Below are 68817 nucleotides of genomic sequence, written 5' to 3'. Positions count from 1 at the left end.
TACAAGATTGGAGATCCTGTGTCGTATCTCATCAAAGGAACACGTCACCTCAAGAACAATGTCAAAAGGTTTCTTCCATCGTATGAAGGACCATTCATTGTCCTGGGGCATTTGGATGACCTAGTTTATCGGATCCTGAGGTCTAAAGAACCCAAGGTCTAAAGTGAAAGTTGTCCACCATGACGACCTAGAGCATTATCGCTGCCGTGAGCCCCTGGACAATACCTGGGTCCTGGATCAAGCTCATCATTGGTCACCTACGGCGGTCCCACCGCCAACTTTAGAGGATCACCCAGCAGACCGTGATCTGGGTCTGCACAGTCTGCTCTCCACTGCAGCTGGCAATGGCCCCAGCTTCTCTCAGCCATCCATCTCAGTTGCAGCCGATCCCGCTCCGGTTGTGCTTGTCCCATTGTCCCCTTTCCATGTAGACCATGAGAATGGTGAGGGTGCGGTGGCTGAGCCAGGCCTTCTGGGCCAGCAGTTTCAACGACCAACTTGTCGGCGCAGAGCACCAGACCGGTATGGTGTGTGGGTCACTTAGCTCGATTTATCTACTATGGACAATTCCAAGTAGGACTGAAGATTCAGTTCGAGTTTTAAATCATTTCATTCTCCTACAGTCTTAGCTACAATGGTTTAAGAGGGCTGTATCTTTTTTTAATTGTTTGAGTGTTGATATAAGAAAAAAAAAGTAACTGAAAAACCTAAGGGGCTATCTACATGCACTTGTCCATAAGTTAGTTATTCCCGGTCACCATGTAATAGTTACAATTGTGTAATTTCTTTCCTACTTTACGGCACTTGAAATGCTTTATTTTGTACATGTATGTACACCGTAGTTGAGCTAATGTTTTCTTTGTCACTGGTGCACTAGTTAAAACTATGCCCACCTTATATGCAGTAATGGCTAACACATTTATCTCCCCTTGTGTCTCCCGACCACGGTCACGAGACCAACGGTGAGGAATGGTTAACAATGGGGTGGCTGTAGTTTAGGAGGTCGAGCAGGTCATTGGTGTTACGACCCCTGTCTGCTCCAGTCTGCATGTCAGATATCCTTAAGCAAGATGCTAACGCCAAGTGTCTCTCTGATGCATCCATCAGAATGTGAATGTTAGATAGAAAGCGTGGAAAAGGTGCTTGTATGAAGAATCAGTCCATTTACCAAAGAGAAAGCCTTCTTCAGACAAAACCGGCTTCAGTTCATTGTTGGCTCTGGAGGTGTCACAGATTCATGCACCGTCTCTGTGGAACGGAGTACAACTGCTGCATGCAATCTGCTTAGCCACCAGCAGATGGCGCTACTTCTCCATCGATTCCTTAAACACAGACTTATCTTCTCTCATTGAGCAGGTTGTGCTGCTGATTTGTTTCCCGGGCTGCTTGAACCTCTGGTCACCTCGTCAGTGTCTCCCTAGCAAAACAAGAATAAAAACAAAAACTAATCAAAAACCAAGATATCTGAAGCTCTGTGGTGAGAAACCCTGTGTTTCAAGTTAGAGTTCCTTACGTGGTGTGCATCAGAGAAGAGGATGACCTAAAGACTGTGTCTAACACTCCTCTTAAGCATTTTTAGCACCTTGTTGGTGACACCTCTGCTCTGTTTCTGGCTTTTGTTAATAAAATCATCAGAAAGTTCCTGAAACCACTCCAATGTTGGATAACACCTCCCACCCACTCCATGACATGCTGGTCAGTCACAGGAGTCACAGTGAGAGACTGAGATTACGGAAAAGCACCACTGAACGACACAGGAAATCATTCCTGCCTGTGGCTCCCTGTACAATGCATCCACTTATATATATATATATATTGTACTATTCTTAGTTAGCGTATTGTCTGTCTTGTCTTAATGTCGGTTTATGTTGGTTTATAATGGAGCACTGTAACAAAAAATAATTTCCCCCAGGGATCAATAAAGTATTCTGATTCTGATTCATCTTTGTCCACCTCAGTCACATCCTGATTTCCCTCCAGATCCTCTCTGATCACGAGCAGCATGAGTACTCCAGCCTACATTGGCTACAGCTGCACTCACTGCTAATTTACCTCTGTTGTTCCAAAGCAGGGGGTCTCAAACAAAAATTAGCTGTGGGCTCTGCTGGCACTGTTATCTCATGCGAGGGCCACTTTAGTGTTCAAGCAGTAGGAAAAACAAACAAACAAGAAAACACCCACAAATATTTCAGAAAATGTAGTGTTTTTTATAAAATTTCAAATATTGTATAACATGAAAAAATCTGAACTCAATTTTTTTTCCTCCGTCTTAACTGAAGCCTTTCATTGAACTACCAAATAAACACACGGGCCATCTCTGTCTGTCCACACACGTGGCAGCACTTCTGCTATGGGGATCAGACTCTGCTTTCAGTCTGTGTAAGTATCAGGAGAAACGAGCGACCACAGCGTGGTGCCCTGGGAAAACAGAGCAGCTCCGACTTCCTGCTGGGATCAGGAATTCACACCAGACTTCAGAGCTGCCTGGTTCTCGATTCTGGATTTTTGAGAGTGTGGTGTTTGATTGTTATGATATCCATAAGCATTTATGGTCCAGCTTCTTAAATGCTTCTATTAAAATGTCCATCTCATTCCAAGTCGACTGTATTAACTGACTCTGACGGAGCCTTTTCCTCTCTAACTGCAGCAGCTGTTACCTCCTCCTCACTCTGCTCTCACTGAGGTCTCTGGAGTGTGTTACTGAGGCGTGCCACCACCATCGGTATGGTTTGGTTCTTCAGATGAACAAATACGTCTGTTTCTCTCATACATCCTTACATTCGGTGTGTCTGCTGGTATTGTGTTAGACAGGCCGGCCTCCACAGACACAGCTTTGGCCCTGAATCCTCGTAACACACTGCTGAGCTTCAGCCTTTCTTCAACTGTGAACCGTTTTTTACCTCAAAAACAGTTTCAAGAAGAGTGTCTGTGCTGGTGCAGAATGCTTCTACGTGTCTTATCGTTCTTTGCAGAGCTCTGAGCAGCCTTATCTATGAGCTCGGAGACCAGAACATCAGACTCATCCTGAAGGCTGAGTGAAGGCTGAGGTCTGCCCTCAGGACATCAGGCCGATAGATACTTCTTGTTGTTGCTGTTACGTTTAAGAACAGTGTGCCCAGCTGTAGTTTTTCATGTCCAAATCCACAAACTGGTAGACAGTGCAGCTGTGTTTCTCCTGTTTCCGTGTCCACCTGCAGTCAGCCTGGTTTAATATGAACTTCGCTGTAGATTTTATCGAGACATGCAAAATAAAAACAAATCATTTCAAAACATTTCTGCACTAAGATAAGATAAGATGACCTTTATTAGTCCCACAGGTGGGAAATTTGTTTTGTTACAGCAAAAGTGTCATGGTCCTGGGTCATTTTGGCCCAGCGTTTTGTGTTTCCTTGAAGTTCATTTTTGTGCCTTGTGTTTATTCTGATTTTGTATTAGTTTAGGGTTGAACCTGTAGTTTGGTGTATATTCAGCCCTACCTGTGTCTGTCCTTGGTGCTCTGTTCATGTCCCCGTGTTGTGTTGCAAATCAGTCTGTGTGTTTCCCGCTTTACTTCGAAGGCTCATGTTCTGGATTTCCTGTTCTATTCTGAAGGTCTGTTGTCATTGTGTTCAGCTTGTGTCCTCCGGTCCTCATGTGTATTAGGTTCAGCTGTTCTTCCCTCCTGTGTGTGATTACCTGATTACCTTGTGTGTGTATATTTAGTGGGTGTCGGTCTGTGTTCGTTGTCGGCTCGTCTGCATTCTTCCGTGTATCTCTGCGTTCTATGGTGTTCCTGTCTCTGCGTCTCTCTGCCCCGCACCCCTTTTGTCTCAGGTTTGTCACTTAGTTTCTCCCAGTTTAGGTTTCCGTTTGTCATTACTCATGCTTCGTTGCCTGTTTTTTTGCCACTGCCACCTCTGTAAATAAACGTCACTCGAATCATCAGTTTGCTGCATTTTGGGTCCTCCTTTTCCTCCACACCACACGGCTCACTCCGCCAGCCGTGACAAAAAGTGCAAAGTTATGTAGCAGAAATTAGAAAACACTGGAATGCAATAAAATAAAATAAAATACTATATACAATAGAATAAAATAGAAATACAAATGCTATATACCACTGAGTAAGAAAATACAAAAGTACAACTTCGTCAGGAGAAGAATTGTACAAGAATTGCACATATAGCAGTCTTATTGGCTTTTAAACCCAAAACGCACTCTGCCAAAAATCGGTCCACCCCAAGGATCGGGTCCCCTGACACAAACAAATCATATTAATGATCAAGGAGCTGACCTCACTGCGCATTGTTCATTCAGTGGTGCTGGTTTCACTCATTATGCAAATGTCTTGTTTATAAGGTTGGAAACCTGCAGTCAGCTGAGACTGTAGAAGTCACCTGATGATGAAACGTTTCTCCCACTGAAAATGTCTAGATCAGGGGTCCCCAATCCCAGTCCACGGGGGCCGGTGTCCCTGCAGGTTTTAGGTGTGTCCTTGATTCATCACAGCTGATTTAAAAGAATAAATTGCCTTCTCAACGTGTCTTGAAGTTCTCCAGAGGCCTGGTAATGAACTAATCATGTGATTCAGGTGTGTTGACCCAGGGTGAGATCTAAAACCTGCAGGACACCGGCCCTCGCGGACTGGGATTGAGGACCCCTGGTCTAGATGAACCTTTTGGGCTGTCCACGTTTAATGGAGTGACAATAAAGAAAAGTATCTATTTCAAACTTTTTCCTCATGTCTCTCATCCCCAGAGACCGATGTTGTTCTTTTTCAGGTTTCTGCAGGAGGATATTCACTAAACCTGGAGTGTTTTCAACTAAAAGCGATGCTGCTGTTAGTTTCAGAACCTCAGACTGATGGTGAGGGAAACAGAGACCTCCGAAATAAATATAAAAAGTATATATAGCATTAGAATATCGTTGCTGTTCCTTTTTTCGTACATAAACAGGCTTCGCGTTACTGTCTGTTGCTTCACCGCCGACGGCTGCCTTTGAGACCTTCGGACACAAAAGCAGAGTTATTTGTATTGATCTTCTTTAAGTGTATTGATCTTTAATCTTCTCAGCACAGCATGAAAGAGGTGGCAAAATGTTTTCTTGCACGTTTTCAGCCAATGCTGCACCACCGATTTATATGAATATCATATTTAACGCGTTATCGGTGGCTCCTTCATTGCTGAGTTCGTGATCGGACAGACTTCCTGTGTATTGTTGAATAAATATAGACAGGTTGCGATTTCATGTTTTTCTAAATACATATAGATATATTACTATTTAATTATTTTCATGTGTACCAAACGGCGACGTTTGGATTTTGTTTTAGGCGCTATTTGCAGCGTCATCGTGACGTTTGACGTATGAAAGTGCGTGCTGACGCTGCGTGGGGCCGTTTTCCCTCCTCGTTGACAAAGCTGTGCGGTGGATGTTGAGCTAAAGCGCTTCCATCGCTGAACTTTCTGACTCTGTAGCTTGGTCAGTGTGGACGGAAGGCAAACAGAGAGGCGGGTGTCACATTGGTGTTAAAGGTCAGTGTCTTTTAAAACGTTTCTTTTGTCTGTCTTAGTTTTGTTTTGCTATCGTTCACTTAGCCGCAAAGCTAGCTAGCTGCTTAGCATTAGCTTGACGCAGGTAACTCGTAACAGCGATTAAACTGCGCGCCTGTAAACGTCCAGGACAACGGTGAGTTTGTAACGGGGTAATATAAACCTTTACACCGTCCTCTTCACCGGGCGACGCGGCTGTTTGGTAGCTCGGTGTGTGTCGGCTAGATTCGCTGAGCTAACTTGTTGTTAGCGGGAGCGGAAATAATGCTACATGACTTCACCTGCGGTTTGGAGCTGGTTTGGTCTGGCTCGGACTCGCCCGGTTAGGAGCCGGAATAGTACCTACTGTAAACCCGCCCAGTTTTTCCAACATTAACGTTTGTGTTTCGGATGTTTGTGACTAACCGGCGGATCAGCTCGGTTAGCCGCACGTGGAGGCGAATCGAGGTCGGCGAGAAATAAGCGATAGCGTGATAATGTGCTCACAGAAGTCATTAAAACAAGGGTAAGGGTAAACGCGTGCAGTTTCCGTCAGCTGGGGTCATTTTGTACCCGTGAAGCATTTAAAGAATTCCACCTTAAATGCTTCCTGACTGTGGATTCGTGGAGCGAGATGAAGATCAGAGGTTTGACTCATGTGTCTGTTTCCATCCCTGACAAAGAGAATAAATGAAAAACATGATATAAAACAAAACAACAAACCACAGCTGGAATCAACACCTGGCATTTCTTGTGTGTAAGAGGGTCATGAACCACAGTAAAAACAAGGTGCGAATATTGAATGAGTAAAGGTATAAAAGTCAGTGAATGTGTGATTTTCAGTGTCTCTGTAGGAGAAATGCTGTTGCATGTTCGAACATGTAGAAAGAGCTCAGAGTTAATTATCCAACACAAAGATTTGTTTTTCATCTAAAACGCATCAGAGCCGATGTGTCGTGTGTCAAATGTACTCGGAGGAGATCGAGAGCTCCAGAACACTTAACCTGCACTAAAGATGCTTTAGAACAGGAAGTGCAGTGATTTCTAATCAGGAGTGAGAGCAGTCGTTGTCCTTGTGTTCTCATCGTAACACTGTAGTCACAGGCCTAAATCACAGGATTGTGAGTACTGTTGTAATTAAATTCCTTCCCACAAACACTTGCTGAAGGGCTGTAGAGCTTTTGGTCCAAGCCTTGCAGCGGCTGAGTGTAAGTGTTGTTGTAGAGAGTAACACTGCAAATGCTGCGTCCTGCTGTTCTTCTGCCTGTAACAGCTGCTGCCTGTGCAGTTTAACAGCTGGATGGAGCTTCTGGTCTGAACCAGTGAGAGTGTAGTGTCACGGTTGGACACGCTCCTCTGTCGTCACGTCTGGGTTAAAAACAGAGCTCCGCATTTCCTCTGGTTCCGGCTCCTCCCACCATCCAAAGACGTGACACTATGAGTCATGCTCATTGGCTCTTCTAAAGTCCTCTGTGGATGTGAGGCTGAAGCCAAAGTTGTGTTTGTAAATGCGGTTTCTCAGAGCAGAAGCTGATACCGAACATTTAATTTGAGTGACGTCAGAGAAGTTTTCCTCCTGCTGTTCAGAAGGTTTTTCCTCAGCTGGGACACTAAAGTGTCTTTAAGGCATGATCTACGCTCAGTGTGTTACCTGCAGCAGTAAACCACACCCCCAAACAGACATACAAGCTAAACCTGAAAGTAGAGCTGGGCGATAGAACGATAACGATATGTATCGCGATATAACTTTTACTCGATAGAGAAATTAAGCTATCGCGATAGACCTCGCCGCTCTTGTCCTCTTAAGAAAAAAAAAAAAAGAAAAAAAAAAAGGTCAGCCGATCCAAATTCAGTAGCGCAGAGCTGAACCAATCACAGCCGCAGCGTCACGTCGCGTGACTTGCTAAGTACAGAACAAGTGCCAAGCTGCACGTGTGTTTGTTTGGGAAGCAGCCAGCGGATAATGGAGGAAATGAGTGTGCCGACTAGAAAAATCAACCGAGCGTGACCGAAGAGAAAACAGATGATGGTTCCAATGCCGGAGAGATTGTCGAACGGAAGAGCCATAGAAGCTCCGTAGTTTGAAGGTATTTCGGCTATTTCAAGTCTGACAAAAAACAGAGTAGCGTGCACTGTAAATTGTGCCGAAAGCAAGTCTGGAAATACAATAAACTGGTGCATGCGTCACACTGTGCGCCACGTTATTGTTTCGGTGAAATGAATTTCTACAATACTGTTACTGTTAATTCTACTCTCTGCAGTGTTTAAATGCTTACATATACACACAGTTACTGTCCCTCCACACATACGACTCGGTTCTGCTTCTATGCCGCAGCTTTGTTTACTTTTTCCCACCGAGGCTTCTAGACTTCTGATTGGCCAACATTTCTGCACGGTTAGGAATCTAGCGCCACCTGCTGCTTTGGCATGTTCATAGCAGCGTTTTCCTTCATTTCTGCCTTTATGTGTGGACGGGATTATTTTTTAAAACGGAAACGGAAAATCTCCGTTTTCAAAAATACCCGTGTACGTGTGGACGTAGCCTCAGTCTCTGACTGGAAGCGCTAATTCGTCATTCGGCTTTTGTCAGACTAAAGTAACTGTTAAAACTGTTTGAAAAGCTCAGCTATACAACAAGGAGAGATTGAGAATTTCCTTTTAGTTCTCAGTTTATTTGATATTGACAAAAGTTAGTCAGTTTTGTCTGTTCTTCTGTAAAACAAACTAAGATTTATTTTTAGAATTAATATTTTGTTTCTAAGTGGAATTGACAATTTAGTCTGTTTCGTTTGTTCTATTTTGAAACTTAAACGCTTTAGCGGCTGCCTTTTGTGTAGTTTGCAATATTTGCCTTTATTTATCTGAAAAAGTCTCGTGTTCCTTAAGTACATCTACCCTGTTGAACTTATTATGGGAAATAAATATTTAAAAACAAGCTGCTGATTATTTCACATTTTACTTGTGAGCAACGGCACATTTAAATCTTACAAATATAGTTATTTGGCTTATATCGTGATAGATATCGTTATCGCCTGAAATGAAAAAAACATATCGTGATATGAAAAAATCTCATATCGCCCAGCTCTACCTGAAAGATCCAGTGTGGGTTTAAGTGAAGCTGTTGCTCTCCATCAGACACCATCCACAAACACGGCAGCAGAAAACAGAAGCTGCACATCTGCTGCTGCCTCGATCGGTTAGTCGACGGGACTGAAGATAAACGTTTGATCTAAACTGTACGGTGGTGTTTGTGTCCACAGAGACTTATGCTGTCCTGCTAGCAGGGCAAGATGTTCAACAAATCATTTGGGACTCCCTTCGGTGGCGGGGCGGGAGGATTTGGCACCTCGTCCACCTTCGGTCAGCAAAGTAAGTGAATTTCTTTTTGTACAGGAGCGTGAGCTCGATGCCTCGGGCGAGTCAGAAATGCCAAATATCCAAACTAATGTGGAAGAAATGATGAGAGCAGCACATCATTAGGATTCACACACACACACACACACACACACACACACACACACACACACACACACACACACACACAGACAGTTTTATTACGCTTCAGTTTGAATTCCTGAAGCGTAATAGAGATTCAAATTGACAAAAACAAAAGTGAAACGTCAGGAGACAGTCGATGTTTTCACTATTAGCAGACTGATCATTGCAACACGAGGGCCCGCAATAACGCAGAGACTAAATATCTCACAGATAGAAAAACGTAGTTCCCTCTGATAGAGGTGGACATGAATCATCGTGTCTTCATCTGGTCTCTTTTCTCCAGACACGGGCTTTGGGGCGGCGGGAGGCTTCGGCACGTCTGCGTTCGGGGCGACGACAAACACTGGAGGACTGTTTGGATCCACGCAGAATAAACCAGGTTTGTGTTTCATTCAGCAACAATGTTTGTGGTGCTTCAGTGTGCATAGATGAGATTTTCCAACAACATCTGAACACAGCTCGGCGCTGTCTCCGATGGATTCATGTGGTTTTTCAGTTTTGCTTTGTTGATGCGTGATGGGCTGCAGGACTGCAGAGAAACTGTCGGTTCAAAGCTTCCTTTCTGCTCTCGGCCCGTTCTGTACAAATCCAGTAAAATGATCCTTCAGAGGCGGCTTAGTCATGAGGGGCGTGTCTAAAGAAGGAAAGCTCGTAAGTGCTGACCTGTCCGTGTTGCTCCTTCAGGTGGGCTCTTTGGGTCCAGCACGTTCAGCCAGCCGGCAACTTCCTCCACCAGCACCGGCTTCGGTTTCGGCGCAGCGAGCGGCACCTCCACCAGCCTGTTTGGCAACACTGGCACAGGCACCACCGGCGGACTCTTCTCCCAGCAGAACAATGCTTTCGGTGCCAAGCAAGCCACCTCGTTTGGAAGTGAGAACCCTCCAAACCCTCACTCTCGTTTTCATTAAAAACGATAAATCCCTGCAGCGACGACAACGAGAAAATCAGAAACCTTAAAGAACAAAAAGCATGTTTACAGTTTTATGTAAATATGAGAAAAATGACGTTGTTGTGGATTTGAAGCAGCTGCTCCGACTCTCCATCTGTTCGGCCTGTAATGACGTGAACTCTGTCTCTTCAGGCTTCGGGACGAGCACCAGCAGCAGCGGCGGCCTCTTCGGCTCCACCAACACCACCTCCAACCCGTTCGGCGGGGCTACGTCCCTGTTTGGAGGTTCGGGGTTCTCTGCCACTCAGCAGCCGGGAACGACCGTGAAGTTCAACGTGAGTGACTATTCTTCCCCTTTAATCGTCTTTCTGCTCCTCAGACACTAAACGTCTCACTGTTTTTATGCTCTGTGTTAAATTTGTTTTCCCTTCTTCAGCCTCCGACAGGAAGTGACACAATGGTGAAGGCGGGCGTGACAACGAGCATCAATACGAAGCACCAGTGCATCACTGCCATGAAGGAGTACGAGAACAAGTCTCTGGAGGTCCGTTTTCACTCGGCGGCTCTTAAACGCAGCCACTAAAAACTCAGTTTTGTTGTTTGACGATGTTGTTTCTTCCTCTCCCTGCAGGAGTTGAGGCTGGAGGACTACCAGGCGGGCAGGAAAGGCCCAACCAACCCAATGGCCCCGGGAACCGGCAGTCTTTTCGGCCAGGCCACGGCCACGCCCAGCGCCACCACCGGCCTCTTCGGATCCTCGGCTCCCAACACCAGCTTCTCCTTCGGCCAGAACAAGAGCACCTTCGGAGGGCGTAAGTAGCTGTGATGTAGAGCCCACAAACAATAAGAAGTGTTGATGACAGCAAGTGAAGTGACGTGCGTGTCTCTGTCTGTTCAGCAACTACCGGCAGTTTTGGCGCGACCACAGGCGGCCTGTTCAGTCAGCAGACCCAGCAGCAGGCCGGCAGCCTCTTCAAGCCCTTTGGTGCGACCACCACCGCCCAGAGCACCGGCTTCTCTTTTGGAAACACCAACACGATAGGACAGGCCAACACCAGCAGCATGGTGAGATTAGCTCTGCTTCACTGTTCCTGACACATCAGGTTGAGTTTGATTGCTGCTCATTTTCACACAATTTCACTCCTGCATCCACAAAAAGTAAAGACTTGCAGGTGGAAACCAGCAGACTCGGCTTCACTTTGATTCAGTTTCATTAGGGCAGGGATAGCTCAGTAGGGCAGGGATAGCTCAGTAGGTAGAGTGGTTGCCCCATGATCGGAAGGTCGGGGGTTCGATTCCCCTTAACAGCTACCCTGAGGTACCCCTGAGCAAGGTACCGTCCCTACACACTGCTCCCCGGGCGCCCAATGGCTGCCCACTGCTTCACTGAGTGAATGGGTTAAATGCAGAGAGCAATTTCCCCACGGGGCTCAATAAAGTACAATAATAATAATAATTAGCAGCCAAATCACACGCTGTCGTCCAGTGATGGGAATAACGGTGTTACAAGTAATGGTGTTACTTTTTTCAGTAACAAGTAATCTAACTACTTACTATTTCTATCGTTACAACGGCGTTACTGTTACTAACAAGAAAATGCAGCGCAGTCGCGTTACTGTTTTTCAAGAAACAGACGGTTGAAGCTGTGTTCAGCTGGTTCAGCATCTTATATCAGCTGTAGGGAAGTAGCTGTAAGTAATCTGGATGCTGCAGCTTTAAGCAGCTGCGCGCTCCTGCGATCACTTTCTGCCCGACGACCACTTTTTGGCACAACACCTGGAGCTCAGGGGGCAAAACAATCACATGCTGTTTGACTGAGGAAGAATAAAGTAGTCGTGGTAAGCCAATCACATGACCACTTCAAGATGACAAAGCAACACGGTGATATATACCACAGTCATGATAAACGTGTTTTTCCTCAATAGTTTCGTCACGTTTCTCTAAGGACAGCGCAGCGAGCACGCTCCGCCTATGAGCAAAATAAACAAAACAAAAACAGCCCGTTGGTGGAAAATGCACCATGTCGACCAATCAAAACATGATATGGCAACATGACATTTTGTGTGGCATCTTGTTGAATGCAGAACAGCTGATTGTTCTGTAAATGGTTTGAAATGGTTAAAAAAAAAAAAAAAAGGTCAAAGGTAAATGGCTGCAAATAACTTTGTTTGCAAAATGTGTGGATATGATTTTAAAACTGACAATTTATATTTGCATTTTAAGTTATGAAATATGATCAATAAACATGTTTGGTTGTTACAGTAGAAAAATAACTTTTTCTACTTGGATCTTATGTTTGTCTGATGTTAGATCAATTGTGTTAGTACAGTCTGTCAAAATGAAAACATGACTGTAAATTCAGACACGTGAGGTTGTGCTGAAAAGGATGAGACCAAACAAAGTAAACAGTTTTTAAAGGTGAAATGTGGAGGAAACATCAAAACTAGTCAAAAATGGCTGATTATACCCTGGACCCCAGAGGGTTAAACATTTTTTTATTTAATTTAAAGTAACGCAATAGTTACTTTACAACTAATTAATTACTTTTAGAATCTTGTAACTCAGTTACTTTTTTGAAGAAGTAACTAGTAGCTATAATGAATTACTTTTTCAAAGTAACTTGCCCAACACTGCTGTCGTCTCAGTTTGACTTTCAGCTGCCTCTGCGTTGGTGCGGTGCAGCATGTTTTCTCTTGACTCTGAAGCTGTTTGAAGTCACAGTGAGGTTGTTTGGATGTTTCTTCAGGGTTTGTTTGGGAACACGGCGGCGTCTCAGTCGGGCGGCTTGTTCGGCTCAGCGCAGACCAGCACTGCCACTGGTTTCGGGACAGCCACGGGCCTGTTCGGCCAAACCAACACTGGATTTGGGAATGTCGGCACTCAGGTTGGGATCAGAGCAGACCCATTATTGTCCAGTTGTGAATTGTGTGTGTGTGTGTGTGTGTGTGTGTGTGTGTGTGCCCCCGGCGTGCAGCAGCTCCTCCCCTCATCAGATGTTTCCTCATCAAACTCTTGTTTGTGATGGCAAACAACTCTGTGTCCATACAGTTTGAAGTGAAGCACAGTCTGATTTCAGTCTGAAGGACACGGCGCTTCGTTCGTGTCCGGCCTGTGTGCGTTTTACGATTGTATGCTCTGCTGTTTGTGAGGACAGTTTGATATAAAGAAGCAACGACTTATTCTTTATTCTATGAAAGCAGGGAAAGGGATGGATGATCAAATGCAGCAGGACGTGTGCTGCAGAGTTTCAACCACATTTACAACTAAAGATAGAAGCTCAATAACATAGATTTTAATGTCTTTACTGGCAGAAGTTAGCAAGTCTTTTAAAAACCAACACGTTTAAGCATCATCCATGAGCAGAGCTACTGTTACTGGTGTGGATTAACAATCTGTGAACTCTGACCTGTTAACGGTAAAATAAATCAGCGATTATGGTGTTTCATAGTGAAGTGACAGGAGGACAAAACTGTAAAAAAAATAACTTATCATTTACTGATCTGTTTAAAGCTGGGTTGCAGCTCAGTGTGAGAGTCTTACCCTGCACCCTCGCTGTTAGCTTCCTCCACACTGTTAGCGCCAAACATCCCAAACCACGAGGTTAAAGCAGAGTTAACGGGTGCGCCTGTTTTCAGGAGGATGCCTTTAATGACTCGAGAACAAATATCCCAGAGCACGCGGGGAAGCGCGTGTATTTCCAGGCAGATGCTTCTTTGAGCACTCGCAGCTCTTTTGTAGTCCTGAGGCTGAGTTTAAGTTTGAGTGATAAGTTTCAGGTCCTTTACGTATCCTGTGACTTTGGCTTCTGCAGCAGAGTTTATTCGGTAACAAGACAGCCGGTTTCGGCACCACCACCACCAGTGCCCCGTCCTTCGGCACCACCACCGGCCTTTTTGGGAACAAGCCCACCCTCACACTGGGAACCGGAACCAACACCTCCACCTTCGGTAAGTCAGCTGAAAATATGTGACGATGTCAAAGTTTCTGCGCCTCCGGCTCTTCAGCTCGTCCTGTTTGATTGTCTGGCTGCAGGTTTCGGTGCAAACCCTGCTGGAGGAGGACTGTTTGGGAACAAGTCCACCACTGGAGCGCTGGGGACCGGACTGGGAACCAGCTTCGGAACAGGTAACAGACCCAGCAACGGTACCCAGTAACTGCCTTGTTGCTTTAACTAGGACACTCACCTCTGCTCAGTCAGCCAGAAAAAAACTAAACAGTCAGTTTGTCCACATCCGTGTGTCCAGCAGTCGGCCCCGGGCAGACACTGTTTGGCAACACTCAGAACAAACTGGGCACCGCGCTGGGAACGATGGGAACGTTCGGAACAACTGGGTTCAACAGTGGAACGAGCACCCTGGGATTCGGAGCGACGCAGCCCGTCGGTGAGCGGCCACATGTTTTAGAGATGAGGACAGATTGATGCTGTTAAAACGTCATCATTTAGTTCGTTCATGTTTGTTTTATGCTGCTGGTAAAGATGTGACTGTTTCACGTCCCCACGGGCACACGTGAAGCGTTAACGTCTTCTCATTTCCAGCCCTCACAGATCCCAATGCAGCGGCTGCCCAGCAGGCCATGCTCCAGCAGCAGCTCAGCGTGCTGGCGTACTCACCATACGGAGACTCGCCGCTCTTCAGAAACCCGCTCTCAGACCCCAAGAAGAAGGAGGAGGTAAGGGTGGCGTAGCCGATGAGCTCCAGCTGCTCATGTACGAAGTTATTTTTAAATTGTATCGAGATCCAAAGATGAGGATTTGCTTCCAGTTTTAACTTCACGGCAAAGAAGCCGCCAAACTCGAGCTTCTGCCCCACAGTAGGCTACGTCCACACTTACCCAGACAAATTTGAAAGCTGTGTTTTCATTTGAAAACGCTCCACACTTTTCAGTCGTCTTCACAGAGTTGTGCGTCCACATCGAAATGGCCAAAAACGCTGACGTTCCAGTGTTGCGCATGCGTGAAACGTAAGAAGATTCGACCTGCCTCATTTCTGTCTGCCGCTTATTTACTTTCTGGCTCTTTGAAAGTTTTTAAATGGACTAAGAATGAGGTGGAGTTGTTGCTGCGAGTAACACAAAAGTGCAAAGTGAGTGAGAATTTAAAGGATTTGAAGAAAAGCTCTCTGAAACACGTGCAGACTGATGTTGATCTTTAACAGGGCCGTCAAAACTGAGAGCAAACAAAACAACTGCTGTGTAATGCCCTCCGCTGTCTTAGTTTGCCACATGACTGCATCATATGACTAAAATGTGTCATTATTTTCGAGAAGGCTCCGGGTTTGCTGTCCACACTGCAATGCAAACACAGCGTTTTCAAATGTATTCGCTTCAGAGAGCATCTTCAAAACGCCTCAGTGTGGACGGGAGGCAAAAACGCAGAGGAAAAAGGTGTATCAAACAAAAACATTAGTGGGAGTAGGGCTGCCACCAATCGTTGACTATCAAAATCGTCGACCATTAATTTAATAGTCGACGCGTCGTTTGAAGCTTTGTAAGATCCCAAAAGACGCAGGAATAAGTAGCAGGATTTAAGAGTAATAACGGACTGAAACAGAAGATGGCAGAACAGGCGTTTCCGCCCAGCACGCCGTGTAATAATTACTCACAAAGAAAACGGCGCCGTTACAACTTCTGTCTAAAAATGTAAAGTTTCATGCATCGTTAAAACACTCGACTCCAGCTACACGACGCCCAGCTGGAAACACTTCGGGCAAGTCGAGCTGCCCGAGATTCACAGAATTTACAGAAAATGTTACATTTTTGTGAATTATATCGTTATCGGACGATAGAAGTCTTATATCGGGAAATGAGATTTTGGTCATATCGCACAGCCCTAGTTGATGCCTATTTTAATTAACTCTTCCTGTCTATTAGTGCCTCCCTTCTGTCTGTGCTAGTGTCCGATCTGTACTTAAAATGACTTGTGTTGTTTCTCTGTATTACTGTGAAGCACTTTGGTGAGCCTTCAGGTTTTTACATGTGCTATATAAATAAAACTGTATTGTATACCATATTTTTTGCACTATAAGGTAGGGCTGTGCTGTTCTAACGTTTGAGTCTAAGGTTTATTTTTTAGCACCTGACGGCCCTTTTTTGCTTCTCCTCTGTAAACTCTCTGCATCCTCTTTCACGTGATTCAGTTTATTTTGAAAAGTCTCAACAGGATCTTGAGCTTTATTGTGAAAGGTTTATGTGGAACATAAACAAGCGGACATGCGATGCTGTTACAGTTGTTGTTGCTAACGACAACGCATAAAAACAGGCGCTTGTCCGTCCGTAGTGTGGTTATATTAAATATAAGAGAAAGAGAGAACTTTAAGAAATGAATATAGCCACTACAGTGACATCAGAACCATGAAAAAATATTGCTGTGAACAGTTTATTTTGTGACACCACAAAACAAACGATAGCGTAAAATGAAACGATAGATGTTTTTATATCGTCATCCGATATACATCGTTATATGAACAGCCCTACTATAAGGCGCACTTAAAATCCTTTAATTTTCTCAGAAGTCGACAGTGTGCCTTATGTATGAATTCTGGTTGTGCTTACTGACCTTGAACCGATTTTATGTGGTACATGGTGCACAGCAATCAGTCAAACTGTTTTAGTACAACTTTGCTAAGCTACGAAGCCGCGCCACTTGATGGATTGTCGGAGCATTAGGGCTACCGTAGTCAGGAGCCTCGCTGAGGAATCTGGGTCCTAAACTCCGTTTACTTCTGGTCCCAAAGTCAAACGAACACTGCAGCATCACTAAGAGTTAAAAACTGTCTAAATTCTTTCATCTTTGACAAAATGATCAGCGTTCTGCTCCACCAGGTGTAACATCCAGGCATCCATGAAAACCGAATTTATTACATTTAACAGAGTTAGAAGTTAGCAGGAAGTTAGCTCGCTAGTTTCCACCTAAGCATGATATAGCATGTTCTGACTGAGATTTATGAAAAATTCAAACGTACAGCTCTGCTATCACTTCCAACATAAATGAAGTCAGAAAACTAAACAGCAGTGACGTTTGTAGGGTTACTGAAGTTGGGCTAGCTGGTATATAATGATGTGCTACGTGACCGCTAGCGACACAGCTATGTTAGCATAATATAAATACGCTAACTTTTTTCCACTGGATAAAAGTTAACGTGAGTGTTCTCGGTGGTCAGGGACAAATGCAGTCGCATGGCAGGATGCTGTAAAAGGACCAAACTTCAGCCAGGAGAACAACTGAGATAATCCATGATGACACCATCAACTTGTTATTGTGGTATAGTAAAAATCTCTGTTTAGTTTATACCGCCCACCCCTAGTTTCTTTTGCTGCCGTCACGGCGGTTTCACTTCCTCGCTGTCGGTACCTCGTCTAAACAAACCATTGGGAGGCTCCGCCCCTCACAGGTGACGGGAACGTAGAATTTATTACATAAAGTAATACAAAGCTGTGAGGTAAATTGAAATCTGCATCTCTTCTTTGTTCTGACAGCGCCTGAAACCGACCAATCCGACGGCTCAGAAGGCTCTGACCACGCCCACTCACTACAAGCTGACTCCGCGTCCTGCGACCAGGGTGCGGCCCAAAGCGCTGACGTCTTCCGGAGCCTCCAAGTCGCAGCTTTTTGACGGCCTGGATGACGACGAGCCGTCGCTCACCAACGGAGCCTTCGTGCCGAGGTACACCTCCGCTCGCCACGCAGCGGCAAAGTTAAATATGACTGTGCGCATGCCGACAGGTAACGCTGTCCGTTTCCTCCACAGGAAGAGCATCAAGAAGCTCGTGCTGAAGAACCTGAACAACAGTCAGTACAGCAGTCCTCTGAACAAGGAGAGCGACGACCTTGCCTCGCCGTCAGAGTACCCACAGAACGGACACAGGTCTTGCCACGTTCCTATTGGCTGTCACGTCTCTGAGAGTCAAGTGTAACATGACCGTAGAAACTGCAGCGCTGATTTAGGCGTGAGCCACTTTGACGTTTCCTTTCTCTCTCCTCCCCTCGCCATGTTCTCCTATTTGCAGCCACGTGGAGGAGGAAGAGGAGCAGCTGAGGAGGGTGGCGGGCCCCGGCAGGCGGGCCGACGACGACCCGGAGGTCACCCAGTTCTACGTCAACCCCATCGCCAAGCCAATCCCACAGGGCCGCGCCCACGCCAGCCTGCAGGACACCATCAGCGACCTGAACATGCACAAAGGCTCGAGGAACGGCCTCGAGGTCAGAACCAGAACAAACATCACCGCCTCCCCAAGCGTGTCGTCGCTAGCAGAGAACGAGCGCCACAATAACGTAGTTACGATATCGGACGATGAACTAGCAGCTGTGAGATTTAACCACGAACACGAAACTAACCGCCGATTTAAGTTGAGCTGCAGAATCAGCGGCACAAATAAATCAGTGTTCGAGTCCCGAACATCAGCTGAACAAATTAGAAACATTAATCCCGTTTTGCAGCTCCTCGTTTTCTTCACTGCTTCTGAACTTTTACATTTTGCTGCCACCTAGTGGCCCGAGGCGGCACAGCATGCTAGAATCACGGCTAATTCTGAGCTTTTTGTTTTTTCAGCTGAGCAACGATGACGTGTCTGCGTCCTTCGGCGAGGAGTCTCTGCAGGAGGAGCGAGAGGAGGAGCAGCAGCTGTCCCAGCAGTCTCCGCACCCTGCAGGTAACTGAGCGTGCTCGCTGATTTCAGCTTCCGTCCGCATTTCCTTTGCTGGACGGTAAAAGACGCGCGTTTGCTTTCCTGTTTTCAGGCATCGTTCTGAATCGTGTGGGCTATTACACCATCCCCTCCATGGACGAGCTCGCCGACATGGTGGACGAAAACGGGGAGTGCATCGTTGAGAACTTCACCATCGGCAGGAAAGGTACCGCCTGCACACGTGTGATGTCATACTTCAGTCGCACGCTAACAGGTTTGAGCTGAAGTCGGCTCTGATTGGACAGCTGTCTCACCGCTCTTCACCGATCTGCTTTTCCAGGTTACGGCTCCATCTTCTTCCCCGGCGAGGTGAACGTGTCGGGACTGAACCTCGACGAAATCGTCCACTTCAGACGCAAAGAGGTCATCGTGTACCCGGACGACAAGAGCAAGCCGCCGGAGGGGGAGGGGCTTAACAGGTGAGCGACAGGAGATGACGGGAAACCTTACAAACCAAAACGAACATCTCAAAGGAAAAAAGATTTCATTTTAAAAACAAGCTAACTTACAGGATTCGTTCACCTCATTTTTCTAAAACTAAGGACGGCGCTCGCTGCTGGCCAGCGAGAAGAAAAATCCACCCTTCCCTATTGGTGGAAGAATTTAGCGTATCGACCAATCACAAAATGATATGGCAACATGTGACATCTGGTTGTTTAGGAAGAGGAGGAAGTTTAGGGGACAGAGTTTTGAGATGTGTTGTTCAGCGTGTGAATGTGTAGTTAGTGTTTTGTTGTGTACTTATTGTTTCGACGTGCACAACAAAGCAGTCGGCAGCACCGCACTCTGAGGCGACTGCTGAATGTCACCGTTCTGCCAAAAAGCCACCGAAGGCAGATTATGATGTAAACACTGCCTCCAGGTGGGAAACAGGAAGTGATGTGCTCTTCTGTCCTGTGACGCTTTCATGGAGTGGCACAAATCACGTGTGTGGCAGAACACGGAGTTGTTCTATAAACAGGTTTAAATGGTTAAAACACTTAAACTGCATTTTTAGATGAATGGATTTATGCAACTTGTTTGCATTTCAAGTCGAAACCATGAAAATGGTTTGTTAAACATGTTTGTGGTTGTTAGAGTAAATATTACTTTTTCCTACTTGGATTTTATGTTAATGTTAAAATGAAAAATGATACCAAAGGAAGCGAACAGTTCAACAGTAGTCGAAAACGTGCGATCATACCCTCGACCCCACAGGGTTAATCAACCTGTGGCGTTCTGCCTCTGCTTCCTGTCCTGATGTGGATCTGTGTTTTCGCAGGCGCGCGGAGGTGACTCTGGACGGCGTTTGGCCGAACGACAAGACGGCGTGCACCCAGATCAGGAGCCCCGAGCGTCTGAGCGACATGAACTACGAGGGCCGGCTGGAGAAGGCGTCGCGCAAGCAGGGAGCTCGCTTCCTGGAGTACCGCCCTGAGACCGGGTCCTGGGTGTTCGAGGTCAGTTTCAGATTAAAGCACGCTCGCTGCCCGCTGCTGTGGAGCGACACCTGTTGATCTGATGAACGTCAGCACCGTCCTCGTTCGTTGATGTTTGAATGTTTTCAGCAGGTTCAGATCCACAACACTTAGATAAAAATGATGGAGTCACTTCTGTTTGTGTGGTTCTCAGGTGTATTTGACTCCTCCCCCTCTTTATTCCTCAGGTGGCGCACTTCTCCAAGTACGGCCTGCAGGACTCGGACGAAGACGAGGACGTCCCGCCGAAAGCCGAAGCCAAGAAGCTGAAGACGCTCCCTCCCTCCCGGCTGCAGCAGCAACAGCTTCCCCCCTCTCAGCAGCAGGTGGCGCCACAGGCTCAGGTAGAGCAGCCCGCGCCCTCCCACACTCACCCTCCTCCTCCTCACTGATGCCACTGATTAAAGGAGCGCTTCACCCAATGGTGTGCTTGCAGGTCGATTTTAACCAGACGTTTTCTGTCTTTTGTTTTTTCTTTTTAAAGTTTGAAACTTTTTGATTTTGATCATTTTCACTCGGAGCAGCTGTGCAGCGTCAGCGCTCTGCCTGATGTGGAACCAGTTCCACCAGTGGCTCTATAAAGTCACCACTGATTCGTGGATGCAGATTACACATGACCCTGATCTCGCATATTAATCATTTGGGAAATGTTGGACAAAGGCAGAACTGGCTCCACGGCGCCGCTGCGAGCGTGTGACGCTTTAAATCCTTTTACTGTCAGACGTTTATGAGTGAAGGAGTTGTGTGACATAAAGGTCAAAGGTCAGGAACAGAGCGCTCAATAAGGAGCCGACTTTGAGCTGCTGTAATGAAGTCTGAGAATAACGAGACGCATTCAGGAGTTTTACAGGATTAACGAAGGAAGTTCAGCGTTAACGATGACAGAAGGGCAAAGAATGTCGAGACAGAATCCAAAATATTTATATTCAAAGCAAAAAACTCACTTTTTTCTTTTACCAATAAACTGAGAAACAAGAACAGACACATCTCTTCATGTTCGGCGAGCGCTGCGCTAGTCCGAGAGGTTTCCAGAACTAAAGATCGCAGGCGCTCGATTCTCCGAGAGTCAGAAACAGACGACAGGCTTATCACCTGTGAGAGGGTCGCGAGGTGAAAGGTCGGGTCAGCCTTACAACCAGAAGCCGTGAAGTAGAAGAAAAAAAAGGGGCGTTTCAGGGTCAGAGTTCTTCGGAGGATTTAAAGTTGTCAGTTTTCTTTGTGGCAGCGCCCGGGCGTCCAATCGCCTCTCACTCATCTACGCAAACGTTTTGCTGTTTTGTGTTCTTGTGATGTTTAGACGCTGACAGACTGTTTGATCTTTGTAAACAAACTCAGTTTATATCATGAGGGAGATTTTTATAGAAACCTGATTTAAATTGTGACAAAATGTAACATTTCCTCGTTGAAATGAATGAAAACAAATAAAGTTAATGAAGACATTTGAACTTTGGTCTGTAAACTTTGTGTGAAGATGGTCGTTACTCCAGAGAGAAGCTCAGCTCTGATTGGCTGATAAAGAGGAGAACCCGCCTGTTTTATTCCCGCCTGGTTTGACAAAAATGTTTTTTGGGCTGTTTGTCGGTGAGCGCTCGGCTCGATTCAGAGATGGTTTTATTTTTACTCATCTGAACGTCTGAGGTTGGAACACGACCGAACACGGCACAAGAAGAGACGTTCAAACGTTTTGTCCAGGATCCGACATGAAGGTGTGTTAAAGTAACAAAACCACAGGTAACACATAGAGGCGGGGCCATCAGGTGGCACGATCTCTGAACTCCGCCCACATCGTCTATAAAGAGCACGCTCTGTAAACTCTGAATATGAAAACTCTGAGAAACAGCAAAATCACTGCCATGTCTGTTTGCCTTTAGGCCATCGCCATCATGGAGCACCAGGGCGGCGCCATCGAGCTCGACAGCGACATGGCTGACATCACCCAGAGCTTCCCGACAGAGAGCATGCTGGGAGGAGAGGAAGACTGCGACCTGCTGGCGTGCGAGACGGACACGACGATCTCCAAGCTCGGCGGTCTGGCCTCCTCAGAGCTCGACGGCGTATCTGCATCCGGCCACATAGCCTCTACACTGGGGATCAACCCACACACGCTCCAGGTACAGCTATGAGCTCCGCCCACAGGAAGTGCATCACAGGGCCTGTTGTTTTTTATTTTAAAGACCAAATGGTGAATAATGTATTATAACATTATCATACATAATGTTATATGAATGCAGTCCATGAATGTGTGACTGGCAGGAAATGGTTTTGGAGTCACGTGGCGATCCGCTCTGACCTCCTTTAGCAAACATGTTTAAACATGTTTCAGAGACGTGAGGATGCATCAGGGGGTTACCGAGGCAACCAGAGCCTTTTACTTCACTCTGCCATTTGTCTGTTCAGTAAAATTGTCTCGTCTTCAGATCATGAAGGCGTCTCTGTTTGCTGAGGACGACGATGACAGCGACATGTTCCACGATCACGCGGCGATGAAGGTTTCCACGGACGTCTCGTCTCCTCACCTCGTCCTGCCGGCCGCTCAGGGCCGACCCTCTGGTATGAAACGCTCGCTCCCTCACACGATGTTTCTCATCAGTCTGTTAACAGGCTTCAGTAAAAATGGCGGCGACGTAATCAAACTTCTGTCTCTCTGCAGTCGGCGGTCTCCTTCAGGCTCGATTCACCTCGGGCCTCTCTCAGCTGTCAGACTCTCCCCGCCCTCTCCTTCCTCCATCACGGCCGTCTCCAGCCAGCGTTGAAGCCCCCCGCTCTCTGCAGTGGGCGGGGCCTGGCCCGTCCCCCTTCACGCTGCCCTCCCGGACTCCGGAGCCTTCATTTAGGACGGTTGGCGTTCGGCGGCTCGGCGGCCCCGTCCCCCTCAAAGAGTCGATCACTCACGGGAAGGTTGGTGCTCAGGAGGTCGGCGTTTCCTCTGAAAACACCTCGAGTGCTCAAAGTGACGGTCACGTGTCACTGAGTCCTGTTAACGCTTAGAAATCCAGTTTAGAGGTCAGAGGTCAGAGTCTGTAAAGCATCATCTTCATGTGAACGGCAGGTTCTCCGAGAGGAGACAAGTTCTCCCCCTAAGCTCAAAGTCGGGCCGCTGTTTTTCAGGGAGGTTTACTCATGGACACCGGGCTGTTCGCCGTGCGCTCCTTCCGGGTCGGGTGGGGTCCCGGCTGGACGCTCGCACACTGCGGCAGCCGGCTGAGCTCGCCAACGTCCAAGCAGTTCGAGCACCAAGAACTGACGGCAAAGACTGACTTCAGCTTCCTGCCGAAACCTGCCAGGAGCAAACCGTAAGAGCCACGAACACGCCGCACGCCAACACATCAGCCAGGCTGCGTCTATAGTTACCATGACAACATGGCTCCATTATGTGAGGTGAACCGTACAGGCACATTTTCATCTGCCTGTACGGTTCACCTTGATGTAATGTGCCGTCGATCTTAAATGGTTTTACTTCAACGGCGCGCCCCTCCTCCTCGCCGGCGAGGAGGAGCGGCGCGCCCTCCACAGATCAGCTCCATTAAACTGCTTGATTTGGTTCTGCAGACTCACAGAAAGCCCCTACAAGGTAGTGGTGGAGCAGGTGGTGGGTCTGGAGCCTCCCAGAGGGAAAACCATTGAAGAAGAGGAAGATGAAGCGAGCCAGGCGGTGCTGCAGCGCCCCCTGGAGATCTGCCTGAAGCACAGCATCGTGGAGGTCCCCGACAGCTCCGCTTGCCCTGCGGTGCGACCACAGCCCGGCGTGGCGGCGCTGCACGAGTATGCCGAGTGGATCGCCGAGCTGAAAGACAGACGAGGCGACACTGAGCGTAAGTGATGACATCACAGCCGAAAGATGACGCGTTGGTGTTGGCGCCGGTTTAAACGCTCTCTCTGCTGCAGCGCTGCTGGGGTACTGGGCCGAGGTCTGGACTCTGTGTGCGGCGCTGTGGGGCCGGCTGGGCCCCTCGGATCAGGAGGCCGAGGTGCTCAGCGAGTACGAGCAGCAGCTGGAGAGGAGGCGGAGCTTCTCGGCCTGGCTGTCCCGCGGTGCCTCCCACAGGGTGGAGGAGGAGGTGGCTTTGGCCGGGAAAGATCGCCATGTCGACGCAGTTTTCAGCTACCTGACGGGAAACCGCATCAGCGAGGCGTGCCGACTCGCCCAGAAGGAAGGTGAGGTTCACTCGCTCAAACAGGAAGTAGCAGCGATGAGTGTTGAATGTGGCGCTCAGTAGACACGGTGACACGTTTTCCCGTCTGTAATGAAACCTCAGACTGAACTGTTTGTCCGTCCAGGAGACCACCGTCTGTCCCTGCTGCTGTCTCAGGCCGTGGGCTCGCAGTACTGCAGGGACCTTCTCGCCCTTCAGCTCGCCGATTGGCACCGCATGCAGACCGACTGCTACCTGCCCGAGGAGCGACTCCGCATCTTCGCTCTGCTCGCCGGGAAACCGGTATGACGCCATGACCAGAGTCTATAAAGCTAATGTCACACATGCAGTATCTTCTTCTGTGGTGTTAGAGGTCGTCAGCTAACGACCTGAATTAGTGCCACCTTCTGCTGGTTTTGGCGCATCACGTCTACCAGGAAAGAATCAACAGCGTGTAAAACAAGAAATATTTTCACGAGCTTCTCTCGTGGTTATTGTTCAGTGACTTCAGTCGTTGCATCCATGTTAATAATGCTTGTAAATCATAAAGCTGACGTCAGGGTGAAATCAGGGCCTGCAGAGATCTGCACAACCTCCACTCAGTCTTCAGCTGTGGTTGGATGCTGACGGTGTTCTCTGCAGGTGTGGCAGTCCACCGACTCTTTGGTGAACGTGTGCGGCGAGCTGGACTGGAAGCGCTGCGTGGCCATCCACCTCTGGTTCATGCTGCCCCCGACTGCCTCTGTGGCCGACGCCCTCGCCAGATACGAAGCCGCCTTTCAGGTGAGCCGCCGCTGATTTTCTTTGACTTCATTTCTGACTGTCGAGCGTTCAGGTTACATTTACACTCGTAAAGCTTCGTCTTGTGTTCAGCAGAGGGCGACGGGTGTAGCTAGTGACCTGCTTGTGTTCGTGCTGATCGGTGATCGTTGTTTCTGTCCTGCAGGGCTTGTGTGAGGTGGGGAAGTACGCCTGTGCACCCCTGCCTCCATACCTGGAGGCGGAGCAGCCAGATCTGGAGGAGGCGTCCAAACGGCCTCTGTACGACCTCTGCTTCCACCTGCTCAAACTCTACAGCGACAGGTAACCAGGCTTCAGCCGCTGCTTGGGTAAAACGTGCAGAGCGCTACTTTAACGCTTCTCCTGTCGCCCTGCAGACACTACGGCCTGCAGCAGCTGCTGGAGCCTCTAGCCGTCACCTGGGAGCGCCTGGACTACCGCCTGAGCTGGCACCTGTGGGGCGTCCTGCAGGCGCTGCACTACACCCACCTGAGCGCCCCACGGCAGGGCCTCCTCCACGCCAGCTACGCCGCGCAGCTGGAGAGCGCCGGCCTGTGGCACATGGCCGTCTTCATCCTGCTGCACATCCCCGAGCACGCGTACGTTCACCGCGCCGCCAGCAGCTATGGCGTTTCTACAGCAGCTTGGCTCTGAGCCAAACAGGGCTCAGGTTGCTTTACGACTCGGAGCTTTGAATCCTCGAGTCTCATGGAAACAGCTGACGGCTCTCAGCTGTAGGCGTGTTGGCTCGGTGATCTTCAGTAACAGTCGAGTTGAACGTGGTCGTTGCGCTCCGGCCCACTTTGTTCTAAAGACCGTCCTCACTTTAGATCTCAGCTCGTTGTTTCCTGTCTGAGCTTCTTCTCTGCGTCTTCAGTCAGAGGGAGCGAGCTGTGAGGGAGATGCTGGCGCTGCACTGCCCCCTGCAGGAGACGGAGGACTCGGTCCGCAGGGAGCGCTTCCTGACCGAGCAGCTGCTGATCCCGGAGCAGTGGATCCACGAGGCCAAGGCCACCCGAGCCCACCGCGATGGCGACAGACACCAGCAGGCCCTGCACCTGTACCGAGCCCGATACTGGAACCAGTGCCACCGCCTGCTGATCCAGCACCTGGCCTCAGGTAGACCCGCCTGTTTGCACACGCGGTCTGAACCACGTCCTGCAGAAGAGTTAAAAACTTCAGGCTCCTCTGATCTGAATAATTAGCATCATTACATGGTTACATTAGAGAGAATTAATGTTCCTGTTGGTTAAAAAACACGATGAGCCAACAAGTGCTGCGTTTTTTTCATTCATCAAAGTCTAAAAAGCTGAGGCGCTCGAGTCCACACATCACGCTATGTTTCATGTGTGAGATCAGTTTGCTGAAACTGAGTTCAGAGTCTCTCTCCCCCTCTCAGACTGCATCATCAACGATAACCACGACTACCTCCTGGAGTTCCTGGAGGGTCTGGCGCTCCCCGAGCACTGCGCCACCATCCAGGACTGGGACACAGCAGGGGGCGTTTACCTCGACTACATCAGAGTCATAAAGACTCTGCAGGACATCCAGCAGGTACCAAACACCTCTGAGTGTTTCTGATGCTCAGCTCGATGAGGGCGACTGTTCTTTCAAAGTAAAAGTACTTCATTATGATACTTATTGAAGTAGAAGCACAAACTTACTGTAAGTGTAAAAGTAGTGATGCAGTAGTTATAGAAACACGTTTTCAGCTCAGGTTTTTCTTTTCCTCACATCTCTGGCGTCTGCGGCGTTCACACGAGGCGATGTGATCGCAGCTCGAGCTCATTTCTGGTCGTCTGCATTAGAGCGATGAACACGAGCAGCATCGAGTCTCTGCTTCACGCGCCACGCCGTGGTTTCATCCAACAGTGTTTGGAGAATAAATCTGAAAGCAGGGCTGTAAAATGCTGTGAAATGTTGTAAAGTGCTGTAAAGTCTTCACGTGTTTTTGTAACTGTTTCGTCCTCACGCCGAGTTTGATCTCGTGTTTCCATCCTCGCTGTCAGATGGAAAACGCCGGCTACGAGCTGGAGCGTCTCTACACCGATGTGACGTCTCTCTGCAGCAGGATCGAGCTCCTGCCCTGCCGCACCGCTAAAGACCGCCTCGCCCAATCAGGTAAGAGAACAACTGCATCTTTGTCCTGATTGGCTGATGTCAGACGGAGGGGAGGAGTGTGTGACTGAAACTGTCCAGGCGCGCAGTAGCTGACACACGCACACCTCTCTAACAGAAACGAGCAGTTTAAAGTCTGAACAGCTTCTGCAGCTACATCAGGTGATCTAACAAAGCCCCGCCCCCTGGTCACCTCCCTTTCTGCAGAAATGGCGAAGCGCGTGGCGAACATCCTGCGTGCGGTGCTGAGCCTGCAGCAGGGCGATACGGCCGACTCCCTCAGCATCCCGCTCGCCCAGCTGGCGCCGCACATCAGCCGCCTGCCGATGCCCGAGGACTACACGCTGGAGGAGCTGCGAGGCCTCACGCAGTCGTACCTGCGACAGCTCATCGTCAGCCAATGAGAGCGCAGAGCGGGACGAGAAGCTTCGGCTGCTCAAACGTCTTGAAACTGACCCCATAAAAGATGAGGCGAGCAGTGTGTGACCTTTAACCTCACGTCTGTCAGTCTTTTAGCTTGTGCTCAGATTTAAAACCAAACAGGAAGTGACACGAGATTTGCAGCGACAGCAGGGAAGCAGTCGGAGAAAAAAGGTTCAAATACTTCCTGAGTGATCATCAGAATTTATTCTTCCTCACTTTATTTTCAATGAAATAAAACGAGCTCAAACGTGATGAAGGGCTGCTGCAGGTTTGACCCGCCCACCAAAGGCCGCTCCACCGCTGACGTTCCTCTGCAGGAGCCTCAGGCTGAGGCTGGAGATGATTTTTCCCATCAAACACCTTCAGTTTAATCGTTCGGGGTATTTGTTCTTTTGCATTCTTTCATTAGCTTCTCCTGAAACATCAGGATCATTTGATCCGACTCAAACCTGCTGACTTAAAGCTGACGAGTAAATATTAATAAACAGGAAACTGGGGGAAGAAACGGGACACGAGCAGTTCGGAGTAAACAAAGCTCAATCTTTAACTTCCAGAAACAGCAGTCTCCTCCTCTTTGTGTTGGACTCGACTCGTTTGACCTCTGACCTTCAGAGAGCGGGTCGACGTGGTGTTTCCCCCTCGGTGGGTTTACAAGCGGCTGTCTGTGTGTGATCACAGAGCAGGCGGCGGTGGATGTGTAAAATGTTGACGCTCTATTTTTGTAGGTGTGTTCCTGTGTGGATGTAACTCAGATCGTTAGTGTCGCAGCTTTAAAGTCAAGAGTTTCCTCCCAAAGCGAGCCGCCGGCCCAAGGTTTCACTGTAATTATATAAATATTGTATATTTTTGGAAATCAAACGGGAACATCAGGTCGTTTTTATCCCTCGATTATTATCAGATCGGATGCAAAGTCTTTGGAAGTGAAACTCTGCTTACTCATTTATTTTTCTGTTGTAGATGAACGCCAACGATGTTTTTGGGTTTTTGTTTTTCAAAGTGAAATCGGTTGGACTGTTTGAAACTGTCGTTCACTCAGCGATGCTGCTGTGTGTGTGTGTGTGTGTCTGTCTGCTTGTTTTCCTCATGTTTGATATTTTTAATAAAGTCAAGTAGAAATAAACAGGTTGTTTCACATTATTGTTTTTTGAGCTCGGGATCAACTAAAGCTAGCTGGGAATAAACGTGCTAACAAAGCTAGCTTAAAAACAAACCAGCGGACACACGGGGTGAAGCTGCTTCACCTGCACAGGTCAGAAACAGACATTAAAGCCACAGCAGAACCAGAGTTGTGGGTTTAATGCCCGTCACGAGCGTCCCCGTCACGAGCGTCCATAGCTGGACTGGCCATCGGGCATACTGGGCATTTGCCCGGTGGGCCGCTGGCGATTTTTTGTTTTTATGGGCCAATGGATTTTAGGAAGGGTGTATATATAATGAAAGGTGTTGGATTGGCCAATTGGTCATGATCGACTCTGGGCTGGACCAATTACAGCCGAGGAGGCCGGATGCACCCTCCCCCTTGTTTAGCAATCACGTGATTTTCGTGCATTGCATGCTGGGAACTCGTGGCAAAACAATCCAAGCACCGCAGCAAATGCAAGCGTTTGCAGCACCGCAAAACGTTCGTTCTCCGGTTCCAATACCTTCTTGCTTTTTCTTTGCCGCACAAAAAAGGAATGTACAAAACGAAGGAGAACAATGCCGGTCCGTACAAAGACAGACTCGACGAAAAGACCAAAGAAAAGATACGAGGAAAAAATCAAAGGAGTGAAAGGGTCAGACCCTTAGGATCACACAGAGTGGACAAAAGACGTCAGTGTGCTGCCCAACTTTCACCACGCTCAGATTTATAATCATACGGTTCTTGGAGTGAGTGCATACACTCATGAAGTTTAGTAACTTCAGGTCACTGCAACAAGCCCAGGTACAGTTTACCGACGGATGGGTGCAGGACCTTGAAATGCACCGTGTAGAACGAAAGACCATCGTACGTATCATAAGTTTACCAGTCTCACAAATCGTCGTCATAAATACACATTCGTTAACCGTTTATTAATAGGACCTTTGAGCTCAACGGTAATTAATTAGTAGTGGAAATAATTTCTGGTTCATCACAGAAATGTAGCAGTGACAATAATACTGTATGCTGTAATCGTACTGGGCAATTAGTGATACAAAAAAACCTGTTTTATCCTGTGAATAAAAGTATATGTTTTTGTCAGTGTACCATGGTAATAACAGAAGCGAAACGCAATATTGTGTCAGGACAATTCACTATTTATGCACAATAAACAAAGGAGCATAGCGCGACAATTTCTGTTCAGCACCAGACTTGCTTGTAACCTATATCACCAGTTATGTTATGAAAATGACGCATTAACTACTACAAAACTCTGACCTTTGTGGAAATGCTTGGAGCAGACTAACCTGTGAGCTGGAGTGTTCTGAGATGTTATATTTGGTATATCCAGACCATCCGTCGGCTCTTACTTCGGAAACATGGCTTAAAAAATTTCTCTTCAACGACGTAATCCGATTAAAAAAACGATCTCTTTACCCGTCGGCTTCTTGTGGCTGTCATGCGACCGGCTATTGCAGTTAATAATACAACAGCTTCTTGCCATTTTTTGTGTTTCTTTTTATCGCTGTGTAACTGAGTTCAATTGAACGCCTGCGTGCGCTAGTACCGCTTGCCACGAGTTCCCAGAATCCTTTGTGGTTTTACCCCTGAATGACGTCACATTTTCAATCTTTATCCTGGTGGGCCGGTCTCTAGTCAAAATGCCCGGGCCGATTTTTTTGTCCCAGTCCAGCCTTGCGAGCGTCCCCGTCAGACTGACGTTCTCCGTGGAACCTGAACTCACCACAGAGCTCGTTCTTTATTGGTCCCTGTGAGGAGCACGGTTTGTCCTGAGCTTGCGTGTGGTTGGTCAGGTGATGGCGCCTCTGAAGAATGACCCACATGGTTTAATTTGAACCAACCTTCAAATTAAACCATGACCAGAAAAACTGAGCTTTATTGTTTCAGACAGGAAAAATGTACAAACGAGTTGACGTGGCTTTGAGGCTGGAAGCAGCTGGAGCTGCCTCTGGAGCTGGATCGCTTATTCTTTTTGGGCTTTGATGGTCCACCAAGTGCAGCCTGAACAAACCACCATCACAAAGTTAAAAGATGAGCTGGCAGATCAGATATTTCAGTTGTCAGATATTTCAACCAGAACAGTTTGAGGGGAAAGCCAAGCGGGCACTCTGGTTTATTTTCTGAGACAGTTGTTGCCTTTTATTGGATCTGATGGCAGAGAGCCGACGGCAAAGGGCCGCAGGTTTGAATCCAACCCGGACAGCTGCATTCACTTTCTGTGGTAAACGGTGATCTGCTCACACCATGAGCTAACCTGGCACTCAGACCAGTTTGTTTTTAATATTAAGGCATAAACTTATTCCTGCAGCCCCGCCAAAATAAAACCATGATCCTGTAATGAGCCAGAATTTTAAAAAAGGCCCTCACAGGATATAAGATTGGAAATATTTTGGTTGATGGGGAGGGCTCTAAAACTGACCTCTAAGGTTTAGATATGAGAGCAGGAACAGTCTGAGAACACCAGCACAAACACTAAAACACCAGATCATGTGCAGGGATGGTAAACGGGCAGTAAAAAGAAAAATGATAAATGGTTGCCATGGCGTCACCCTGCCAGTGCTGGATATACAGTCTGGTCCAAAAATATTTAACTTTTTTTTCTCGTTTTGGTTCTGTACATCGCCGCAGTGACGTTTAAATGAAACGACTCCAATGCCGTTGAAGTGCAGACTTTCAGCTTTGATTTTTCTTTTTTTTTAAACACAATGCCTTAATTTCAGGGGCGCAAAAGTAATCGACAAATAAGTAATCATAAAATGTTCATTTCTAATACTTGGTGGAAAACCCTTTGTTGGTGATGACAGCCTGAAGTCTTGAACTCTTCTGCGTATGCTGGGTTTCCTCCTTTCGCTCTGCCAGGGCGTTTCTGCAGCAGCTCTCAGCTGCTGTTTGTTTGGTGGCCTTTCTTCAACAAGTGAAGACTAAACTCGGGTTAAGATCAGTGAGTGACTGGGCCATGGAGGATATTCCACTTCTTTGCTCTAACAGATGTGTCTGTCTGGATGAATGTGATTTCACTCTTACCTTGTCAGGCTGGAAGCTTTTCCACCGTCCTTTAAAAGAAGAAACTGTTACTTTTGTTTTGAGGTAAACTTTCAAAGGTCAAATGAGTTTCTGCTGTTTAAATGTAATTTACTCCCCAAGAAGCGAGCCTGGGGAGGAGTTCACTGGCCCCGGCCCAGAGCTCATGACGGGAGGTAATGGTAGACTTCTTATCTCATGAAAGCTCCAACGCACACTGAAAGTGTCTAAAACCACAGCGGACCCACTGTGACCCCTTTAGGTGTTTTTACGTACCGACTTCAGGCTCCGTCGGCTGATTTTGAATCACCTTCACCACATTTCCTCTTCTTCCCTGAAAATTACATTTTGAAAAGTTGAACAGAGATTTTAAAGGTTGAATATGTCAATAGATGGTTTTCAATGAATAATAATTCGACACTTAGGCTACGTTCACTCTGCAGGTCTTGATGCTCAATTCCGATTTTTTGATCAAATCCGATTTTTTTGTCTGCTCGTTCACACTACAAATAAAATGCGACAGCAAACGTGCTCTAGTGTGAACGCTCAAAGCGCCGCATGCGCAAAAGAAGACGTCACACACAACGGGCTCTGTTTAGACCCAGAGCAACAGCATTGTTTGACTGATGGCCCTTAATATAAAGACTTCGGGCTTCACGTTTCACGATTTTTGCTTTAAGTTATTTTGTTATTTGCATAATAATGTGAATAACCTAATAATGATCCTTATTGCTGTTTTAGTGGAGCGCTGCTTCAAAGGATAGTTGCAGATTATACAGAACAAATGAAATGTTCACGTTTCTCCAACGTTGTCTTCCCAACAGTTTCACCGGATGGCCAGGAAGCGTTCGCGGTGTCTTCTCCGGCGCTGATAATTGGCGCCTGTCTTGTGTCGGTGACGTAAAAGACGAATTTAATGCGACTTGACCGTCAAACAGCAGTCGCTTTCTGAAACATCAGATATGTATCGGATTCAGGACCACATACAAAAGTGACCCAGATCGGATTTGAAAATATCGGATTTGTGCCGTTCACACTGTCAGACCATGATGGGATAGATGGTCGCATAGGGTAAAAAAAAATCTGATTTGATGCGCTTTCGCCTGCAGTGTGAACGTAGCCTAAGTATTACTGTAATTAGCGGAACATGCGGCTAAACATGTCACCCCTGGTCTGATTGGGGAGGGGACCAGAGAAAACTACAAATTTGCACACCAATTCAATATTGATTTTAGTGACCTCCGATTGGCGTAACCGGGTGTCATTACTGCCGACGTGAATTATGATTTTACTGAAAACTGTCTGGTAACTTCCTGGTTGAGTAGAAGTTTGTGTTTTATTGGATGAAACTTGTTTTCTGTGACCAAAGAAAGGTAAGCGCTGACATGCTGGTGTGTGATTTACCACACAAATTTTAATTTATTGAAGCCCAACATAAGGTGCCACAGATGTACAATAGATACACAAATATAAAATGTTAAAAACACAAAGTTCTTTCAGCTGAGGTCCTCAATGAGCATCTTCTCATGTTTCTTGAGGCTTTGGTAGAAGGCTTCTTTGGCGGCATCGCCAGCTTTCAGAGGACCGTTGTAGAGCGCCCTCATCTTCTCCTGAGGGGTCTGCTGAGCTCTGATTTCATCATAAGCTTCTTGTTGGATGATTTTTTCTTTTAGCTCTTCCAGAATCGGTTCGATGTTGCTCACTCTCTGGATCAGCTCGACTCGGTGTTCATCCACAAAGTGTTTTTGTCCTGAGGGGAAAATGACAGCGACTGATTGGAGTCTTGGTTCATTGCTTTTATATCAAAATGCAAGAATACATTTTTATTTAAAAACATAAATCACTGAAGTTTGTTAAAGAAAGATCCAGAAATATTGATGTCATTGTTTGGGTTCTCTGGTAATGAGACCAGAGGATTATTATATGAGTGGCCTGCCTGTGTTTTACTGATTTTATCCTTTGTTCCTTTTTCCATCGTCATTACTGTCTGTGATTGATCAGTGATTCATTTGTGCTGTATTATTCGCCTCCCAGGAGTTTTGATTAAAGTTCTTTATTTTTCACCTGATCACCGTCTCATTGCTGTCTGCAGTTTGAACTTCAGGAACGTGACAAACGCTGTGACACGTTTCTGTTTCTAATCAAACACATTTACTGAGGACAGCTGTGTGCCTACCATCAGCCAGAGCTCTGACACCAGTTGCTCCTGTTGATGGTCCTGCATCTGAAAAATAAAATTGGGTTGTTAAACAAATCAACTGCTCTCATCCGCTGTAACTATAGCAACAACAAAAACCCACACAGGTAAACAGACTCAAGTTTGTTTGTTCTGCCCACTCCTGCTCTACCTGAAGGAACTCCAGCAAATGTGAGGTTTTACATCCTGGTCTTACGTGCTGCCTGCAGAATCTAATTTAATGGTTTGTCAGCTGAATAAATGTTGTACCAGTCATTTCTTAGCATATCTGATTTCAGAGCATGTCGAAGTATATTTAGTGTCACTTTCATTATAATCAAAGTTCAATATTTTTGAAAGGAAAACCTTTCCCTACATTTGCTGTTCTTTATGACTGAGTTCACCAGTGCTTTATTATCCCTCTTACAGGTGTGTGTAGTCTGCATGTGCTCAGCTTCATCTTCCTTAAATTCTAAAATCTGCTCCTGGTTTGTGGAATTATACTTTCTTGTTGCTTCCTCAGATTGGAACTGATGACTCTATATTTGTAACCTGCCTGCCAGTCTCACTGTTATCTGCATCTTCAGCAACATGAGAGCTGTGAGTCTGGAGACACTTTACCAGTTTTCTCCACAAAGTAAGCATGAAACCCTCCCAGTGGTCCCTGGTTTAATCATGTGATGCTGTGTATCTGGCACTTTCATAAAACATTTTTCGACCTTTCAAGAAATGTGGAATTACAATAAAATGAATAAACATGAATAATTAAATCTTAGATTCTCATTTTAACACGAAGAAAGAAAAAAAGACCTAAACATCAAACATCTGTAAAAACCTCTTGATTTTCACTTACACTGACCTTTAAAGCTTCTGCTGTTGCTCACAGACCATCTGTAGAAACTTCACATAAACATCAGGTCACAGGATGAACTCACCTCTTCTTTCACTCTCCTGTTTCTTCTTCAGTCTTTCCACAAAGGGGCGCAGTCGGTCCTGAACTCTTGGGTCCCTCCGAGGTATCCGATCCATTATTTTATTGATTTCATGGACAGATGTTTCCACTCCGTAGTGCTCGATGATTACTTGGGGCATCTCTTCTCTGGGCTTGTCCGTCCTTACATGTTTGGGGATACCCGACAGAAAAAGCATCATCTTCTTGTACTGTGACCCATCGAGCTCTTCGAGGATCTCGGTCAGAGCTATTTTCCACTCTTCCTCTGAAATCGTTGACATCTGACACACGGACAGAAACGCTCTGTTACACCAGCTCCATGAAGCCAACACACTGAGAGGTGAAAGCACACTGTGCAGTTTTCACTGCACCTCACATTCATCTGAGAAGTTTCATTTCTACTTTCAGCCTTGTTTTAACACTTATTGAAACGCAGTTTAAAGGCCCCGCCCTCTGAGAGCTGTCATGTAAACACAGAGTGATCTGTGTGTTCTGCTTCCAGCTGTGGGAAATCGACTCGGCAGCAGATCAGAATCACAAACAACAACATTTACACAGAGACTCTATAGTCAGAGTTTCCTTTGCACTGAGCCTTTCTATTCTCCATGAGGGCGGGTGTTGTTCACCAGGAGGACCCGAGGACCCCGTCTGTCACACCACTGACCTGCTGCAGGTCATTTTGTAGCTCCGGCACTGCTCATCCTGTTCCTCCTTGCACTAAGGAGCAGGTACATACGACACACACTGTATACAGGCTTTTGCAGAGGTGCTTTATTCATCGTCTGCAGAAAAAAAAAAGCTTCCCTGAAACAAACTTCCTGATGGGAGGAGATGCTGCCCGAGGACAGAGCTGCTGTGCCAATGACACGCACTACCAGGAAACAGAACCCATAACAGGCGATAATCTGCTCTCACATTTCTTTGTTCAAACCACAAGATCAACAATAGTTTATAAATGTAAAATTCTTAACTATAAAACATTTCTTTTGTAACAGCTTTCAGGGAAAAGCATTTAAATAATACTCACTCCTGCTGGTTTTCAGCCGCAGCTTAGTTCACGAGTTTCAGAGCAGCAAACTGTTTGAGGAAGGCGGGAAAGCTGCTCAGTGTCATATTTCACTACGCAGCGTCTGTGTGATGTCAGCGCGCAGGTCGAACATACCAACTTAGCTTTTATATCGTTTGCTTGTCAAATACACACTGATCATAACACACACACACACACACACACACACACACACACACACACACACACACACACATATAAATACAGAGACAAATATAAATAAAAATAAAATATACGAAGGGGATAAATAGAATAAATAAATAAGTCTGCACTTCACAGTCAAATATTCCAAATCCGGAGCTTCCTACAGTCTTTGTGTTTTTGCACCAGCTGTCACTGATGTACAGGGTGGGCCATTTATATGGACACAGCGTAATAACATGGGAATGGTTGGTGATATTAAAGTCCTGTTTGTGGCACATTAGTATATGTGAGGGGCAAACTCCTCAAGATGGGCGGTGACCATGGTGGCCATTTACAAGTCGGCCATCTTGGATACAACTTTTGTTTTTTCAATAAGAAGAGGGCCATGTGACACATCAAACTTATTGGTAATGTCACAAGAAAAACAATGGTGTGCTTGGTTTCAACGTAACTTTATTCTTTCATGAGTTATTTACAAGTTTCTCTTTGTTCACAGCCATTGACATGTCGAAGAGGTTAACACGTGAGGATCGAAATCGTGTTGATATCTGGTGAACGCAGTAACCGGGTCATTGCAGCAGATTTCAATGCAAGACACCCTACGAGACCACCCATCTCCCATGCTACAGTTAGCAAACTGCTTGCTAAGTTTCATGAAACTGGTTCAGTGTTGGATTTGCCAAAATGTGGACGCAAGAAAATGTCTGTGAAGGTTCTCAGTCATCCAGGTCATCGTAGTCTAAGGAGCTTGGAAAGAAAAGCGTCTGGACTTCTTTAAGTTGCTTGAAGACGTTTCACCTCTCATCCGAGAAGCTTCTTCAGTTCTAAGGTCAAATGGTGGAGAGTCCCAGATTTAAACCCAGAAGGAGTTTCCCCCCAAAGAGGGACAAAGGACCCCTGATGATCCTCTACCTAATCACATGAGCCAAGGTGTGAAAAAACCCGAAACCCTGGCTGATTGAAAGAACTCTGTGAAAACAGGTGTGGGTCACAAACTCTGTGATCAAGGCATTCCTTTGTCCCCCTCCCCAGCCTCTCGAGGTTCTGGGGGGAGGCTGTAGTATTTTATCACAGGCACATCCCTTGTGAAGGTTTGTTTGATATTTGGTAAGCTTCCTGCCCTTTTTATGGTTTCACTGTGTTGTGTATGGTGAACCAATACAGGAATTGAACCATATATTGGGTGTGGGGGAGATTACCCCCTTTATGACCAGGATGTTGTTAGAAACAGTTGTGATCAGGAGGTCACACAAACGCACCCCCATGACACACACACACACATTCTCACATACACACACATACAAGTTCTTGCACATGCTTTTACACACACACACACACACACACACACACACACACACACACACACACACACACACAGTACCTTGTCTTTGTAACCAAGGGGGGTTTTACGAGGGGAGGTGCTTGTGCAAACTTGTGTAAACTATTGTAACTGTTTTTTCCAATAAAAGGCAGCAAGCGGAGCCCACAGCGTAGCACTCGCCGCACGTCACTGGAGAGTGGCGTTAGTCGAACATCCCTTCGGCGGATATTAGCTACTCACAAATGGCACCCTTACAAACTCCAGCTACTGCAGCATCTCAGCGAGGACGACCCAGATCGGCCGCAGAATTTGCAGAATGGGCAAAACAAAAATTGGAACAGGACCCTCAGTTCACGCAGAAGATTTTGTTCAGTGATGAGGCAAACTTTTATGTGAATGGTGAAGTTAACAAACAAAACCACCGCTATTGGTCTGACACTAACCCACATTGGATGGATCCCTCCAAGACTGTTGGAACAACAAAAGTGATGGTTTGGTGTAGAGATGGACCGATCCGATATTACGTATCGGTATCGGTCCGATACTGACCTAAATTACTGGATCGGATATCGGAGAGAAATAAAAAATGTAATCCGATCCATTAAATATCACGAAAGCACCTCACAAAACCTGCAACACGCCGTAACTCACCTCAGAACGTTAGCACGTCGGAGCAGTATGCATCACGTGATAGAGCGGCTGTGGCATGCGGGACCTGTCGGTGGTCTGGATAGCATTTGGAGCTTCGCTAGCAACCCGGCATTTCATCTCCGACAAAGTTATCCCCGAGAGAAGTAAAGCAAGTGTGTAAGTCCATCTCTGAATGTTTGTAAAGCATTCCTGCGTTAAGCTTAACAAGCGATATATGGAGCGACTGCCTCCTCTTGCTGCTACTTCAATCATGAAACTGATCAATGATCAGCTGATCGGCTTTTCTGTCGGGAGTCTCTCTTGTTTGTTTTTGGCCCACTTTGCACCAGAAAGAGGAAACCAGCGGCTGAACAACAGCAGCACGTTTAAGCTTGATCAGCTGTTGTTAGAATTTATTTAATATTACTTTCTACTCGAGGATCTTTTTCTACGTAGCTGACGCTGGTAACTGTGCAGGGGCGGAGCTAGCAAAGTTTAGCCAGGGGGGCCGATAGGGCATTAACTGGGAAAAGGGGGCACAAAGACATACTTTTCTTTCTTATTCTCATTTAAAATGTCGAGCTTTTAATAAATAATTATCTGACACCCAAAGTTTTAATTTGATGCAAAATGAATAGAAGTCCATTACTGTATATAGTGACTATTAAGTCTAATATATATACCCTAGTAAGCTATAGTACTTTTTACTTTGGGAAGGTACCATCTGTGCAGTCTGCAATTTTGTTGAAGAAAGATGTTGAATCTATTTAATATTTCTTGAAAAATAATTGATTTCTGTGCATTTTTTTTCACACTGCATCAAATTAAGGTTGATTATGTCGATTAAGCATCATGAGGTGGAGCGTGAGGGGTGGTTCCCTATTTTTTATTTATTTATTTTTGTTGTTGCTGGGAGTTGGAACCCTATTACTTAGGTTGCTTAATATTTATGCTAAGTACTCTTTAAAATACCAGAATAGGGAGGATGGTGTAGGTTTAAGTTTATTAGATTGATCAGTATTGCTGAACTATGAAATATTTTTTTGTATACAGGTATAACAGAATAGCTTTAGTGTAGTTGTTGTTTTAAACTTGAGTATGAACTTGCAGACTTGCAAAATGCAGCAAGATATTTTAAAAAACAGTTTTGTTGATTAAAAAACACTATATCGGATTCATATCGGTATCGGCAGATATCCAAATTTATGATATCGGTATCGGACATAAAAAAGTGGTATCGTGCCATCTCTAGTTTGGTGTGGTATATGGGGCACAACGATAGTGGGTCCATTCTTCATCAATGGAAACCTCAAGGCCACTGGATATTTGAAATTGCTACATGATGATGTGTTTCCCTCTTTATGCACTGAAGCTGGCACGTTCCCTGAGTTTTTCCAGCAACATGGTGCACCACCACATTATGGGTGCAGGTCCGAGCATTCCTAGATGAACAGTTTCCTGGAAAGTGGATTGGTCGTCGTGGGCCAGTTGAATGGCCCCCAAGGTCTCCCGATCGGACCCCCTTAGACTTTTATCTTTGGGGTCATCTGAAGGCAATTGTCTATGGTGTGAAGATACGAGATGTGCAGCACCTGAAACTACGGATACTGGATGCCTGTGCTGGCATTTCTCCTGCAGTGTTGCTATCAGTGTGTGAAGAGTGGGAGAAGAGGGTTGCATTGACAATCCAACACAATGGGCAGCACATTGAACACATTTTATAAGTGGCCAGAAACTTGTAAATAACTCATGACAGAATAAAGTTACCCTGAAACCAAGCACACCATTGTTGTTCTTGTGACATTACCAATAACTTTGATGTGTCACATGGCCCTCTTCCTATTGAAAAAACAGAAGTTGTATCCAAGATGGCCGACTTCTAAATGGCCACCATGGTCACCACCCATCTTGAGGAGTTTGCCCCCTCACATATAATGTGCCACAAACAGGACTTTAATATCACCAACCATTCCCATGTTATTACGCTGTGTCCATATAAGTGGCCCACCCTGTAGGTTGAATATTTCTTTGACGGCTTCACTCTCCTCTAGTTTTGCTCCTTTACTGTTTGTCCCACAGTTTACGTTATAACTGCATGTTTGTATTTTGAATATTGTCTTTTTTAGTGTTTACTTCCTGACTAATCTCGAAACAACTAAAGGAGGAAGCTTAACACACAGCGGGACTGAGATAAAGGATGGTAATGATATTTCATGGTGGAAAATCCACGGTGGGCCGGCACCATGAGGAGACTCCATGGAAGCAGAGAGCTGGGAAAGAGTCACACAACAGAGCTGAGCTCACTGCCTCTGAGCCCCACGAGTGCTCGCCCTGCTTTCTGTCTGCACGAGGATCTGTGTCACTTTACTGCTGACTGTTGCTTTTCCTGTGACAGGAAATCAGACACAGGAGGATTTTGTAAACAGATTTACAGAACAAACAGTTAAATCAGAGCCTTTTTTATTCCAACATAAACATTCCATCATCCTCAACATCAGAGCCATTAGTTATGATTATGAGAAGCTACTGCATTACAGCACTGACAACATGAATATAAACGTACAGTTCTTACACACAGGAAAAAAGAGGACAAGAAAAATCAGAATAACCAGTTAGGAAAGAAGAAAGAAACAGCACACATTTCATGATTTGGAATATAAAACTGATTCAAGAGAGATTTACATTTTTTATTGAAACTCAAAATCTGCAGCCTGAACACTGGAACTCATCTTTACTTCTCCTTCGCTTTAATCTTCATGATCTTGTTTCCCTTTATTTCTACATCTGCTGAGAACGGCATTTTCTCCAGCAGTCTGTCCTCAAAGTCGCCCTCCAGTCTGACACCAAACGCTTTTGCCAGCAGGGATGAAGTCGCCACAAAGGACTGCACCTCTCCGCTGCCGATCTGTGCATCCACCTCTGTTTCAGTCTTCTTGGTGTCTTTGATCCCAATGATCTCGATTGTGACGTTCTCGACTGTGGCACTTTGAACCTGCAAAACACCAGATTGACCGTAGAGATCATGACATGTTGAACCAATAAAACTGAAGAACTTGTTATTTAAAAAAGTGAGCAATGATGATTTCATAGTGAGTCTCATCCTGCAGAAGAACTCCAAATCCACCATCTTGTCCTGCAGCAGACAGTCCTGGTTCTGCTCAGGTAACAGCACATGAACATGTTCTGGAGTCACCCTCCAGCTCACAGAGCAGAGCAAAGACTGATGTCACCAGCTGGAGTCCAAGATGGTGGAGATGAGTCTGTCGGACCACAGGGAGACCCTCACAGTGAACCACCTGATGGGGACACTTAGAACAGGTACGGCTGGATTAACTAGAGAGCAGAGACTCAACAACAGTGAGGAAATGTTCCAGTAGGAGGTCAAAGCTGACAGTCTCTGCTTTGAATCAATACCAAATATAAAACACATTTCAAACTGAAGCCAGAATCAGAAATTACCTTAAAAATTCTGGTGAAATCTGTTGAGTTCAGCGATACTGAATCATAGTAGTGACTCGTCTTTACATTGACCACCCTGACAGAGTCTCCAGGTGATATTCCTCTGAGCTGTTTGATGTCTTCGCCCCACAAAGTGATCCAGATGGAGCCTGTGCTGTCCTCAAGTTGGAACTCTCGCTTGTCTTTCTTTCTTCGTTTGTTCTTCAGTTTGACTGTTTCAACGGAGCCGATCTGAACAAACCAACAACATGACAAGAACTCAGAGACCAACAACTCTCCTGTGCATGTTTATTTCTGCTGTGAAGTTTGGAATCACAAATTCAGCCTCAAGCTGCTGTTAGAGGAACTTTAGCTGTTGCCACTGTGATGGCTTCATTGCTCGGCGCCAGAGTTTGACTCATGTAATAACAAGAACCTCCATCTAGGCCTGGGCGATATAGAGTTTTTAAAAAATATCGATATATTTTTCTATGAGATATAAGATGTGACAATATCGTTTATATCGATATTGTCTATGTTACGTTATAAAAGAGGATTTCAAACTCCAGGCTGTCAGTCACGCAGTAGAAGTTGGGAACAGAGCAGCTGTGAAATCTTTGTTCTTATGCTCAGCGTCTGTTAGTTTACAGTTTGACTGCACAGTTGGGAGCTCTTTGTTATGCACAAAAACAACATTGTTTTATTTATGGAGCATTATTATTTAATAAATGCTGATAATTTATTTTTGAGTAATTTTTCATGTACATCTGCGCTGTATGTTAATAAAAGTGCCTGTGTGACATCTGGGACACCGCTGTGACTAAACTCTCTGTTTGTTCTTATTTTATGGCTTTAAAAAAAAGAAGATCGAGATATATCGTATATCGCCATCCAGCTAAAGAATATCGAGATATGAATTTTGGGTCATATCACCCAGTCCTACCTCCATCCATTTCACTCAAAGACTATTAAAGGTTAGTTTAAAGGTTGATGTCATCAGAGTTTCACAGCCTTCAGCAGGACACTAAGCTAAACATGACGAGCGCCCTCACAGCTTCACTGCAGCAGATTCAGGTCACACTTACCTCTCTTACTGTTCCTTCAACACTCACTGATGTCTTCTCCGCTGATCCGATGGCCTGTCCGATGGAGCAAACTGGAGTCTGGGAATAAACGAACATCTGAGCTTCCATCTCCAGGTTCTCAGGAACATCAATAGCTGCTGTCTTTGATATGACGCTCTTTTTGGTCACTTTCATGACATGTTCGTCCATGATGATCTCTCTGAACAGGTAGCAGCTCTTCTCCTGGAAACGCTGATAGCGCTCTCTTCCATACACCATCACTTTAATGCTGCCTGTTTCATCAGCCACTCCCAGGTAAAAGAAAAACTTCTTCTCCTTTTTTTTGGTTTCGTATGTACGCAGACCAGATTTCGCCACAACTTTGCCAGCTATGACTTTGTTTCCAAGGTCACCGCTGATCTTTACATCATGGATGGATTTCCTCTGCAGGCAGATGGAGAGTCAGCTCGCAGTCAAAACTTACATCACAAAACAAGTCAGATGCTGTGATCATCCAATGAAAACTCAAAAATTCACTCACCCATGAAGGGATTTTTATCTCCTGAAAAGAAAGAGTTAAACAGTAAGTCACTCATAGACTGAATATTGTAAATGTTCAAGAAACTGTTTTCAGAAATGTGCAAACAGTTATGTGGGAATCAAATCCCTACCAGCCCACAGAGCTGATCTCTTTGGTGTAATTACTTCTATCATACAGAAAGCATAAATGTCCACAAGTTAATAAAATTATGTAAAACTTGGTGTAACGTGACATGCAGTATTACATTAACTTTGAAAAAATCACAACTTCTACCTTGTCAGGCTGAGGGCTCTTCAGTCCATCTGTAAAACAAAGTAAAATGACAAAAGCACAAAGGTAAAGTGTAAAATGCATCCAGGACAGAAACAGCTGCGTGATGCTGCTAACAGAACGCCAGCTCTTTACAAGCACAGACAGCATGCTAATGCTAAGCTAGTCAAACACCCAGAGTCACGTCAAAGGTGAGCGTATGCAGACTCCAGTCCAGCAGCCAGAGCCGAACTTTAACAGGTAACAGTCAGGCTGCAGCCTGTTTGTACCGGTTCCTGTACCAGTAAAAGTAGAATGGGAGGCAGAGCCTTCAGTTTTCAGGCCCCTCTTCTGTGGAACCAGGAGACAGACACTATCTCTACTTTCAAGATTAGGCTTCAAACTTTCCTTTTTGCTAAAGCATATAGTTAGGGCTGGACCAGGTGACCCTGAATCCTCCCTTAGTTATGCTGCAATAGACGTAGGCTGCCGGGGATTCCCATGATGCATTGAGTTTTTCCTTCACTCACTATGTGTCAATAGACCTCTCTGCATTTAACTATTAGTTTTTATTAATCTCTGGCCTCATGCACAGCGTGTTGTTTCTCAATCTCCCGCCTCAGCCAAACTGGTCTCAGCAGATGCCCTCCTTCCCACTATTGCCAACCACTTGCTCATAGAGTTTCATGTAATTGTTGGGGTTTTCTCTGTATTATTGTAGGGCCTTTACACTACAATATAAAGTCCTTTGATACAACTCATTGTGATTTGGTGCTGTATAAATAAACTGAATTGAAATGGATCTAAAAAATTGATACTGAGCATTTTAAACAAATGACATCACTGTGTGTTGGATAGTTAGCTCTTGAGATGGAAAGCAGCACTAAAATCCAGCAGCACTGTTTCCTCCAGCACTTACCAGTTTCAGCCTCTCGCTCTTCATCTGAACTTGAATCACTCACAATGTTGTTCTTCTTAAAGCCTGAACACACACAGCTCAACATCAGACTTACATCAAATAAAATATTTATTCTCATGATTGTGGCCACAGCTCAGTGGCTCTGCCACAGTTTCAGGGTGTGTTTGCCTACCAGCTTCAGCCGTTTTCTCTGCTGACTCCGATTCAGTTTCACTGCGTTTCCTCTTGTTTCCTGAAACAGAAATGAATCCAACTTGTGAGAGCATGTGTGTGTCAGGTTTTCACTGAAGAGTCAGTCAACATAAAGTTGGTTTCTTTCATACCTACACAGAGCAAACATAAAAACACTAGCAGTGATTACTGTTCAGTCTGCTCACATGTAACTCTGCATCTGCAGCAGCTTTATAAATAATACATAATTTAAGCACTTTGGTAAGAATATCTTACCAACGAGTCATAATCTGCCTTCAGCAACTACAAGGAGAGAGGTTACACCCCGTATATATGGACTTCCAAAGATCCACAAAGAAGCGGTCCCACTCAGACCCACTGTTAACAGTATAAACTCTGTCACCTACAAAGTTTCCCAGCACCTTATCATCACTTTACTTCCATTTGTGAGAACACATCCCATCACATCAAAACCTCCAATAATTTCACCAATGAGATCCACAAACTTGCACTGGACCCAGATGAAACCACCGTGTCCTCTGATGTGGTCTCTCTCTTCACGACTACAACAAAACAGCTCCTTAGAAAACAGAATCAGTTTCAGCCCCGATCAGATTTCATGGTAACGTTCACACTCTGATAGGCATCTTCACTCACAGCCTTTTTCCACTAGTACCTACTTGGCTCGGCTCGGCACGCTAAGTTTTCCATTTTGCAGGTTATGGTACCAGGTACCTTTTAGTACCAACTCCGCCGCGGTTTCTAAACAATCCAAGGCCATCTGGAAAATGTGATGTCAACAGATTGCAAGCCACTGATTGGCTGGTCTGGTTGATGAGTCATTTGAAAATCAAAACTGTCATTTTTGAAAGCCAGCAACAAGGAAAACTGCTGCACAGGAACAACACTGTGGTCCCAGAGTCTGAGTGAGAGTGACATGACTCCAGCAGATCCCGGGAATAACATCGGAGATCTCTGTCCAGAAGAGCGCAGTCCTGGGAACAGCTAAGATACTGCAGGACCCTCAAGCTCCCAGGCCTCTGGTAGAGGACCCGAGCTTGAAGGATAAACCGCCCACAGGGGCGAGAGGGAATTTTTTTATACATACATATAAATATTTAAAAAAAAAAACTCTGCTTTTGCCACTGTGCGGTTTGGGATGAACTAGACAGGAGAGTGAAAGCAACGCAACCTACAAGTGTCGCACATTTATGAACTTCTGTAACAGATATGGGAGAAGATTTGATTTCTATTGTAGAAAGAAGCCACGGCTGTGTTCAGCTGTTATATCTGCCAAAGGCGGCTACTCTGATGAGTCAGAAGTTTAGAATAGATTTTATTCTATGAATTGATTCCACAATTTCTTTCTTTTTTGTGTCCCGTTTGGATCTTTAGCATCAGAATTGTTGTCTTAAGGCCAAGAAAGATGCCAAGCGGATTTATTTTACCAAGTGGATCATCGTGGCCTTGCCATATTGGTCCATTTGATTGACCTTTATTATAATTATGAATTTATTTTATTTTCAGTTGCTACAAACGGGACAGACATGACTGTGGGAAAGAATGAAAGAAAGAGAGGGAGAGAAAGAAAACCAAAGGGGAGAAGAGACGGTGAGAAGGGGGGAAGAAAGAAAAACAAACAAAACACCTGGATCACCTGTATGGAGAAAAAAAACAGAAGAGAAAGCAAACAACAAAGAGCAACATAATAAAAACAGCACCATCACAATAAACTAGCTAGCAGTAGATAACAGTAGATACTAAATAATAAACGATATTGTGCAGCACGCAAGATAGACAGCGCACAGTGTGCTTTGAGGCAGCAGCCAAGAAAGCTGTAGTCCGCGTCTGTGTACACCTGTGTGCACACCTGTGTGCATACCTGTGTGGATCAGCACGCTTGCATTCCAAAGGTTTCTCCATGTAATGATCCACGATTTCTTTTTAACTCCAATTGCTTTTTGTACTATGCTTTACTACTTTTGACCAGAATAACACAAAAAACTTCCACAAATGCTCGATCCACTCCTGCTAATTTGGAATTTGTTCAATTGCTGCTTTACAATGAATAGTTTGGTAGGACAAAGTAATAAAGACAATTATAATAAAACGTTAGATTCAAATTTGAATATATTTAAACGTGATTTATTCTATTACACATGAGATTCTTTGGAAAACCTGTCACACCTGACCAAAAAAAAAAAGAAATATCAATGAGTGAACTCACCTTTTCCCCCCTCGTTTTCTTTGTTCTTCAGTTTTTCAACAAAGGGGCGCAGCTGGCCCTGGACTGCTTCATCCTTCCTTGGTATCCAGAGCATTGCTTCATCGATTATCTGGATAGACGTTTCCACTCCGTACCACTCGATGATTGTCTGAGGAATGGTTTCTCTGCACTTGATAGTCTTCTTCTGTTTGGGGATATCCAGACATCCCAGCATCTTTTTGAGCTGTGACTTATCCAAATCCTCAATGATGAAGGTCAGTGCCTTTTTCCACTCTGACTCTGAAATTGATGACATCTGAGGCACAGAGAAAATAATAAGCAAAACATACTAATACTGTTGTATGTAGCATATTAAAGCCTCTAAAACCTTGTAAAAACATATAGACTAGCACAGAGCCTTTGTAGTCTATATTTTGGATGCTTCTTATTCCACTCTGTGTAGTGTGGATACATGTTGTATGTATATATCATGTGTACTATGGTACCTCAAAAACTCTGGAAAAAAAAAAGCATGATGAAGTCGATGTGAAACAGACAATGAATCTGCCGTTTCTGCCGGTCAAGCACCGTAACAAGTTTAGGAACAATGCTACAAATTAAAATAAATTTGTCATCAACTTGGAAATTTTCTAATTTGAATCTGGTGAGTTACACAAAGTGGAAGAGATTACAATGATTTCAAGATACGCTATCCCTACTCAAAGTAATCTAGATTCCTGAACTGAACTTGAACAACATGAAGCATCTGAGCTGCAACTTAATCTACACGAACATTTTAAAACGAAAAGTAAAGATGCTTTTATGAGCTCATTTAAATCGATCAGCAGCATTAACTACTCAAGTAAAGTTAATTTATTTGGCTTCGTGCTGCGCACTGCCAACAGTCTTAAACTCAGGCTACGTCCACAATAATAAGTTTTCTTTAGAAAACGCATCTTTTCTCTCCGTTTTGGCCTCCCGTCCACACTGAGACGGCGTTTTCGCTCAAGGAAAACGCCATGTTTTGAAAACGCTCTCAAAAACGCACACGTTTGAAAACGGTGCTTTTGCGTTGCAGTGTGGACAGCGAAACCGGAGACTTTGTGAAAACGATGACACATTTTAGTCATGTGATGCAGTCATGTGACCAATTAAACTGAGATAGCGGAGGACATTATACAGCAGTTCTTTTGTTTGACAGCCCTGTTAAAGATGAATATCAGTCTGTACTGCTCCACAAAGCTTTTCTTCAAATTCTTTAACTCTCACTCGCTTTTGCAACTTTGTACTTTTGTACAAGCGCTACATACGCTTCATCATATGTCCTCGTCTTAGCCTTCGGGAGACTTTCGTTTCATTATCTGCGTATCTCTCCGCCTTTTCATCACTATTAAATATTTTTCTTGAGGGTTTGTTTACTGCACTTCAGATCTCCTGCTCTGTCTGTGTGCATGCCCGGTGCAAAAAAAACCCAAACCCTGCCACCTACTGTACTCTATGTGCAATTACACTTTATTCTAGAACAGGAAAAAAAGCCTGTTCCCAGGGGTCACACTATTTGAGAAGGACTGACTTAAACTGATAGTTTTAGTTCTGGTGTCCTTGTTTTCCTCTCAGTTATCGATTCTGTCACTATTTAGCTAACATAAAGTAATCTATTATTCTAAGTCTGCCACTCTAAAATCTTGCACTGCTCAGGATGTAGTGCTGCTCACTCCTGCCACTTCAAGATACATTTATTTATACATGTGTGTATTTATATAGATTTACTCTGTTAATACTGTTAATTACGGTGCTATACTGCTGAGTAACTGTCTCCTGCTCATCAAACACGTTATTGCAATGTTGACCGTGTGCTAACTTGCATATGACAAATAAAACAAAGAAAACTAAAACTAAGTCTGTTAGCAACAACCAGCCGACCCGATGACGTCACGCTTCGCTGACCGAAGATGGCGCGGAACATGTTTTAAACATTTTAACCACGTAAAAAACCCTCACTGCTGCTTTCATACTGCCCGGCAGGGGCAGAGCATGGGGGTGGCTTACTGGGCTTAAGCCCGGATTGTTTTGTCAGAAGCCCGGGATCTTTTGGAGTGTAATTTTTTCATAGTTAGATGTCTGGCTGACAACTGTATAAAACAAAAAGTGCAAGCAATATTCGAAGCACACAGTGAACACTGTGGGAATTTACGACTGTGCGTGAATCCCCCCTGATATTGGTATGATCCAACTCAGACACTAAGCGACTGAGCGAGGGGGCGGGGCAGCTGCTGCCTGTGAGTGCGCTGTTGGAGAAACGGAGCCAGGCAGACAGAGGAGAGCTTAAGTTTGACCAGGTACTTAGGGCTGCACGATTTTGCATAAAATGAGAATCACGATTTTTTGGCTTAGAATTGAGATCACGATTCTCTCACCATTTTCTTTTCCAGTATAAATATTTATTGCACTTATTAACTGCACATCAACTTCGTAACAGTTGAGACTGAACATAAAAACAATACATAAACATAAAAACAACAAATGTCTCACGTTTTGTTGTTGCCAAATGTTGTACTGCTTGAAATTCCGTCTCCACCGTTGCTCGACGCTGCGTGTATAGAGCAGGTAGAGCAACAACAGAAAAATAGTTGCGGGACGGCACTGTGCAGCGTTTGTCTAGGGTGTTGATCATTTTCCTAAATCCCTCGTTTTGCACAGTGTTGATGGAGCCATATCTTTGGTCAGGTGATAAGTGATAGCCTCCGTAATTTCTTTGTGCCTGCGGGAGTTCGACGTGTATAGGGAAGCGCTGTGTAAGGTTCCCGTTATTGATGTTTCGGTGGTTGACCGGGACGGATTTTCTCCTGTCACTTTCTCGTCATCCCTGACGTGCTCTCCGTTGTTTTTTCCCTGCTAATTTTAGCATCACACGGCACAGCTTCTGTATCACATGGTATAAGGCTCCGCCCTTGTCATTTGTTGAGCAGGAAGAGTGAGCGCTTGTTTTCATGCAGATTACGTCCCGGACCAAAATGCGGTACAATCGTCGTCGTCTTTTTTTTTTTTTTTTTTTTTAAATCGTTGTCATTTGGAAATGAGATCGCGATTTTCTAACGATTAATCGTGCAGCTCTACCAGGTACCAAAGCAAATCATTTGTACCGTACAAATAATGTAAATATGACGGTGAATCACGAAAGATTGATATCAAACTGATCACTTGACCAATATTACGTTACTCGCTCTTCAAGTGAATCAACAAATGGCGAAATGAAAAGCCGAACAACAACAATGCTGTTTCTATAGAGAGTCTTAGCTTACGTGTGTTTATTTCATATTTTCAGTTCTTACCCTCCCCGACTAAATCGGTTTCAGTAATGCACTGAAATATAAGAATGGACATTAGAGGCTTCTTTCAAAGAAAAAACTCAGGTAAATGTTATTTTATATATTATGCTTTGTATGTTGTTCAGTATATTTCTATGCAAAACAAGAGGGGTTTCAGTACACAGCAGGATATTCACATTTATAATCAGATATTTACACTTTAGGGAGAAAACATAAAACATTTTTACTGCACAACATCAATTTAGAGTAAACTTTTGTTTTAGATAAATATTGAAACATCTTTTGAATGAGTTAAATGTCAGAATAAAGAGAGACAGAGCTTCTATTTATCATCACTTTGATCAAATGTAGGAGTACATGTACACTAAGTTTATTGTTAATTAATAAGAAACTGCAGACGATTCCATTCTGAGCTGAAGAAGCTTCTGATTGGTTAGTAGAGTCCATGTGAGTAAATTGGTGGCACAGCTGTGGATGCATATAAGACACCCCCAAAACACAGAGGCTGTTTCTGTGACATGGGAACATCAAGAGATGTCAACCAAAACACCAGGAACAGAACTGTGGAGCTCCATAAGTGTGGCTCAGTTTGAATACAATTTGGTGCCATTTACAATTAAGAAATACAGACGACTTCTCTCTTTACTCTTAAAGTTAACAAATGTGTTTTTATATTTATCTAAAAAAAACACATTTAGTCTGATTTGATGTTACAATTAAAAAAGTGTTTTTATCTGAAGAGTAAATATCTGGTTTCAACTGTAGATTTGATGATTGTCAGCACAAAGAGGGAACAAGAGCAGGTGAGACACACCTGTTAGTCACATGGTTGTTTGCCAAAAGTATCACCGTATCACAGGTCCTCATGTATCTCGTACCTCGTGTTTCTTTTTAGGTTTGTTATTTTTCAAATTCTATATTTATTAAGTTTTGCAGCTTGTTTGCACAACAAGGCTAAATAATTATATAAACTTTTCTCAATCTAAATATTGTACTTTGGTATTATTAAAAAACAAGTGTAGTGCAGGTCTATGATGATTTTTAGTGCTGCTATCATCTAGTTCTGATTCTGGTTCTGTCTTGGTTAAGTCCTCAGTAGTCCTGATTTTGAACTGTTGTAGTCCGGTTTTAATTCTGGATCAGTTCTGGGTCTGGTTGAATCGGGGTTTAGTCCTCGTGTCTTGATACAGCCCGACTTTGTTCTGCCTCGCTGCTTAATTAAAAAACTAGTTTAAGGTGTCCTGCACATGTGATATATATTTTTCCCTCTATGAAGTCATCCTTTTTTGAACAAAACTCAAAACAGAGCCAATTAATCTTTCAGTCATTTCTAACCCCCCCCAAAAAAAAAAAAAAAATCCCACATGCATACCACCCTTTAGGGCTAAGCCCCGGGTGTTTCAAATGTCTGGCTCCGCCTCTGGTTTCTATCGCAGATCAAATGAAGTAAGTTTTGTTGAAGATGTTTTCTCTGTGTTCCAGTAATAGTGATGGGATTTCCGGCTCTTTTTAGAGATCCGGCTCTTTCGGTTCGGCTCACTAAAAAGAGCCGGCTCTTTCGGCTCCGAACCGGCTCTTCAGGTTGTTTTGTTGCTTTAATTAATTTATTATTTACAATAATATAAAATTATGCACAAAAGGAATTACTAACGTAAAAACAAGTGGTTTTATTTATATATGTTTATATATAAATATATGCGGTGGCCCCTAGAGACAAAACACGTACAAACTCCAAAACACATTTCTAGCATTAACTGAACTTCCAAAGCAGAGCTACTAGATCACTTAAATTACACAATTGAAAGCATGTGTGTATTGTTTGTGTATTTATACACAGGCACTCATATATATATTCAAATAATTTAAAAAAAAAGTTCATTTACCTGTTATTACCACACACCAAATCCGGTCGTTGGTACTTGCTGGCTTGTGTAGCCACAAGATAACAAAGGCTCAACACTGCGCCCAGCATCCTGGAGCACTTCTGTTGTCTTTTGTACGTGTTTTGAGTTTTTATGTGCTTCTGAGTTTTTACGTGCTTCGGAGTTTGTACGTGTTTTTACATGTTTTGGAGTTTTTACGTGTTTTGGAGTTTGTACATGCTTCAGAGTTCGTACGTGATTTGAAGTTTGTATGTGCTTTGTCTCTAGGGGCCACCGTAAATATACTTTTATTTATTCACTCCACATAAAATGTAATAAATAAATAATATAATACAAAAATCAACTATTCACATTTCAAGTTTTAACTATTTAAATTTTCAGCTTTTTCCTTTCACAAATTTAAAGTGAAAAGAACACAAAACACTGCAAACCACAACACAATTAAATATAAATTATAATATGAAAACTAAAAGAACATGCATATTCTCTGTCATATGGACCTGCATGAATAAACTTTCTCAATCCTTTATCATCTGCAACCGAAAATAGTTGTGGATGATTACTATACCTTTCTAATGTTGTTGTCCCTGCCTCTCTTTCTCTCTCTCTGGCTCTGTTCCTGTGCTACTGAGTGTAACTACCGCCCCTCCCCCCTCTGCCCAGCGTAAAGCACAAGGCCCGCGTGCAGAGTGAAGCGGAAAAAAAGTGCGAGAGAGAGGCTGAGAGAAAGAAAGAAAAAAAAAAACCCCACGTGACGGCTCGCGATAAGGAGCCGGCTCGCGTCGTTCACGTCAAAGAGCCGGCTCTAAGAGCCATTTCGTTCGCGAACGACCCATCACTATCCAGTAACAGCATTAACACACAAACACATAAAACGTGTTCGCCTACAGAGAGTCTACACGGAAAGCATGCCGTCCGTCAGAGTCCGTGAAAACAGACACGGACACTCCGACCTGCTCCCGACGCGACGTGTTCAGGGTAACACGGTGATTTAGCGGGTAAAAAGCAACGACTGTAGAAAAAGAGACTTTCGCGAAAGCGAGCACTAACATAGCGTCGTCTCGTTCATTCTCCAGCAGTAAAACAATCAGAAAGTAGTGAAAGAAGGCTCACCTTTCTTTGTTTTCGTCCACAGCCTGTTTCCTGTTGCTGTCACTACTTCCCGGTCTCCGTACATTTGAGTTTGGCGGTATTTTCGCACCGGGGCGGAGTCAACGTCCGCGTGCCTGCCTTTTTAAAAAACTTAGTAATAATAATAATTGTAGTATTATTACCAGAGCTCTGCTTAGCAGTGATGTGCGATACCACTGATTTGCCATCCGATCCGATACCAAGTAAAATTCAGGGTGGTATCGGCGATACTGATCCGATACTCTGTGCAAAAACTTTTTTTTTAACTGTATCTTTTATTGTATCTCAAATTATAGATTCATAATAATTACAGGACTTCAGATTACTTGTTCTTATCACTTAATAATGCAGAATTATCATACAGAAAACTGAAGTTGTGTGCCATTTGAGCATGTTGCCTGCCTGCAGCACTAAAGGACTCCTCGAGAGACGTCTGTCTCGCCCCAGCAGCACCTGTCCCTCTCCTCGTCTTCAGTTCGCCTCAACATACGCTCATCATATTCTGTGATATGATTTACTCTGAGGTGTTTGACGAGGTAAATGGTGTTGCCAGAACACCTCAGTTTCTTGCCACATGTATCACAAACCGCATCTTGGCTGTTTGTGGAGGTAAAATACGTCCGCACATTACTCCATTTACACCCAGCCATTGTTGTGAGTGCGCACGACAAGGGGCTGCAACACATTCATACAGCTGTATTTCGCACATGACTATTAAAGGCAGAAGAGGAAGTAGTCCCTTCCAATGTAGACAATCCAAATGATATAGTTTCTTTCCACTGTGTTCCTGTTAATGATAAACTACAAATTTACCCTACATTACTAAATTATCGATATTTTAATATGAGAATCGATTCTAGAACATGAATGATTGGTATCGGAGGAATCGATATTTCAGTATCGATCCACACATCACTACTGCTTAGATTATTCAGTGTAGGAATACACCCAAAGTAAAGCAGCTGCCTTTCTATTACATGTTTATATGGACAGTGTGGATACTGCACTTCTCCACAGCCCGAACTCACCGTCTAACTTCTCTAATACTGGAAACTAGCTGTTATAAAACTCCAGCATTCACTTTAGTAAAAAGATGAAATTCAATTTTGGACTTTGGAATATTGATGACTTACATTCAGGTTTTATTAAAAAAAAAACATGCACATAAAAAAACCTCACAAGGCTCAGTTTGGTTTACCCTGACGTGTTTGAAGAACAGACTTATTTTAGTTTCAGATGTTTACAGAGTAACAGTAGATATATTGTAGCACAACTTTATATTCCACACTCACTAACCCAACTTGGATTTGGTGGGTATTTAAAACCCAGGTTTAATATTTGTAGAGGAATTCATTGATGACATCCTTTTCCCCCATATTGGTTTTTAGTTGTGCACAATTTCGTTTCAACACACTGGACAGGTGACACCATTTTATTTTTAAAGGAAAGCTTAAATTCCTATCGCTATTAACACTAAGGTATCTTCTAAAACATCAAGTCTCCATCTTAGCATCAAAAAATGTGAACTAATGGCAACTAAAGATTGTTCTGAAGCAAATTCTGAAAATACTCCAGTAAAAAATATATAATTTAAACTAAAGATCAACACAGAAGAAGTTTCTTAAAAATTTACTTTCATAATTAAAACCAAACCAAACAAAACGAACCCCATTTAAATCCATGAGGAACATTTTTCCACAGTAACTGAAATGAAGACGACTCCCTGTAGTTTTCCACTCACACACTTTATTGCAAACGATGTTCCAGCAAACACAGACCCACATCAGAGACACAGCACCGCCTCATGTCCTCCGATCTGTTCGAGCAGAGGACGCCCGAGCGACGCCTTCGTCTTTGTTCTTGTGACACGATAAAACCGCCTCAGCTGATGGTGGAGGCATCCTCGGGGCTCCGCCCCCCCGTTTCCTTGTTAATGTGATTAATGTGGCGAGCAGACGTGAGTGTTTCACACTTTTGGTCACTTTCATGTCCAACGGAAAGGAATGAAACAACAATTCACCCAACAACAACAACAACAACAAACACGTAAATACAAAATAAATAATCCAGGTGATACCTGACCCCGCCCCCTTTTTAATCTTAGCCAATCAGATTTTCCAGCGTTGAGATATAAATAAACTTTATGGACAGGAACCAGGTGCTCGAGGTCAAAGGTCAGGCCATCGCCGCAGGTCTTTATGTCACCATGTACTCCTGCCGCTTGTTGAGTCGGACCTGGCAGAGCGAGATGGCGCCCACCACCACGTAGACGGCAGCGGCGATGAAGCAGTTGATGCCGACCTGGTTGTAGAGACTGTAGATGTTCTGAGGGGGATTTTTACTGCGGGGAAAAAAAGGAGAAGACGAGTTTATCTGCTGTTTGTCATCGGTCAGACTGACCCTGCTTCCTCTGATTTGCCGTCGCATCTATGACGCGTCGCAGCGTCTCAAGCTCGGGTCGAACCGACCGAGCAGCTTTTAACCCCCAACTCACTCGTTATGGATGTCATCCTCGGTGAACGGGACGTCTTCGATCAGCACGGCTGACTTGGCACTGAAGAAGATTCCCAACATCGCCTGCAAGAGAGCAAGACACGGGGTCAACATGAGGCTCGGGGACCCGTCAGGGCCACAGCTACAAATCGAACCTCGTCACTGAGTTTAAATGTTTTCTGTTCACTGCTTCAACCGAGGATTTATTCTGATAAGAAAAGCAGGAAGTGATCTGCTAAATATTTTAACTGACAGACCTGAGACCTCAGAACCTTTAAACAGGGTTCGTACAGGTGCTTGAAATCCTTGTAAATGCTTGAATTTTAATATTGTCTTTTCAAGGTTTGAAAAGTGGTTGAATTTCAGATGTGGTGCTTAAAAATGCTTGGAAGTGTAACTGTAGTTATTTGTGGTGAATGAAATATCTGATTGAATAGTTTTCTTATCAGACAGAAATAAAATGAGTCGCAAAATGTGTTGATGCATCTCAGTCATCCAGGAAAGTTATAAACATTACTCTTACAAACAGGACATTTGCATAATGACTGAAACCAGCCCACTGAAGGAACAATGGGCTGGGAGGATATCCACTTACGAGGACATTATGGTGCTACTGTTTTATCAAAATTTTAAACGAATATCCTCATATGTGGCTCTCATTTTTCTTAGAAACAAAATTCAGGTAAAAAAATAAACAAATCTCGTGATTCTTTGTTTTTACATTCATCAGGTCCCAATTAGCCCAAATTTCAAAGAGAAATTAAAAATCCATGCCATGGAAGAGTTCGGGTCTTAGGAGGTCAAGGAGGGTGAAACCAGCAGAACTACATTCAGATCGGCCTACGTGGGCTCCGTCTATGTACCCGAGAAGTACTGGAATTCAGTGATTAGCCAGTCAGCGTTGAAATGCGTTGAGAGTTTTACCAACTTCGAATAAAATTAGCAGCAAGAAATTGCTCATAATAACATTATATTTAATCCAAATACAGAGTCCCCACTGGTAGTTCCTTAGCCTTCCAGGAAATAGTCGGTCCCTTCGTGATCTTACCAGCATGATGACGCCCCAGATGCTGATCACGATCCCGCACGCGGCCATCTTCGGCCCGCAGAACAGCAGCGACGGCATGTCCGCGTCCCTTTGATCGATCAAAAGATTATTATTATTATTACTATTATTATACTCTAAACTGAAAGAGGACCCATCGAAGAACGAAGCCTCTCGGTCAGCTGATCTCACCGCTCGGCTTTATTCGGCGAATGTCGCTACTGTTCGTAAGCCGCAGGCCAGCGACCAATGAAATATCCTGTGCCCATACACTCCGCCTTTTCCTGTCAAATTGGCCAATGGCGTTTAAGTTGCAAAGTCGCGCATCATTCTCTGTTTCCCGTTTGTCTTTGTTGTGATATTTATAATTTTTCTTTCTGAATATGTAATTCATAAATGACCAAATTAAATCGCAACTTCTCATCGGACGCGAGTCCCGCACAGCTTCGCGAGTTTAGGATCTTAAATCTTGGGAATCCCGCTAACGGAAGTCAGCTAGCTAAGATCATAGGAGCTAATTGTAGCTAACAGCTAGCTACCGTTTGTTTCAAAATAATATTTTTTTTCACCTGAGGCTCAGAAATGACGTCAGCCTCTGCTAAGGTAAGCTTTCACCTGCTTATGTTTTTTTTTCTTTTACGTAAGTGCAAAAATTGAGCTTAACAGCCAACTTGTAGAGAACCGGTCATGTAGCTGCACACATAACTCAATTTAATTCAGTTGCTGCATCATGAAGAAGAGCTTCATGAAATATACTTTAATATCTTTTCACCCCTAAATTATAAAAAGTAGAGGCAAATTCGGCACATACTGAACACTCAGAGCTTTTTTTTTATTTTTGCGCAGAAATCCAGTTGATTAGAAGCAGTGCGGTACTATCGCCTCACCATGACAGCAAGATGTGTTAAAAGTGACGCTGTGTTGTTCTTATCAGAGACAAATGATGAACCAGAAACAGCTTTCAGATGCAGCCACACATCGCACTGACTGTACTGCAGAGAGAGTCCTGATAAATCAGCTCACTGTTTCAGCTCAGAGTAAATCTGCTTTGTGCTTCACTTTTTCCTCAGATTGTTTAGAAATGCAGTGAATGAGTGTATATGTATGTGGTGCACACCTGATCCAGGTTGTGATAGGGCTCCATGTTTACAGTGAGGGAAACACAGCTGGTGGTGTAGCACCTGAGTGTGCAGTTAAAGGTGGTGTGCAGCGTAGATCATGTCTACGGTCACCGTTTAAATCGGAGCATTGATGGCTGTGTTTCCTGCAGGTGGGCGAGATCTTCTCAGCAGCTGGCGCAGCTTTCACCAAGCTGGGAGAGCTGACCATGCAGCTCCACCCAGTGTCCGACTCCAGCCCTGCAGGGTGAGACAGACACACACAGAGGAAGTGGCTGCATTACTGACACAGTGTCAGTTGGTTGTGACCAAACACTACAGCTAACTGTAAACTATAAACTGAATGTGAGCCTCACACACATGCAGGGGGGATAAAACACAGCTGGAAACGAGCAGCGTGGTTTCACGTGTTTGGACGTGAGCGGTTTGTCGACATGTTTGAGTTTTTCTGTGAACTGATGCCGTGTTTGTGTCCTCAGGGCCAAGTGGACGGAGACAGAGATCGAGATGCTGCGATTGGCTGTGCGTCGGTTTGGAGACGACCTCAACAACATCAGCACGGTGATCAAAGAGCGCACAGTGTGAGTGTTAAAGGAGCAGTTTGCCTTTTATTAATGAAGACGTTTAGTTTTAGAATCGTTCAACAAAAACAGGAAACGAGAATCAGACAAGGTCGCCGGAGGAAACGTGACAACACGAAGGGAATCAAAAGTAAAGGAGGGCTCCGCTAACGCATGGAGGTCACTTCATGTTTGCTGTTTGTGTTAAATGGACGGAGGACATGAATGTAGGAAACACGAGTGAGACTCTTTGGTGTCGGGTTGTTGTTGTAGGACTGCAGACGCAAAACTCATAGATACGCCAATAAATGCTCATGTGACACGTTTAAAGGCTTCACTGTTGAATATTTTATGTTAAAAAATTTCAAGCATTTCCTTTAAGGATGTAAAAGGCAGAATGAACTTTGATTGGCTGACGGCCGCTCCTCTTCCTCTGCAGAGCTCAGATAAAGAGCACGGTGAAGAGGAAGCTGTATGAGGACAGCCGGGTGCCCATTTCCTCCGAGTCTCCCAAGAAGAGCGTCAAGAAAACTCCAGTCGCCATGACACCCACCCCGGCGCCCGCCGCGTCCGCCATCATCTCCGTGCCGACCTCGCAAGTCGTGGCTTCCACTGGAATGCAGAGCAGCCCCTCCCTGGCCCCGCCCATCAAGAAGCAAAAGACAGCAGGTGAGATCCGCTGCGTTTTTCTTTGATCTGTGTGATGTCACAGAGAGGGGACGATGATGGTTAGAAAGAGGGGGAGGAGCTAAAGCAGCTGGTTTTAGACAGGTTGAGCTGAGGCCCAGGAGCAGATAAAGAACCGTGCACCTCTGGACTTCCTGCCACTGTGTGCTGACCTTTAACCCCCGAGGCCTCAGACGCTCCGAGGTTCTCTCTGTTAATCCGAGCTGTCCTTCTGCCTGCAGACGTGACGCTCAGCGCTCTGAACGACTCGGACGTCAACAGTGACCTAGTGGACATCGAAGGCCTCGGAGATGGCTCGTCCAATAAGAAGCTGAACTTTGATCAAGGTCAGTGTGGCGCGGGTGTGAAGGGGTGGAGCTCCTGCAGACTCACGTCAGTTTGTCCATAAACTCCTCTTCTCTCCTCAGAGAGCCTCAACCTGGACTCCAGCCTCATCATGAACTCCAGTGACCTCCCCCTCCTGTCCCGCTGACCTCTGACCTCTCCAGAGCCGCCTCACTTTCTCACTTTGTTTTATTTTATTTTTTTCCTGATGAAGCTCGAGTCGGACTTTTCTTCTGTTGTAGTGACCCAGATATTTTTTTTATTTTCAGTCAGTTTTAGTTTCAGGTCAGTTTGTGAGCGTCGTTATCGTGAAGACGTTTGCCTGCAGATACTCATGTGCAGATTCACCTCTGACCTCTGAGCCTCCAAATTTGACCCCACCCCTGACTTTGACCTGCACCGCCCACCTGAATCTGCAGGACGTGGTGCCAGCGGCCAACCTCCACCTTCAGAGTAAACATGATTTGATGGTAGGAGGTTCAGCGCTCTCCTGGATGTGTGAACGCCCCTACACAGTGCGTGGCCCCTCCCACACCAGCATTATGAGTGCTGACCAGCATCATCACTACGACAACAAGCCGACCAAAAAGGCGGCCGTGATTTTTTTCATGATTGGCTCGTTTCAGTGTGAAGCACTGAGAGGGTCGACTCTGACCCCCCCACAAAGGCGACCACCGCTCTGAAGCTTCGGTTTGCTCTGAGCTGGCGTCCTGCTGAGCTCTGCTCATCGTGCTGACATCATCGCGCATTTACAACTTCCTGTTCAGAGGAGAGCGGCTGTCAGCTGGCTTTTTGATGAGGTGGTGTGGGTGGAGCTTCAAGGCTCAGAGGGGCTTGAAATGACTCGGCACATGGGGTCAGGTGACAGGAAGTCTCCTTCAGTCGCCTTAGGGTAGTGGATGGCAACCACGACGGTATCCGCAGCGAGCTTTGTGACCTTATCGCTGAGGGTCTGATGTAAAAGCAGTTTGAATTATGTTGAATAAACTTGACTCACAACTGTTTGACGTGTTTTTCTTCCTTTGCTTTGAGGCAAACTTTGGACAACAGACACAAATCTGAGGATACGAGTTTGTTTCGTAACCTGATGAGGACGGTTTGGGACAGGCTGAAGTTTAAATGTTTATAACTTGATTTTCAGACGCCTGATATTTACTAAAGTGTGTCTAAACTGGAAGAAATCGAAGCTGATAAAATGAGTAAATCTGTTTTTAAAGCTTCATTTTGTGCGTCGCTCGAGCAGAGCAGAGGTTCTCTGAGCGATCGTCCCTCTGTGACGCTGCCACGTTGACACCAGAGTCTCGTAACAATGACGAGAACAAACTCGCCGATGTGAAGGTACAGACGTTCTTTTATTGGTATTTTTCATATACAATATAATATTTATATATATTTATAGTGTGTACATGAACAGTTTCCACTAAAGTCGTTCTTTTTCTCGTACAGCCGTGAGAACGTCTCGAGGGAATGAACACTTGAATATAGACTTTAATGTTTCAGTTGCATAAAAATACATCGTCTCATCCACGTAGACAAGTCCAAGTATTTACACGTGAACGTGTGACTGATGTGCTTTTAGTTCCCTTTGTCCTCAACAATAAAACTCTTAGCAGCCCTTTTGTTAAAGTCGTATCTCACTCTGGTCCTTCGCCGACTTTCATAATTTCAGAAAAATAAAAACAGGCTTTTCTCTTCATTACAAAGTTAAATATTTAATGTTGCTGATGAGCGTGAGTAAAAACTATGAAACCAGCTGAAGGTCGCTCTCGATGTTCATGGAGGCGGAGCCTGTTTACTGAAACACAGGTATCAGCCAGCTGTTACCATGTGACTGACAGGGAAGTCTTGGTCACATGATCACAGGCGACGCCTCTGCAGTCTGAAAACCCAGTAGGTAAGGCGTAGTTTGTGTGGGCCCTGAAGGTGGCGCTGTGGTGTCAGGCTGAGCCAAAACATTATTTCCCACACAGGATGTTTTGTTTGCTGGAACTCAGAGGACTCCATCCACTGATGGAGACTCAGATGAAGGTGAAGCCTGAGCTGCTGTCAAACTGAAGCTCTACAGTGTGATGGAGGCGGGGGAACTACGGGCCCCCCCAGGGTCATTTCTGACGTTTGACTCTCGGCGCTCTGCCAGAGTGAAATACTCCTTCAATACTGAAAAACTTTCAGCAAATACCTCTGAGAACAGCGCTCACATCCTCGCCTCTGCATAAAAATCCGTCCGTGTCAGGATGTAACGGATAACAGCTTCATGTCCAACACGAAAACCTCCAATCACACTGGACACGTGCATCACATATAAAAATAAAAACATGATATTGGACTTCAGACACCTGCAGGACGAGAGTCTCGACAACGAAACACCAAAGACGTTTAAACCAGAGTCCGTCACATTTCTGTCCCGCTACATAACACCTCCTCTCACCAGAGCTACTGACAGCATGGGATGGCGCTTGTGCAAAGTTTATCTCACACACACACACACACACACACACACACACACACACACACACACACACACACACACACACACACACACACAGGAAGTTGTCTTAAAGCTACGGTCTGTCTGAACAGCGACTAGAATTTGGCAGCGTGTCGTGACCTCTGAGGAAAGTCTGTCCTGCTTCAGACGCTTCAAACTGGAAATGAATCCTGATTCAGACAAACTGCATGAAAAACGCAGCAGAAGAATCAGTAAATGTCTGATTTACATCTTTTTTGACACGTTTTGCTTTTTTAAAAAGTTAAATAATAGTTTATTTTTTCCTTTTAGACCAGGGGTGGGCACCTCCAGGCCCCGAGGGCCAGTGTCCTGCAGGTTTCAGATCTCACACCTGAATCACATGATCAGTTCGTTACCAGGCCTCTGGAGAACTGCAGGAGCTAATTTAGTCATTTAAATCAGCTGTGCTGCTTCAAGGACACATCTAAAACCTGCAGGGACAGGGGCCCTCGAGGCCTGGAGGTGCCCACCCCTGTTTTAGACATTTTAGCAGGTGAAGACTTTGGTGTGGGCCTGCTCACGAACCCCGAGCCGCCATGTGAGAGCGTCTGGAACAGGACAGACTCAGAGTCGTGACAATAAAGCAAGAACAGAAAAAGCAGCAGAACTGGACAGCATCCTTCCACGAGGTTATGTCATCAGTCTCTGAATGAAAGGACGATAAAATGGTCAAACTGTGCAAAGTGGTGACGGCAAAATATAATCTGCCTCTAAAAAAAACTACAAAGCTTTTGTGTCTGCGTCGCCGATGGCGACCAACGCTCAGCGGGTCTTTCTCTTAAACTGGGAATAAAGACACTTCATCAAAGAGCTTATAGAGACTATTTACAAACATGTCTCACTGAACCTCAGGCCTGACCTTTGACCCGACCGCTGCTCCTCCCAAATGAAGACATGTTCAGGCACGATGAGTGATCGTAGGAAACTGTACAGCACTGTGCAAACGCTGGAAGCAGAACTGCAGCTCGTCCACATAAAGCATCGCCTCCGACCTCTGACCTCAGATTTGTGCTCACATCATCACAGGAACATCATTATATCCAGACCGGTGAACTGGTGCTTCCAGCAGGAATACCATATCACCTTTATTTATTGCTGTAATATTCTTACAGCACAAACCTGCTCACTGACATGCGGCGTGAACTTTGAACCATGCACCACATGGATAATACTTCACGGTAACACCACACGGCACATACATCCAAAACCACATCAAGTCAACTGATGTTGGTAACTGTTGCTTTGGTGTCAGTGAGCTTTCATGTAACTAAATGCTGCTAACGCTGAAGAACTGACCGGCCCCTCTCTTTATGGGGGCCTGTACCTGCACAGTCTAGCTTCCCCCGTCAAACGGCCTCAGGAAGCACTCAACACTCTAAACTCTCTGTAGGTCAGGTGTGGCTGATAAATCAGAGCAGACTCAAGCAAACTAACTTTAGTGGGTTGAGTCAAAGGAGCTTGCAAAGAAAAGCGTCTGGACTTCTTTAAGTTGCTTGAAAAGCAACTTAAAGCAACTTAAAGAAGTCCAGATGCTTTTCTTTGCAAGCTCCTTTGACTATGATGACCTGGATGACTGAGAACCTTCACAGACATTTAGTGGGTTGAACGAGTTCAATCATAAATGTATATCAGAGGAGGAAGAGCACGGCTTCTTTCTGCAGGCCGAAGGAAGGTCAGCGCACACCAGCTGCTCAAAGTATTCACATATAGATACACTATTAACAAGAAACCACCTCTTTCCTCTTACTGGAGACCGGCTTAAAAACGGCCTCCAACTGAGATCTGACAAAACCAGAAGGATCCAGTCTCACCCATAACTGGAAGTTTTCATTAAAACACAAAAAGCCTTCGAAGGCTGAAGTGTTGTTCAGAGGCAGAGCTTCAGCCCACCTTCATGTGGTTTTGGGATCGGGAATGATCCTTGATTCGATGAAGGGCTGTGAGTCCAGATGATCATGAACACTCATGAATTCCTCTAAATAAACCTCATCATTTCTATGTCTTCCTTACAGAAAGATTTCTGAGATTTTACAAAAGCAACTTCAGGAAACAAAAGTTGTGCTGAAGTTTCCAAGTTTGATTCCGATCCCGTCGATTGAAGAGGAAATCAAATGTTCCTGAAGTGCCTCCGAAGACCGTCCGGACAGCGGTCTGCGTTTAAGTCCTGAATACAACTCAGGACCTCATTTGAACTATCTCAATAATAAACTACAGAGAAACAGGAAGTTGAACATGAACAGCATCAGCTGATTGGTCCGTTTGGACAGGAGCCTCCAGGTTTCATCCTTCCACGAGCCGAGATCCATCTTCAACGCGTTTTTAAAGAAAGGAAGCAAAAGAATGGGACATCCTCTGGCTTTTCCTTTTTCTTCTTCAGTCCTAATTTCTGCTCCATGTTCACGTAAGGATTACCCACAAACCCCTTCACTCCAAGCTGCGCTTGTTCAACCCGATTACACAACCAGCGTGTCTTCAGTCCTACAAAGTTTCCCGAGTTTACTTCATGATGTCACGATGACACTGATGTCGAGTCCTCTCGGCACTGTTTGATGGCAGTGGGGTGGAGCCACAAAGTGACATGATTGTGGAGATGAATCTTCAATCAGCCAATGGGGACAGCTGGAAATCTACAGAGGCGGGGCTTACAGGGACACTGGTGGATGACTGGAACAGATCTACGATGTGATGAAGGTTGAAGTTCCTCCAGCTGCTGACGGGCGGTCTGTGCCCACTGTGACGGGTCGGGAGGTGAGCTGGTCTTTAGTGTCCAGGGTGCTGGTGGGAGGTGAAGGGAGTGAAGGCGGGTGGGGGCGAGAGAGACAGGGGGTGGGACTGAGGAATGGACCCTCCCACAGGAGGAGAGTCTGCCGCTGACTGTGAGACGCTGAGAAGAGAGGAGGAAGATCAGGTTTCACGTTTTAGGTTTTGAACACAATGCATCTCTCAGGTCATCCTCACCTAACTGTGTAGCTGCTGTGGTGGGTGGGGTCTGTCACCCCAGCAACAAAGAGCTTCTTTGGGGGTCCATCTGACTCCACCCCCCCTGAGGGATGAGTTTTCACAGATTTACACACTTTTGTTTCAAGACTGCAGAATAAGAATGATCCACAGTAAAATGTTGGTTACCTTTCCTCTTCAGCGGAGTCAACGCCGGCCACCTCACCGTGGTGCTGACCGCAGGTCTGTGGGGCAATCGACACATTCGTCAGCACAGTGGCGCAATGACTACACAATAAATCAGGCTTAGGCGTTAGACAAACCTGAACCTCCTGGTAGGACTCGGGGACGAGTTGGGCGTGACGCCGCTGTCGTGTGACGGAAACCACTGAAGAAAAAAAAGCTCCAGTTTAAATGAACTTCATTCACTGTTTGATCGGGTTTAGTTTCAGGGCTCCAAGTCAGGAGATTCAAACTACATTCGAAACTAAAGCTCTTTCTTATTGGTCTAAAAACTACAATACCCATGAGGCTCAGCAGGTTAGAAAAGAATAAAGCATCCTGACAGGAAGTGCAGTTGTAAACCATCAAAATAAGAGTGAGGCAGCATGAAAGCTGAAGTGGAGAAGCTCACCACTGATGTGTGGTTGTGCCACTGGCTGCCTGGAGGAACTGGGACCAGACTGGAAGGACTGGAAGAGAGACAGAGGGTTACCGACTGCTTGTTTAAACCTCAAAGATAGAAGTAGAGTTTCTGGATTACCCGAGTCTCTGCAGAGTCCCTCTGAGCGTCATCTCCGTGTTCTCCTCCTGAGGTGAAGCAAACACAGACACTGAAGCACTGCTCTTTGATTTAAAAATAGCTTAAACATGTTGTAGACGATGCTGAGCAAAAAGAGAAAGAAAGTGGCGTGCTGGCGGGAAGCAGAGCAGGAAGTCTGTCCTCACCTGCCTCTTGTGGTCGAGTCTGTATCCGGTCAGAGAGAAAGGAGACAGAGGGACGAGCTGAAAGAGGAAAAATGTGTAAAACAGGAGCTCAAAGAGGCTAAAACGGATAAAAAGTGGACTGAAAGGTTTACGTGAAGCTGAAATGAAGAGAGCATCATTTAAAGGACAAGCTTCAGACTGTGCAGGTCAGAGGTCACGAGCTGTGAGTTTGTAAGCTGTGCTGGCATCTTTGTTTGAAGGCTGGAACTGTGCTTTTCCATCAGGCTGAGTCGAGAGAGAAGGTCATTTGATTTGATTCTATCATCACTGATCGTTTTGTAATCGATTGTCTGACCCTTTTTATTCTATGTTACATCCTGGTGTATTTCTGGCCCTGCTGTCTGAACTTAAGTTAAAAAGGTGCAACATGAATAAACGTTTTATTATTAGATCTGAAAACTGTCTCGAGATTTTTTCCAACTCTGAGTGATCTCCACAGTTTATCCTTTAACTTCAGAACAGATGCAGTCAAAGTGCTCATCACAGTTTAGTCTGACTTTTATCACTGTTTGTAGTCCTGCTGAGTTCTTCAAGGATCCAAGCAGGAAGTCCTGACTGGATATTTGCTGCTGATCTTTGTGGTGAAGACAAAAGTACAAAAACAAAGTTACAGAGAAGTCGGAGGAGAACGTGGTGTTTGGCCCAGCGTCTATGATGATCGTCAGATTAGAGACTAGCTCTGCTCTGTGTTTCAACGGCAGATTAAAAGGTCAAATGTGGTGCTTATCTTATAATTTCTCCTCAGTACTTGAACATTTTGAGTTAAAAGTATGTTGAACAGTAAAACATGAGTGCAGTTGGCTCCTTGTTTCCTTCTGCAAGCGTACGAGCAGTCATAAACATCGGCATGGGGTGCAGTTAGGGGAGCTGTGATTGGTTGATGAGACCTTCCAGTTTCAGCCCTCGATAAAAACTTTAATATCCAGATCAGAGGGTTTTTCTCAAAGCTGGTGCAGCTGTCACATCTGGTTCCTGTGCAGCTCTCTGTCTCTTCTGGTTTAAGTTTCGGTCGACCTCTACAGCTCAAAGGAAACACCTGACGCTTCAGATCAGGTGTGCTTAAACACTGTGTTATCTCACTGCTTATGAACATTTTCCGGTAAATAAAGTTTTTGCAGCACTACTGACCTGCGAGGGACAGCTGGGGTTGATGGAGATGCTGCTGCGTCTGTACCGAGCCGAGGACACGGGACTGAAGACCGTCATCCCGTCACTGAGAGAGAGCAATAACGTGATAAATAAGATAATCAATAACCTCTCGTGTAATTTTCACAGAGCCGAGGTTTGGATATTTAAATATATAAATAACTATTTATTGGCATCAGTATCTTAAACAATTATGAACAATTATGTTAAAATTTTGTTCTCGTATGTTCAGGGTTCAAACTGATTCTTGCTGCCCTCATGGTACGTGTCATTTTTTAAATCTGTTTAATGATTTTCAAAGTACAAAAATCAAAAAGGATGCCAGGAGTGTTTTTTATTTTTATCCAAGTAGCCACAGAATTTTTTAATTTCTCATATTTACATTTTTTAGATTTGCAAATTATTTCATGTGTAAATAAACTGTAGTTTAAACTAATTATTATATGGACTATAGTGGCTGCTACTTTCAAGCTAAGACATTAGTATTCACAGCAGGAGATTAACAAACATAAAAACAGTAATAAGTTGGCCATGTTTACAATCTTTCTGTATAGTTCTATTATTATCTAAGTGAAAATAAGCACAAGTAAAATAAACATTTAATTTTATTACATCACACCTGGCATTAAGCCGAATAAAAGACCAGGACTGTTGTATTAAGATGACTTACTTTATCTATTAAAATAATACCTTCGAGCTTTCTGTGATCAATACATTAAAATTTAAGTTCTTTTGGACGGAGTTCAACGTGTGGTGTAGAACCACTAACCTGACACTCGTGATCATGGGGGCGCTGTTCGACCTGCGAAGTGCCCCGCCTCCTGCGCCTGCGCACTGGTCCACTTCCATCCGTTCCATACTTTGGTCCACAGGCCCGACTGCGCCGTCTGCCGGCCTTCAACCGCTTGACGGCGGCTACGGGCTCTACTCGAGCCCGGTGGAAGCCCGACCCGCAGGCCTCGCTAGCAGCAAACCCAGAGCCGCCGAGTCAGCGGGCTGAACAGCGAAGCTCGCCTCTCTTTACCGCATCTCCTTACGAAAACCTTATTATCCGCGTGTGACTGCGGGCCACGGCGACATTTATGACCCACAGCTGGCTTCACTTGCTGCGCCGCTAACGTTATTTTTTACGACTGCGTAAAACCGCGAAAAATACGCAGAAACAGCCGCGATGAAATTCCCTAAATGTGCCCAGCAGAGCCTCCTCCTGGGCCCGGCTTTGTGGGGAAACTTTTAATCCGCACAGCTGATGCGACTTTTAGGATTAGCTGCGGAGCTAACAGCAAAAACCTCCAGAGATCAGAAAACCGCTAAGCACCCGCGCCACACTGTCCTAGGCGGGACGGTCCGCCTGTCCCCGGGAAGAGGCGGTCACGCCGGCCCCGAACCCACCGAGCACTCCTGCGGAGGAGTCGCGAAAACTCCGAAAATTAACAGTTTGAAAGATTTTTACAACATAGTCCTTCAACCAAATACAGGCAGTTCGCCAACTGTGGAAACAGCGCCGCCGGCCGGCCACAGGGGGAACTGCAGCCTGCCATGCAAATACATAAAAAGTTCTGTCCTGTTTCTTCCTCCAAAACTCAGAGATTATCATACATGACAAGCGTTTCCACACTTTAACATAAGATCCACCGATATTTAATACACTAAAAAATCTAAATGCCTTTAATTTAGTGAAGAATTGGTCATTTTCTTATTGTCCAATGGTTAATCCAGCTCACACCGATTTATTATTATTATCATTTTTAATTATTCTAATCTACAGAACAACGCGTGACATCATAGCATGTAGCTGTAGTTTATATCAGTGTTTGTCACACTGGGTGTTGAAATTGAAGTTGAGTTCTGTGTGAAATTATCTCTTAAAAGATTTATGACTGTAATGTTAACAGTGATGACTTTAAATTTTATAGTGGTAAAATGAAGCATTGGTATTGGTTTTGATCAGTGATTTAGTTTTCCTTTACTGTCTGGTTCTGATTTTAAAATAAAACAATTTTAAGATAACTCTTTATTGTCGTTTCAGTCATATTTAGTACAATAGTACAATGACATTGGAAAATTGTCCCACGCCAGAAATAAACACAACGCAGTAAAATTTAAAGTGGATAAAAGTGCAAAAAAGTATGACATAATAAA

At 45.0% G+C, this 68817-nt stretch overlaps 6 protein-coding genes across 9 annotated transcripts; 2 read left to right on the top strand and 4 right to left on the bottom strand.

The window, feature by feature from the left end:
• The first annotated feature begins 5347 nt into the window (after positions 1–5347).
• Positions 5348–28368, top strand: nup98 (nucleoporin 98 and 96 precursor). Of its 4 annotated transcripts, none has more exons than XM_080867881.1 (35): positions 5348–5507; positions 8765–8873; positions 9286–9381; positions 9687–9872; positions 10084–10226; positions 10328–10435; positions 10523–10703; positions 10790–10956; positions 12638–12775; positions 13706–13838; positions 13924–14016; positions 14139–14273; positions 14429–14562; positions 17368–17555; positions 17640–17756; positions 17899–18091; positions 18441–18540; positions 18629–18742; positions 18857–18995; positions 19838–20015; positions 20222–20377; positions 21905–22144; positions 22451–22583; positions 22684–22931; positions 23142–23326; positions 23583–23845; positions 23919–24188; positions 24312–24469; positions 24809–24949; positions 25113–25249; positions 25324–25545; positions 25824–26065; positions 26346–26500; positions 26956–27067; positions 27272–28368. In XM_080867881.1, exons 2-35 carry the CDS (start codon positions 8795–8797, stop codon positions 27466–27468), a joined length of 5481 nt encoding a protein of 1826 aa, XP_080724007.1. In that variant the 5' UTR covers positions 5348–5507; positions 8765–8794; the 3' UTR covers positions 27469–28368. The 4 variants fall into 4 exon arrangements, with proteins under 4 accessions (XP_080724007.1, XP_080724006.1, XP_080724005.1 ...); XM_080867880.1 differs by having other exon boundaries at positions 14136–14273; XM_080867879.1 differs by having other exon boundaries at positions 13703–13838.
• Positions 28369–32486: 4118 nt separating this feature from the next.
• Positions 32487–35896, bottom strand: LOC308387748 (apoptosis-associated speck-like protein containing a CARD). The gene is made up of 4 exons (XM_080868014.1): positions 35805–35896; positions 34761–35058; positions 33826–33873; positions 32487–33399 (listed from the first exon to the last, which is right to left on the bottom strand). The coding sequence occupies exons 2-4, from the start codon at positions 35056–35058 to the stop codon at positions 33146–33148; spliced, it is 600 nt and encodes a 199-aa protein (XP_080724140.1). The 5' UTR covers positions 35805–35896; the 3' UTR covers positions 32487–33145.
• Positions 35897–40370: 4474 nt separating this feature from the next.
• Positions 40371–53002, bottom strand: LOC308387692 (uncharacterized protein). Its single transcript, XM_080867928.1, has 9 exons — positions 52852–53002; positions 46548–46842; positions 44322–44381; positions 44150–44212; positions 43255–43283; positions 42982–43002; positions 42462–42884; positions 41398–41628; positions 40371–40930 (listed from the first exon to the last, which is right to left on the bottom strand). Exons 2-9 carry the CDS (start codon positions 46840–46842, stop codon positions 40670–40672), a joined length of 1383 nt encoding a protein of 460 aa, XP_080724054.1. The 5' UTR covers positions 52852–53002; the 3' UTR covers positions 40371–40669.
• A 1593-nt stretch (positions 53003–54595) lies between these two features.
• Positions 54596–56609, bottom strand: LOC308387772 (ribonuclease kappa-B). Its single transcript, XM_080868042.1, has 3 exons — positions 56411–56609; positions 55364–55446; positions 54596–55210 (listed from the first exon to the last, which is right to left on the bottom strand). Exons 1-3 carry the CDS (start codon positions 56486–56488, stop codon positions 55066–55068), a joined length of 306 nt encoding a protein of 101 aa, XP_080724168.1. The 5' UTR covers positions 56489–56609; the 3' UTR covers positions 54596–55065.
• A 117-nt stretch (positions 56610–56726) lies between these two features.
• On the top strand, positions 56727–60040 carry LOC308387746 (BPTF-associated chromatin complex component 1-like). Its single transcript, XM_080868012.1, has 6 exons — positions 56727–57010; positions 57678–57772; positions 58005–58106; positions 58525–58754; positions 58994–59098; positions 59180–60040. The coding sequence occupies exons 1-6, from the start codon at positions 56990–56992 to the stop codon at positions 59242–59244; spliced, it is 618 nt and encodes a 205-aa protein (XP_080724138.1). The 5' UTR covers positions 56727–56989; the 3' UTR covers positions 59245–60040.
• Positions 60041–63136: 3096 nt separating this feature from the next.
• Positions 63137–67586, bottom strand: LOC308387743 (P2R1A-PPP2R2A-interacting phosphatase regulator 1). Its single transcript, XM_080868010.1, has 9 exons — positions 67445–67586; positions 66658–66742; positions 65491–65547; positions 65306–65352; positions 65177–65234; positions 64866–64930; positions 64732–64787; positions 64564–64648; positions 63137–64489 (listed from the first exon to the last, which is right to left on the bottom strand). The coding sequence occupies exons 1-9, from the start codon at positions 67531–67533 to the stop codon at positions 64366–64368; spliced, it is 666 nt and encodes a 221-aa protein (XP_080724136.1). The 5' UTR covers positions 67534–67586; the 3' UTR covers positions 63137–64365.
• Positions 67587–68817: the final 1231 nt, after the last annotated feature.

Source organism: Rhamphochromis sp. 'chilingali' (assembly GCF_963969265.1).
Source record: "Rhamphochromis sp. 'chilingali' genome assembly, chromosome: 19".
In the NCBI taxonomy this organism is placed as follows: domain Eukaryota; kingdom Metazoa; phylum Chordata; class Actinopteri; order Cichliformes; family Cichlidae; genus Rhamphochromis; species Rhamphochromis sp. 'chilingali'.
This window is presented reverse-complemented; position numbering and strand designations above follow the sequence as displayed.

Excerpts from the sequence above, each read along its gene's own strand:
- nup98 (XM_080867878.1), top strand. The coding sequence starts at position 8,795 with ATGTTCAACAAATCATTTGGGACTCCCTTCGGTGGCGGGGCGGGAGGA. Across the intron at positions 24,950-25,112 it reads GATACGAAGCCGCCTTTCAG|GGCTTGTGTGAGGTGGGGAA; the intron begins GTGAGCCGCCGC and ends TCTGTCCTGCAG. Across the intron at positions 25,546-25,823 it reads CTGCACATCCCCGAGCACGC|TCAGAGGGAGCGAGCTGTGA; the intron begins GTACGTTCACCG and ends CTGCGTCTTCAG.
- LOC308387748 (XM_080868014.1), bottom strand. The coding sequence starts at position 35,058 with ATGTCAACGATTTCAGAGGAAGAGTGGAAAATAGCTCTGACCGAGATC. Across the intron at positions 33,874-34,760 it reads ACAGGAGAGTGAAAGAAGAG|ATGCAGGACCATCAACAGGA; the intron begins GTGAGTTCATCC and ends TTTATTTTTCAG. Across the intron at positions 33,400-33,825 it reads TGTCAGAGCTCTGGCTGATG|GACAAAAACACTTTGTGGAT; the intron begins GTAGGCACACAG and ends TTTTCCCCTCAG.
- LOC308387692 (XM_080867928.1), bottom strand. The coding sequence starts at position 46,842 with ATGTCATCAATTTCAGAGTCAGAGTGGAAAAAGGCACTGACCTTCATC. Across the intron at positions 43,284-44,149 it reads AGAGCGAGAGGCTGAAACTG|ATGGACTGAAGAGCCCTCAG; the intron begins GTAAGTGCTGGA and ends TTTGTTTTACAG. Across the intron at positions 42,885-42,981 it reads AGATAAAAATCCCTTCATGG|AGGAAATCCATCCATGATGT; the intron begins GTGAGTGAATTT and ends ATCTGCCTGCAG.
- LOC308387772 (XM_080868042.1), bottom strand. The coding sequence starts at position 56,488 with ATGCCGTCGCTGCTGTTCTGCGGGCCGAAGATGGCCGCGTGCGGGATC. Across the intron at positions 55,447-56,410 it reads TCTGGGGCGTCATCATGCTG|GCGATGTTGGGAATCTTCTT; the intron begins GTAAGATCACGA and ends GCTCTCTTGCAG. Across the intron at positions 55,211-55,363 it reads GAGGATGACATCCATAACGA|TAAAAATCCCCCTCAGAACA; the intron begins GTGAGTTGGGGG and ends TTTTCCCCGCAG.
- LOC308387746 (XM_080868012.1), top strand. The coding sequence starts at position 56,990 with ATGACGTCAGCCTCTGCTAAG. Across the intron at positions 57,011-57,677 it reads TGACGTCAGCCTCTGCTAAG|GTGGGCGAGATCTTCTCAGC; the intron begins GTAAGCTTTCAC and ends TGTTTCCTGCAG. Across the intron at positions 59,099-59,179 it reads GAAGCTGAACTTTGATCAAG|AGAGCCTCAACCTGGACTCC; the intron begins GTCAGTGTGGCG and ends TTCTCTCCTCAG.
- LOC308387743 (XM_080868010.1), bottom strand. The coding sequence starts at position 67,533 with ATGGAACGGATGGAAGTGGACCAGTGCGCAGGCGCAGGAGGCGGGGCA. Across the intron at positions 66,743-67,444 it reads CCCATGATCACGAGTGTCAG|TGACGGGATGACGGTCTTCA; the intron begins GTTAGTGGTTCT and ends GCTCTCTCTCAG. Across the intron at positions 64,788-64,865 it reads AGTCCTACCAGGAGGTTCAG|ACCTGCGGTCAGCACCACGG; the intron begins GTTTGTCTAACG and ends ATTGCCCCACAG.